Here is a 70,935-nt window from a genome sequence, read left to right as displayed (position 1 = left end):
CTGGAGATGACAATGTGGGTGGGGACCCCGTCTCTGCCCCAAGCGTCCAGTGTACAGAACTCCTCCCAAAGGAGCAGGAAGAGATGGCTGACTCTCACTGGGGGATGCTGGGAAATGCTCACATCACGGCAGAGAACGTGAGCTGAAGGGATGCAATCCGTGGAGAGGTACAGACCACACGCCAAAGCCCAGCTTCTCCCACATACAAAGTCTCAATGATACTTTTTGGCTTTGTGATGGTGGGAAAGACACACGACCCCTGTGTGAATGGTATTTTAAAAATACTTAGCTCTTCTGGGCTAATATGTGATAAAGAGTATCATTTTTGTTTATTTTGATATTTTATGTATATATTCCTGAACATATATGTGTACAAGCATGAGGAGGCCAGAGTTGGAACTTGTGTGTCTTCCTCTATCACTGTGTATGTGCACACAGGCATGCATGCTTGTGTGCATGCATTTGTGCCTCTGTGTGTGTGTGTATATATGTGTGTGCACATGTGCATGTGTGTGCATGTGTGTGTGCACATGTATGTGTATGTGTGTATGTGTATGTGTATGCACATGTGTGTGTGTGTGTGTGTGGTATGTGAGTGAAGACATGCACGTGCCATGAGGGCATGTGGATCAATTTTCAGAATTTGGTTGTCTCCTACAGGGGTCCCAGGGATCAAATTTAGGCCTGTGTAGTAGACCAGTTTACCACTGAGCCATCTCACTGGCCCCATTTTTGATATCTTGAGTCAGGGTTTTGCTCTGTAGCGCAGACCAACCACAAACTCATGAACCTACTGCCTCTGCCTCCTGAATGGTGGGATTACAGGCGTGCATCCTGGCTCCTGATGCATTTTCTTCATAGTGGGCAGCAGCAGCAGCAGCAGCAGCAGCACTCTCAGGGTGACCAGTGATCTATGGAAAGCCACTGATTCCCAGCAAGCAGTAATCAGGCTGTGTGTGTTGCTGGGAGTGGGGAGGGGCTGGCTAGGCTAGGGGTGTTCCGCGCATTGTTAGTAAACCAAAGGTTTCTCAGAACCTGAGTCCATGGCAATCAACTGGTCTGTGTTAGGTCTACTCCTTGGGAGTCTCCTGATTCTTCTCCAGACACACCGGAGGCTAGGTATGTAAATGAGGCCACTGGGAGGGAGACCAAGCTGGGGCAGGAAAACAAGCAGTTTAAGGTGGCGAGAAATACACCTTGATATGCCATCAGATTTCCTATCACCGAGCCACACCCTAGCCTCTAACTGGGGCGTTCTAGGCAGGGGCTCTACCACTGAGCCACGCCCCCAGCCCCTGGGGGGGGGCCGGGAGGGGGGGGATTCTAGGCAGATGCTCTGCCACTGAGCCACGCCCCTAGCTCCTCATTGGAGGATTCTAGGCAGGGGCTCTACCACTGAGCCATACCTCTAGCTCCTCATTGGAGGATTCTAGGCGGGGACTCTACCACTGAGCCACACCCCAGCCCCTCACTGGATGATCCTAACCAAGTACTCTACTGCTGAGTCACGTTTTCAGTCCCAGGCCTTCTGCAGAAATATGAACTGGTGGGCATGCCCCTGCAGGGGAGCAAATAAGACTCTGCTTGAGCAGCACTTTCTAATATTTGAACTTCACACTGTTCCTTGCTCATTTGGGAAGTGGATTCCACTGGAGACTCCTGGACGTCAATCCTGACTTGAAGTGGGCAGGCTTCAAGACAGCCCCGGGTAATCCCAGCACTTGTCTTGAAAAACAAAACAAAAGAGAAAGCCATCTGAGTCCCCACTGGTCCTAGCCCCCAGACTCAATCCTATCCCCCAAAGGGTACATGCTTTGGAGTTCTTCCCCTAGGGATGCACAGGACTTGGTTTTACTTCACCGAAGTGCTAAGACATCCACCCTGAGAACTGGAAATGTCTAGTTTCTTTGGAAAGTCAGTATGTCAAATGATGTTTTTTCTGGGGCATACAGGTGCAGAATGTCTTGCTAAAGCCGACGTGTGAAAGGACACGTGACAAACACGTATAAATACCACCCCACAGACAGTGGGAGCTGGAGCACTGGTTTGGTTTGCTCCGCCTGGACATTCTTTGCTAACGACACACACATCTCAGTTTGCCTTACATGGTGTTGGTGAGCTCTGCTTGTGGTAACCCAGCCACTGAGAGAAACTCGCCAAAGAACTGCTCATGAGGTTCCTGCAACTTCCAGCCACTCCAGTAAGCCTTGCAGTTTCTTCAGAATTGAACTACAGCAGCTGGTTCATGTGCGGTGTCTGTCTGCCAAGAGGACTGGTCTACAGCTGCTGATTCATATTTGGTGTTTGCTACAGGACTGAACTGCTAACAAAGAAAATTGAGTTTGCCCCCCAAGGAACTATTGCTAAACAGGTCCACTTCCCCAATATCCTAATAACTTTTCTTTTCCACTACCTCTGCCGGGTGGTGAGCTAGAAGAGAGGTTGAACATTTATCAAAAGTAGGTTGCAAAAATTCTATGCCTAAAATCCTATGTGTGGTCCATGTCTAGCTTACATGGATACTGATATCAGTCTGGCTGGGAGACTGTCTCCCTGAATGGTTTTAATCATGCCAGCAGACCTGCTGTGAGCTCTTGTGCAGAATCATATGGCAAGGGACTGATGCAGCCTCTAGGGATAGCAAAAAGGGGTGGGGTGGGATGGGCAGATCTGCCAGGAAGTGATACTATCAAAAAGTATGGGAAAACATATGTCCTGGTCCTACCTAGGAAAGGACCGTACACTAGCAGTGATGGGCTTTCAGAAAACCATGCCAACCTATGCCTGGACATTAGCTTTCAAATACCATGAAATAGGTGCTGCTTCACACCACTAAATCTGTAGTCATATGTTACACAACTATTGAGAACCAAATCAAAGCAGGAATAGAAGATGCTGGGAATGAAGCCTGCATAGAATCCCCCAGGGAGGGGCTGGGGGCGTGGCTCAGTGGTAGAGCCCCTGCCTAGAATCCCCCAGGGAGGGGCTGGGGGTGTGGCTCAGTGGGAGAGCCCCTGACTAGAATCCCCCAGGGAGGGGCTGGGTTGTGGCTCAGAGGTAGAACAATGGGTTAGCATATGCAAGGTTCTGGGTTCCATTTCTTGCACTAATCAACAACAGCAACAACAACAACAAAGACTAATAAAAACAGTATAGGAATTCAACATATAATTTGAAGACACCTAAAAAACTATTAACATTAAATGGGATTCCTATGTCCCTCCTTCCCCAGATAGAATTCATGTGAATAAAAAATCTAAACCAGTTACAAGATTAAGAAAATTTGTAATATTGCACTAGAAGTCTCTACACACATGTCTTACTCAGGGTTTCTATTCCTGCACAAACATCATGACCAAGAAGCAAGTTAGGGAGGAAAAGGTTTATTCAGCTTACACTTCCACATTGCTGTTGATCACCAAAGGAAGTCAGGACTGGAACTCAAGCAGGTCAGGAAGCAGAAGCTGATGCAGAGGCCATGGAGGGATGTTTCTTACTGGCTTGTTTCCCCTGGCTTGCTCAGCTTGCTTTCTTATAGAACCCAGGACTACCAGCCCAGGGATGGCACCACCCACAAGGGACCCTCCCCCCTTGATCACTAATTGAGAAAATGCCCCACAGCTGGATCTCATGGAGGCATTTCCTCACCTGAAGCTCCTTTCTCTGTGATAACTCCATCTTGTGTTGAGTTGACACAAAACCAGCCAGTACACAAATTACAGAAATCACAAGTGTTAGCACTTGGTTCTCTTATGTTTTAAAGTAAAAAGTCTTATGCATTAAAAAGAAATTACATCCAGTCAGAGTAAGGTGGTGCACACCTGTAAGCCCGTCGCTCCCAGGGCAGAAGGGTCACAAGGCTGAGACCAGTGTGAGCTCCAGAGCAAGATCATGATTTAAAACAAACAAACAAAAGACCCAAACATTTGAAAGGCAAAATAAGAACTATGTTGCTAGGCATGGTTGCTCATGCCTATAACAGAAATAGAAACAGCAGGGGTGGGCAGTCAAGGCCAGCCTGGGTTATATAAGATATTCTCTATATAGAGTTTGCCTGATGCTGCTTGTATTCAGGAGGAGGAGGAAAAAAGGGGAAGGGGAGGGGGAGAGGAAGAAGAACAAAATTTATATATACTTATATATATAATACTCATCACAAAGGGGGGTTAACTTTCCTGGATATTAAATAAAATCTGATTAAATCTAGAGACACCATTTGTAAAAAGTATTTTATTTGTATTTTTAAATTGTGTGTGTGAGAGAGAGAGAATGTGTGTGTGTGTGTGTGTGTGTGTGTGTGCATGCGCATGCTCGCACACAAGCACACACACGTGTGTGCAGTGCCGACAGAGGCCATATCCCCTGGATCTGGAGTTAGCAGACAATTATGAGCTTCCTGATGTGGACACTGGGGAACTCAAGCCCTCTGCAAGGGCAGTATGTGTAGAGACACCATTTTTAACCTACTGAGGAAAAATATTAATTTTAAGACAGACTGGGAAGATGGATCAGTGGGTAAAGTGTTTGCTTTGCAAGCATAAGATCTGAGCTCAGTCTCCAGAACTTAAGTAACAACAACTAAAAAGTTGAGCAGTGGCACACACCTTTAATCCCAGCACTTGGCAGACAGATGAAGGGCCGTGAATAGAAACCAGAAGCCCTCAGGCGAGGGCCAATTCCCATCTTTTAGGGCCTATTCCCCAGAGGCAGGGTCTCTAGGCTGGGGCTAGTGTCTTGGCTTGCCCGGAAACCAGCAAGCCCTAGTAGTCAGTCCTCCAGTCTGCTCCCTTGGAGAATTTGTGGGAATGTGACTGGTCATGTGGTGGCAGGATCAGTGTTCCGGTCCTTAGGAAGAGCTCTTCACCACTGAGCCATCTCTCCAGCCCCACTTTAAAAAAAGAAAGAAAGAAAGAAAGAAAGAAACAAAGAAACAAAGAAACAAAGAAACAAAGAAAGAAAAGAAAAGAAAAAAGAAAAATTTCACTTTAAATATTTATTGTATATGTGATTGTGTAATCTCATGTATGTCACAGAAATATGCCAGGCAGTGTTGGCACATGCCTTTGATCCCAGCACTATGGGAAACAGAGCTGGAGGTCAGCCTGGTTTATAGTGAGTTCCAGGACACCAGGGCTACATAGAGAAACACTATCTCCAAAAAACAACAATACCAACCAAACCAAACAAAACAAATACCAACCAAACAAAACCAAACGAAACCAAACCAAACAAAAAAACAAACAAAACAACAACAACAAAAAAAAACAAAACCCATAGACATGGACCTGGCGAGAAGATGTCTCAGCATGTAAAGGCACTTGCTACCACCAGCCCTGACTGTTTGAGTTTGATCCTTGGTACCCAGGTAGAAGGAGAGAACCACTCCTGCGGACTGCCCTGACCCACCCAGGCACACCATGGCAAGGGAACACACACATCCAAGGACATGATGATATGGTTTGGTGGCGGGGGAGGGGGGGGCGGGGGGGGGGAGCACACAGGGCTTCATACTTGACATCACTATGGAGATCAACGGATCAACACCTCTAGAGAATGGATGCAAAGCTTACCTTCTGTGCTGGCCCCTCCCCCAGGCCCCTCCCCCACTGCCGAGCCCTCACGAGTACCGGATTGTCTATGCAGTCCTGCATCTTTTTGCACATAAGCCAGCACAGCTGTTTGTGTGTTTACATTGCCGTCTTTGTAAAAAAATGCATGAAGCCAGAAACACTGGGTGGGTGCTGAGTAACCAGAAGCGCGAGCTCATGAGGTTATTGTACAATATTATGTGGCTATTAAAAAGATGAGACAATTCTGAGACAATTCTGCATGAATTAAAATAAAGCCATCTCTCTCCGCCCCCCCCCCCTCCCTTTTTCCTTCTTTGTGAGCTTCAACATTTTGGGATGGGTGATTCATTAACCAGCAATGTTATATAATCACCACCACCTACTTCGGGATCATTTTGCCCCCAACCATGCATATGCCTTCCCCTGCAGCCTTGGTCATCTGCCAGTGTTTCTGTCTCTGTGATGGATTCGTCCATCTGTTCAGAATTGGCACCAGAGCCCGCCAGCCCTGTGACAGCTTCCCTCCCCTTCAGTCCAGTTACCCACGACATCCCTCAGCTATACCTCCCTTGCTCATGCGCCTTAGCCCTAGCTTAAACCTTCACCCTGGGCTGAGTAGCAGCAGCCGTCGTGCCACCACCACTTCCCCAGACGTGGTCCTCCCTCCACATGACCACCCACCGCTCTGCAGCAGCCACAGGCCTCGCTCTTTGCCCACCCCACAATTCCAGGTGATGTTTGTTTCCACCAGGCAGAACCTGCCCTGTCCCCAGTGATCCTGTCTCTCTGTTCCACTGTTATGTGTGGTTGGCTTTTCCCAGGGAGCTGAACATATGACTATCCATTCCAGAGAGGACGCCAATGGACTGACAGACCAAACTATCCCATCCAGGTCTTCTTCCGTGACTCAGTTGTTTTAACTGGGAATACAGGAGCTTGGGCAACTCAGAAGCCACAACACTATCACCATTATGTCCTCAGAAAGGAGGACAATACATAATTGCCTTCAGCAAATCGGTGGCCACCTACAAATCCTCAGAAGAGGCGGGACCTCACTAACCCCGCCCCCTAGCAATCATTAACTGCCTTTGAATCTTCAGAAGGGGCGGGGCCCCATGAGCCACTCCTCCCTAGCAATTATTAGCCGGCTATACAGCCTCACAAGAGTGGGGGTCTTCTGAGCCCCTCCCGCCCTGCCTCAGACTGGCAGTTGAGGATCCAGTCTTGTGCAGGTCTCCTGGTGATCACGCTGCTGACAGATGAAGAACACAAGGGCTATGTCCCCAATGCAAGGAGCAGCAGCACCTGCTTTGACTCTGTGGTAGTTTGAATGAAAATGGCCCCCACAGGCTTTATAGGGAGTGGCACTATTAGGAGGTGTTGAAGTAGGTATGGTCTTGTTGGAGGAAATGTGTCACTGGGGGTAGGCTTTGAGGTTTCAAATGCTCAAGCCAAACTCAGTTCCATGATCTCTTCCTGCTGCCCTTCAATCCAGACGTAGAATTCTCAGCTCCCTCTCCAACACCGTGTTTACCTGTGTGTAGCCCTGCTTCCTGCCATGGCAATGGACTAAACCTCTGTGTCTTAGTTAGGGTTTTACTGCTGTGAACAGACACGATGACCAATGCATCTTGGTCTTGCACCAAGTCTTATAAAGGACAGCATTTAACTGGGGCTGGCTTACAGGTTCAGAGGTTCAGTCCAGTATCATCATGGTGGGAACATGACAGCATCCAGGCAGGCATGGTGCAGGAGGAGCTGAGAGTTCTACATCTTTACCTGAAGGCTGCTAGCAGAATACTGATATGTGGGAAGCTAGGACTAGGGTATTAGAGTCCACGTCCACAGTGACACACCTACTCCAGCAAGGCCACACCTCCCAACGGCACCACTCCCTGGACCAAGCATAAACAAGCTATCATCATACTCTGAGCCTTTATAAGAGCTTTCCTTTATAAGAGTTGCTATGGTCATGATACCTCTTCACAGCAATGAAACCCCTGATGAAGGCACCCACCTTTCACTCAGTCTTAGCTGAACATCTGGAAAGTGTCTCCCACAACCCAATAAATGTATGTCAGGTGAAACAATAAATGAGCCGGGCGGTGGTGGCGCATACCTGTAATCCCAGCACTTGGGAGGCAGAGGCACGCAGATTTCTGAGTTCGAGGCCAGCCTGGTCTACAGAGTGACTTCTAGGACAGCCAGGGCTATACAGAGAAACTCTGTCTCGAAAAAAACATCAAAAAAAAAAGAAGAAGAAGAAAGAAAAGAAACAATAAATGAGTGAACCTGAGTTAATTTTGCCAAAATCTGTTTACTGGTTGAGAAGACATACTTCTTGGAAGACACTTGAAAAGCCCCTTTCCTTGCTTTTTGAGGGTCTTTAAAATACATGCAATGCAGGGCATTAAGCAGAATGAATTTAGACGGCCTTGCTATATTTTGGCTGGAACAAAATTTAAAAGTTCCATATTTACATTAAGATAGAAACGCAGTGTAGGGCTGGTGAGGTGACAGTTCGGTGACTAAAACTGCTTTGCTTCCAAGCCTGATGATTTGAATTTGAGCCAACTCCCAAAAGTTGCCCTCTGAACATCATACATGTGCTATGCCACACACACACACACACACACACACACACACACACACGCACGCACACGCACACACACACAAGCTGTAAGGTCATTAAGATTGCATCAGACTTAGGAGGAAAACATTTGTCCTCCTCCACAGGGCTGTTCTGTGGGAGCCAAGCGGACAGACAATCTGCCCTCCCCCTTCTCGCTCTGCCATCCCCTCCTCAGATGGTTGATCTGTCCCACAATGGACACACATGGCAACTCGGGTGCCCAGCACCAAGTCCGCCATGCTGATTGCCTGCTGTAAGCAGAGTCATGGCCTTACCCTTCTGCGCACAACTCACCCATGAGATGGTGAGCCGTCACTTCCGAAGGTTGACTCACAGTCCTCTGTGCATCAGGTCACGTGTGCCTTTTTAGCAGTGACAGACATCTGGGTAGTGTCATCTTGTGATTAACGCTTCTTCGAACACAGGTGAGGGGGTGGCCACGCAGCCATGAGAGAGCTTGTGGGACCCTGGGTCCCATCTCCCAAGACTCAATCAAACAAACAAAAAAAATGGTTGTGCAGATATCGATTCAACTCCCAGCTTCCGCTTGAGTTGTTCAGAAGAGAGTTGCTCGAGGTCAAGGCGGTCCTGTGGTTCTTCTACAGCTGTGAACTGATCCCAGGGTCATGGGGCTGCCAGACAAGAGCCTTAATAATGAGCAGCACCCTGGTGCCCATGACTCCCAATCCAAAAAGGGCTTCTTCACAGCAGCCAAAAGATAAAAGCAACCTGTATGCCAAGAGGTCAGCCAAACCACACAGTATGTACCACCTCCCCTACAGAGGGCTACAATCCAGCCCCAGAAAAGGACCAGGGCAGGAAGATTCCCTCCACAGCACCCTAGCTCCCTCCTCCAAAGAGGATGCTGGTTTGGATTGCAAAGTAGGAGGCTTGAAGCAGAGTCACCAGGCTGCCCCAGGACTGGAGAGTTCCAGCCAGACGGTATCTTCCTTGTAATGCTGTTCTTTGGAGCTTTGATGCATCTGTTCTGATGGACGAAAAGCGGCTGCCAGGTCTCATCAACTCAAGAGCTGCAAGCGGCTGGGCATACTCTTTCCACCACTTTCCATTGGCATGCCTGGAATCCAGCCCGGACTCCACAGCAGGTTTGCACGCAAGGGGGAAAACTGTTGCTGGCTACTTTAGCAAATACACTTACAAGAGTTTTCTAGATCTGACTGATGTGGTTCCCTTCCATTTTTAATTAACTGAAGGTCTATTCGTGTTAGTATCACCAAATGCTGCTAGCATCTATGGAATCTTATAGTTTTAAGCCTTGATTGCAGCTGAAGATGACCTTGAATCCCTGATCCTCTTGAGTACTGGGTTTGCAGGAATGCATTAGCATTCCTGGTTTAAATAGTACTGGGGATGGAACCCAAGACTTCATGAACATCAGACAATCACTCTACCAAGTAAGCCACATCCCCAACCCTGAATTACTTTTATCAGTTTGCATTAGTATCAGCTCAATTTGATTATGTCTTAACCCTTTTTTAAGAATTCATTATCTTGCCAGGCAGTGGTAGTACACGCTGTTACGGTGGGCAAAGGCAGGCAGATCTCTGAGTTTGAGGCCAGCCTGGTCTCCAGAGCAAGTTCCAGGATAGCCAGGGCTACACAGAGAAACCCTGATTTGAAAAACCAAAAATAAAATAAAATAAAATAAAATAGAGATAAAAATAATTATTTCTAGATTCACTTGTCAGTGTTTTCTTTAGGATCCTGGCACCTGTACTCTATTAAACAGACCATCAGGACTTCTATCTTCTGACCCAGTGAGATCTCAGGTGTAATGCTGCCCTCATGAAATGAACTGGAAGTGTATCCCTTTCCAGCTTTCTTGAAAGATTATAATTGCTCATTAAGTGTTTGACTTTGTCAGCAAAACCTCCTGGGCCAGGCCTGGAGAGATGGCTCAGGGGTTGAGGGAACTGGCTGCTGTGCAGAGGACCTGGGTTCGGTTCCCAGCAACTACATGGCAACCCCAACTACCTGAAACGCCAGTATTCAGGCGATCAGATATTCTCTTCTGGCCTTGAAGGGCACTGAACACACATGGTACACAGAACATACAAAAGAAATCTTTAAAAAAAATCTGGGATGCAATCTACACTATGAGGAGCTTTTAAATTATAAACACCATTTCTTTGTTTCTATTCCTTTTTTTTTTTTTTTTTTTTTTTTTTTTTTTTTTTTGAGACAGTCTCATTATGCAGCCCAGGATAGAATAGCGATAGCAGCAGGCCATCCTCCTGCCTCAGCCTCTGAGCAGTAGGATCACAGGTGGGCAGCAACACACCTGGTTTCTTGTGTTTGTTTAAAGTTTTGTTTAGTGTGTGTGTGTATCCAAATGAGTGATGGTCACAGAAGAACTTTCAGGAGTCAGTTTTTTACCCTGGCGTTACAGATGCACAGTACCACACCTAGCCTCTTATGAGGGTTTTGGGGATTAGTTTTGTGTGACAAGTGCTTCTGCCCACTGAGCCATCTCACCAGCTCCTCTCCTGGGTATTTCCTGTTCCCATGATTTCCCAAGCTTCCCCATGCTTACCTGTTGCCCGCTGTGTGCTTACATTTCAAGGTTCAGTGCGGAGCAGAACAGCACACAGTCAGCACTTTCTACGGCTCTACTTAATGTCTTTGGGCCGACCACTGCCTTGAGTCCTGTTAGGGGTCACTCTATACACCACTGTATCCAGGACTGACAGTGTGTTTGACCGTGTGCAGCACGGAAAGCTTAAGACTTAACTTTCCTTTAAATATAACTACTTTCTACTGGAACAACAACTGCTCCGTGTTAAATACTTGTTTTTTAGTGTTTTGGGGCCAGTGAGATGGCTCAGCAGATAAAGACACATAGGCCTGAGTTCATTCTGTGACCCACACTCAGTCCTGCAAGTTTCCCTCTGAAGTCCACACATGCTTGTGTGTATACACACACACAGAGAAAATGTAATTTAAACATTTAAATATTTTATTAGCATATATTATATATTTCATGTTTCATACATGTACCTGGTATAATTCAATCAAATTTGCCAACACCTATTAGTCTAATTTGTCTAAACAACATTGTTTTTGCTTCAGCCATCAATAATTAAGAAATCACATGAATCTGGGGGTGTAGGTCTGTTGTCAAAGGCAGAAACCCATTTGAGTAAAGTCTGTAACGAATTTGAATCTTTATGAATCTGGATGGACGTCTGGTGGGCAGAATCCCGAGGTAGCATCAACATCACTTGACCATAAGAAGAGGGTGTTTCTGTTATAGATGGGAGATGCAATACTTCACATAGCCTCCTGCTGGCACAGGTCCCCAGCTGGTACTATTCTGGGAGGTTCTGCAAACTAGGACAGGGGACTAAAGCAGGACATCACTAGGGGCACAGAGAGATCCTGGGACCTTCCTTTCTTTCAGACTCTGCTTTGTGTTTGACAAAAGGTGACCAATTCTGTCTGCCATGTCCTTGTTGCCATGATGGTCTTTCTAAGCCCACGGAATCAAGCATGTATAGACCCAAACCTCTGAACCCATGAGCAAAACTGACCCTTTTCCCTTTAAGCTGTTCCTGTCAAGTGTTTGGTCATAGGATTAAGGACGGTCTATGTATGTGCATTTTCATGTGTTTGCCTCTTGTGGTGATTTAAGTGGGGGACATGAGATCTGGTTTTGGGGGTGGTGGTGGTTAAGAGCACCGACTGCTCTTCCAGAGGTCTTGAGTTCAATTCCCAGCAACCACATGGCAGCTCACAACTATCTGTAAAGGGATCCGACGCCTTCTTCTGGTGTGTCTGAAGAGAGCAATGGTGGTGTACTCATATGTCTTAAATAGATAAATAAATAAATAAAGCTGGTATTTGCATAACAGCCCCAGTTGGCTGTTTGGGCAGGTAGAGTAGGAACCTGGAAGACAGTACCGCTGAGAGTGAAGCAAACTACAGAGGCCCAGCTGAAAGATAAATTTCAAAGTGAATGGACTAAGAACACATGTCAAGACAGCACAAGACTGGATCTGCAGTGCGATTGCTACAGGTAGCACTTACACAGGTCTCCAGTGGAAAATGAGCAAGGCGGAGAAAAGATACATAATGTATGGTCGGGAACAGAAAAGGACCAGTAGGAGGCTGAATGTTACAGGCAGAACCTACGTCAGAAGGAGATGAGTGCCATTAGGGAGAGGCCTGATCCACACTGGAACAGAGGGAATGATCCCACCCAGCTAAGCTTTCAGAGTGTGAAAGCAAAAAAGGCTTAAGTCTCTACTCCTAGAAAGCAATCACAGGGGCTGGAGAAACGGCCCAGTGGTTAAAAGTATCAGTTGCTCTTCCAAAGGAACTGGGTTCAAGTCCTATCACCTACGTGGTGGCTCACAACCATCCAGTTTCAGAGGATGCAATGCCCTCCTTTGGCCTCCCAGAGCCCCAGACACACTTGTGGCACACAAATGCAGGCAAAACGCCTACACACACATTTTTTTTATAAAGTATCAAACAAAAGCCACAGCAAATATGATTCAAGGAAGACCATGTTTATCCCTGTCTTAGAGTTTCTATTCCTGCATAAACATTGTGACCAACAAGCAAGTTGAGGAGGAAAGGGTTTATTCTGCTTACACTTCCACATTGCTGTTCATCACCAAAGGAGGTCAGGACTGGAACTCATGCAGGTCAGGAAGCAGGAGCTGATGCAGAAGCCATGGAGGGATGTTCCTTACTGGCTTGCTCAGCTTGCTTTCTTATAGAACCCAAGACTATCAGCACAGGGATAGCACCACCCATATGGGGCCCTCCCCCCTTGATCACTAATTGAGAAAAAGCCCCACAGCTGGATCTCATGGAGGCACTTCCCCAACTGAAGCTCCTTTCTCTGTGATAACTCCAGCCTGTGTCAAGTTGACATACAAAACCAGCCAGTGCAATTGACCCCTTCTCAGCCTGACACACAAACATCACTATTAAGCCTCAATCCTTACTTTCTTATTCACCCCCAAGATCTAAATAACTTTAAAAGTCCCACAGTCTTTACATATTAAAAGTTCAATCCCTTTAAAATGTCCAATATCTTTTAAAATTCAAAGTCTTTTAAAAATTTAGTCTCTTAACTGTGGGCTCCACTAAAATACTTTCTTCCTTCAAGAGAGAAAAATATCAGAGCACAGTCACAATCAAAAGCAAAACTCAAACTACAATGGTCCAAAATTTGGGATCCAACTCACAATCTTCTGGGCTCCTCCAAGGGCTTGGGTCACTTCTCCAGCTCTGCCCTTTGTAGCACACAACTTGTCTTCTAGGTTCCAGCTGCCTGTCCTCCACTGCTGCTGCTGTTCTTGGTGGTCATCTCATGGCTCTGGCATCTCCAAAACACTGCTGTCTTCTGCTGTAACTAGGCTTCACCAACAGCCTCTCATGGGCTCTTTTCATGGTGCCAAGCCTCAACTCCTATGCATGACCCTTTCAGTCCTGAGCCATCAATTGCTACTGAGGTTGCACCTTCACCAATGGCCTTCCATGGCCTCTTGCAGTGCTGAGCCTCAGCTGTTCTTCATGACCCCTTCATGCCTTCAAAACCAGGACCACCTGGGCGACTCTTACACAGTACCAAGTCCAGCCAAAGCACAAAATACAACTGTGGCTATCTCTGGAACACAGCCTCCTTGGTCTCAGAAAACACTTCCCAGAAGATTTCACCTCAGTGATGCTGGTCTCTTCCTAATCACCACCAATTTCTTAGCTGCAGCTAACCCGCTTCAATAGTTCCAGTAACACAAAGGTTTGCTTTGGTAGTTCTGGTATCTTGTTAATCACAGCTGATTCTTCAGCCCCAGCTAACAAAAAAACTACAGGATCTTCACAATCAAAACATGGCCCTGATTCTTCCCTCTGAAATTTCACAAGCCAGGCCTCCATCTTCTGCACTGTTCTTAACATTATCTTCCAAGCTCCTACAGAACTTTCCACGGAGCTCTTAACATCCTAATGGCTCTTCTAGCTCAAAGTTCCAAACAGTCCTCCCCAAAACATGGTCAGGTTGTCACAGGAATACCCCACTATGCTGGTACCAATTTATCTTAGTCGGGGTTTCTATTCCTGCACAAACATCATGACCAAGAAGCAAGTTTGGGAGGAAAGGGTTTATTCAACTTACACCTTCCATATTGCTATTTATCACCAAAGGTAGTCAGGACTGGAACGCAAGCAGGTCAGGAAGCAGGAGCTGATGCAGAGGCCATGAAGGGATGTTTCTTACTGGCTTGCTCAGCCTGCTCTCTTATAGAACCCAAGACTACCAGCCCAGAGATGACACCACCCACAAGGGGCCCTCCCCACTTGATCACTAATTGAGAAAATGCCCCACAGCTGGACCTCATGGAGACACTTCCCCAACTGAAGCTCCTTTCTCTGTGATAACTCCAGCCTCTGTCAAGTTGACACACAAAACCAGCCAGGACAGTCCCAATCACTTGGTAGTGTCCTCCAGCAGGTGCTGACTTTAGACCAAACGGATCTAAGACCAAAAGCCTGTGGGCTCTTCCTCTGTGGTCTAAGTGAGCCACTGAGTCCCTGTGGGAAGGCTCCAAGAGGCCAACCGGGGAAGATGCAAATATAAAACTTAGGTTGGAGACCCTAAGATGTCAGAGATACAGAAAGGGAATGAAGTAGCCCGAGGTACACTACAGGACAGAACCATCTAAAGCCCTTTAACCCCAGATATGGAGCTGTAGGATTTGGGGTTTGCCCTACTGGGTTTCAGTCTTGCTTTGGTCCAGTATTTCCGGTAATGTATATTCTATTGTATATGTTGGAAGTATGTAATTGGCCTCTTTATGATTACCCTGGTATGATTACCCTGAGTCCCAGAAGAGGCTTTGGGCTTTGAACTTTTAAAGTGTTGAAACTATATATATATAGTCTTGGGTTCTATAAAAGAGCAGGCTGAGCAAGCCAGTAAGAAACATCCCTCCATGGCCTCTGCCTCAGCTCCTGCTTCCTGACCTGCTTGTGTTCCAGTCCTGACTTCCTTTGGTGATAAATATGGAAGGTGTAATGTGTATATATATATATATATATATATATATATATATATATATATATATATATATATATATATATAAAACTACGTGGACCTTTGAGGTTGAACTAGATTCATTTTCCATTATGATGTGGCCATGGGGTCTGTGGACAGAAGTGAAATGTGGTAGCATAAGTAGAAATTTCCCCCAAAAGGCTCTGGTGTTAGAACACTGTGGTCCCCTGGTTATTGATAATATTTAAGTACATTTAGAAAGGAGGCCTTACTGAAGAGAGTATGTTTGGGGTGTGGTGAGGGGAGGCTGGATTTCAGAGCTGAAAGTCGTGCCTGCTTCCAGTTTGCTCTCTGCTTTGTGGCTGCGCATATGAGCGCTCAGCTCCCTGCTCCTGACATCATGACAACTATTTGTGGCTATGACTCCTCACCATGAGGGACTCGTCCCTCTGGAACCGTAAGTAAAAATAAACTCTTCCTTCTGTAACTTGCTGTGGTGGTTTGAATAGGTAGGGTCCCAAGAGACTTGTGTGTTTGAATGCTTAGCCCATGGGGAGTGGCATTATTAGGAGGTGTGGCCTAGCTGGAGGAAGTGTGTCAACAAGGCTTGGAGGTCTCCTATGCTCAAGCTCCGCCCATTGTGGCACAATGACCCCTTATGCTGCCGTGGGTCAAGATGTAGACCTCCCCAGTCCTCCAGCACCATGTCTGCCTGCATGTAGGTAGTCATGCTTCCCACCATGAATGATACTGGAACCTCTGAAACTGTAAGCCAGCCCCAATTAAATGTTGTCCTTTATTAGAGTCACCAAGGTCTTTGTGTCTCTTCACAGCAGTGGAAACTCTAAGACAGTTGCACTGGTCGTGGTGTTTTATCACAGCAATAGATAAGTGACTAATACATCTTTTATCATAAAGCCACCAGGGTTCAGTCATGGGACTCCTCCTTGGTGACCGTATCTAAGTCCCATCACTTTCCCAGGCTGTACCTCTGTCACAACTGTATTACCATCCCACCTCTGTACAACACAATGGGGATTAAAGTTCAGTATAAGGAACTGGAAAACACGCATTATATTCTGCCAAACATGGCCAGCAGCTCCTCTTTAGCCATCCTGCTGTGCTCCCCAGCTGCCTGGCAATCAGTTTTCTGTTTCCACTGTGCTTGGAGAACGTCCTTTAGACGCCCCTTGCAGGTAGTTCTGCTAGCAACATGTTCTACTGGCTTGCCTTTTTCCCAAAGAATGTCTGACTCCCCCTCCGTGCCTAAAGAACATTTTGCTTGACAGAATTTACAGTTAACAGTTTTCTTTACGAGAGTGAAGAATCCTGTGCCCTTCCTTCTGGCTCCCGAGGCCCCAGAGAAGCAGCCAGATCTGGTTGAGACTGCCTCTCCCCTACCTTCAACCATGTAATTTCTCATTGACAGGCAAGGCTTTTCCTTTCCTCGGGTTGCCACATGTTTAACTAAAGCCTGGTGTGATGATGGTTCATATCCGTAATCCTAGCACTTGGGAAACTGAACAGGACTGGCTCAAACTCAAGGACAGTCCACAGTGTAAGACCCTGTTTCAAAAATATAGATAAGGTCAGGTATATTGGTGCTTGCCTCTAATCCTGGCACTTAGGAAGGAGAGAGGCAGGCAGTCCTCTGATTTCAAGGCCAGTGTGAGCTAGTTAGTTCCAGATCAGCCTGGCTATAGAGTGAACCAGTTTCTCAGTCTCTCTCTCCCCCCTCCCCACATCTCTCTCTTTCTCCCTCTCCTCCTCCTCCTCCTCTCTCTCTCTCTCTCTCTCTCTCTCTCTCTCTCTCTCTCTCTGACATGCACACCAATGGCAAGAGAGACAGCAGAGAAATAAAAATCTATAACGTGCCTTGGTATGGGATGCTGGCAGATTTACCGTATCAAGGCTTACTCGGGCTCTTGTATCTGTATATTCTTTCTTTGACTTAGGGGCATCCACAGCCGTTACTTCTTTTAGCCTTACAACTCCGCCTCAGTGTTCTGGAGTGCTGATGAAACATGAATTATCCCAGCAACTTCCGAGATTCAGTTTTATTGTTTGAGACAAGGTGTATATTCAGCCCAGAACTTTCCATCCCTTCTGCCTCGGCCTCCTCAGCGCTGCCATCTCAGGTAGACGCCACCCAACTTGGCTTAGGCTCACACTCTGTACTATTTTCTTTGTTCTTCAGTTCCAAGAAAGTTCTAGCACTCTCGTCATCCCCAGTCTACCACTGTATCCTTCTAATGATGGACAGTGCTATTCTGGTTGCCTTCTCAAATTCTGTAATTTCGAGTCGGCGCTTTATAATTTCTTTTTCTTTGCTACATTTTTTTTTTCAGTTTTAAATGAGTTTGTAATCACTTTTTTCTTCCAATTACTTCTGAAAGCGACTTTCATGGCTGTCGACGAGTCCTCGGCAGATGGCTCGTCTTGGCGTCCATTTCAGTGAGCAGCCTTTTTACATTCACATTGTGAATGTTCTTGGAATGATAAGCGGTTCTTTCAAATGCACGCCGGACATTTGGGTTATTCTGTTTGGAGACTCCTGGTTCTATTTAAATCTTCTACGTTAGCAGGCAGCTAGCTGCTAATGCCAGTGTGTGGAGGGATGTCACATGTGCAATCTGGCCTGCCTCTGTGGCCTCCCGTTCCAAGGCTGGCTTTGTCTCAGGAATCCTCCCCTTGCTCTCCTGGCTTCCTTGATTCTCTGGTGTGGGTGGGGCGGCTCGGTCCCTGCTGGTGTCATCTGCAGGGTTATGAAGGCGTGTCTCCGGAGTCCATCCTGCGGAGGATGTGGGTCTCCATGCTGACAGGCAGCTTCACAACACTACCTCTGTGGTCCCCGCTGGCACCCCTCCCCACCCCCCCACACCTCCCACCCCGTGCAGGCAGGGTCAGGTGAGCCTACGGGTGCTCTGACATTGTCACTGGGGACAGACTGTGGCCTGGGGCTGGAGCACTGGTCAAGGTCTCTGTTGGGCATTGTTCTAGGTCTCTCCTGCCACTGGCCAGAGAGGGAGGGGTTTTTCCAGAAGATTTGCCTGTATCTGTTGGCCATCGTGTGTGGTAGGCCTCTCTGGGTCCCTGGCTCAGAAATCAAAGAAAAAGAAAACTCAGAGCCATAGCTTGAGTTCTGAGTTCCAGGCCAGTGTATTTATTTTCAACTCTCAAGTCCTTTTCCTACTGGCTGTTACTTGTGAGGTATTTGATTGTATTTAGATGAAAGGAACAGAAAGGTGAACTCATTGCACATTTTCCTTCTATTTTTCTCCTTCCCCTAAGAATTCTCCTGGCCACAGACAAGGACCATACGCTTCCGCTTCCGGGGCAGACCCTAACCCTCACGTACCGGGATGCTGAAGATAGTAAGATAAAGCTGGGGGGGGGGGGGTGTTTCCCTGAGCTTGACGTCTGCCCGCCTAACATTCACAAAGGCTTCAAAGGCTTGCCTGACTATGCCAAATTCCCCTTATAAGGACTGCAGCCAACCCCAATGTCTCAATCTTGATACCTGCAAAGATCCTGTCTCCAAACAGTTCACACTCTGATGTACTAGGCTTAAGACTTTGGCATGTGAGTCTATGATACCTCTAGCACCAGGCCTTTGCTTGGCCAATCACCTCTCTCCACAACTTTTGTTACCCGCCCACCCCACCCCACCCCCAGTCGGTTTACATGGTTCCCTAAAGCTTCCAAAACATATTCAAAACACCTAAGGGTCACCTGTTCACACCAATTTCCCACAAAACTAATGTCAATAACAAAAAAGGGCCAAATTTGTTATAAAACCCAACCCTAACATTACAGGCCTGTTCTCAGATGTGACGAGTCTGGATGCCCAGGTCTGGGAAGCACGCCCTATTTTGCTTATTGGGAAGGTCATGTAGCACTGAATCAGGCCTAGGAAGTGCCCAGCAGGGGCTCTGACCATTGGCAATACCATCTCTGCCCCCCTAAAACACTTCCAGCCATCGAGGATACTGCATGTCTAAACTGAGGTAGGACCCGTGTGGCAGTTCCACACCTGCCTTCTCTACGACCTCTGAGTAACCCGGTAAGGTTCACCCTTATCTACACCATTAGAAAGAACCTCAGCTTAAGCTGCCCCTGGAGAAAGGAACCTGAAGGTACAGGGATGCGGAAGCTTGGCCACTGGCCAAGTTACAGACTCAGGGACAGGCCAGCCCCACCCTTGGCCCCGCCCCCAGCCATTTGCCACGCCCCAAGGCCTGCGTCCCATCTATCAGGCCCTTGTCTCAGGCCCCTCACTCCTCACGCTTCACCCTGCTCAGACCCCCCACCCCACCCTCGAGCTTCATGTCCCTTCCCCAAACCTGCACCCCACCTATTGAACCTTGTCCGCCAGCCGCGCGGCCCATGCCCCGCCCACCTACCCCCTACCCTACCCATTACCCCTTGCCCCGCCCCCTTCCCTTAGTCCCTTATTCTTCGCCCCTCCCACAAAATCCAGGGCTCCGCCTTCCACCTCCTGCAACGCTCCCGCAGTCCACGCCCCGCCTATTTGGTTCTTTCCCTTCCCATTACCCCTTATCCCCCACTCTTTATACTAAGTCCCTACCCAAGAGGCCCGTGTCCCGCCTACCACCCCCTCGTACCTCCCACTACCTCCTTCATCCAAGACCCTTGCGGAGCTTGCTGCCTTCGGCCTCGCCCTCGAGGTTCGCGCCCCACCCTCGACTCCTGGACCCAGCCAATTACACTTTCTCTTCGCCCCCCCTCTCGTCCTCCTGCCCGTCACTCCGCCCCCTAAGCCCTTTGTCCGCCCACTTTCCCTGGCCCCGCCCTTTACCCCTTACTCCCTGCCCCTCCCCCAGCATCTCTCCTAAGAGGCGAACACTCTGCCTCGAGCAACGGAGTCAGCCGGAAGTCTTGCCGTAAAGTGCGCTACGACCATCGTACTAGCGCCGGTTTCCTTGGAGACAAGCAACGCGCTCAAGATGGCGGCGCCGGCGGAGGCGGAGGTAGCCACGGGCTTCACCGAAGCGGCTGAAGCAGCGGAACTGACCCGCGCGCTAGGCCGCCTGCTACCGGGGCTGGAGACCGAAAGTAAGCTGGGGCGGCGGCGCGCTCTGGAGGCTCTGGAGCACGCACTGGAAGAGGCGGTGCGGCCCGGAGCGGATTCCGCTGCTTTCCAGGGCCCCTGGGCTCGTCTGCTGCTGCCGCGCCTGTTGCGACTTCTGACCGATCCGGCCGAGGGCTGCCGCGCGCTGGCTGCTCACCTGCTGGACTTGGGCCTGCGCCGCGCCGCGCGGCCCCGTGACGCTCTGCCGCGCCTGTTGCCCGCGCTCACCGCGCGCCTGGCGCGACCTGAACCCACGCGGCCGCCGCCTGAGCCCTGCGAAGAGCTGCGACTTACCCTCGTGCAACTGCTCCACTTGGCCGTGGACCTGGGCGGCGCCGCACTCGCTCCCCACCTGGACGACGCGGTGCGCGCGCTGCGGGGCGCGCTGCTCGATCCCTTCGCCGCGGTCCGCCGGGAGGGTTGCGAGTGCGCCGCCGCTTTGGCACGTGCCACTCCGGGTAAGCATCGGATCCCCTTGCCTGGGTACCTAGATTTCCAGAAACTGAGCTAAAGTGGGCTGGTTCCTTCGTATGGTGATTTCAGATGGGAGGGGGCACGAGACACGAGCTTACTGTGTAGCGCTGGCTAGCTGTCATCAAATTTGACTGATGCTCCTGCCTCAGCCTAAGTGCTAGACTCTCAGACCTGTGCCACGCCCATTTCACGGTCATTTTTATGTAAAGGTTAAGGAACTCACGTGGAAAGGGACAACTCAAGATTGTGAACTTAGTTTTTCTACTCCAGTGTTTTCTGTGTCTCTGACTTGGGGCACTAACTTCCTGGGTGAAAGGAGGTTGCTTCTCCACTTCCCTTTCGTTTATTTCTTTCTACCATTCTAACGGCTCTGCTAGATCAGAGCCTTCCCTTTTCTCCTTCTAGACTAGAGTTTGGAAAAATAAGAGGCCCTGCCTAGTGATGATAGTTAAACTGAAAGTCTTCCTTGGGAGAGAGCCAACCTTGTGAAAGAGGTGTACATATCCCCCCTGGATACCTGGAACATAGCTCCCAGCACCACTGGAGAGGAGAAGTGGGAGTTGAGGCTAGCAGAGGAGGTTTGATGGCAGCCACAGAACAGGGCCCCGTGCAGCTGTATCTCATAACCAGCAGCCTCCCTGTCCCGCAGAGCACTTCCACATGCAGTCGGAGTCCCTGATAGGCCCCCTGATGCAGACCATCTCCCACCAGCACTGGAAGGTCCGCGTAGCTGTCATCGAAGCCACGGGCACTGTGATCCAGTTTGGCAATGGGAATTCGGTGGATGATGTTCTTTCCCACTTTGCTCAAAGACTCTTTGATGACGTCCCTCAGGTACTGAGATTTTTCTGCTTGAATCGTCTGGAAACCATGTGCCTATCCACAGGGAGAATTCCGGGCAGGGCCTAGTGCTGAGGGCCTTGCAGAGATGGACAGAGTGGAAGTCCAGGGCTGGGGTAATCTCCATGCTGGTGGGTGGCAGACAGGAGCCCTCTTAAAGCCACTGTAGGCAGAACACTCGGTGACTTTAAGAAGGCAGAATCCAGATCACAGGCATGTCTCAGATCTTAGGCTGTTGTGGCTTATGGTAATGTCCCCTGCAAAAAAAGAACTGGTGGTAGGCAAGCTCTGTCTCCAAGGGAGAAAACACGTGAAGGGGGAGCACATGATCCTGTTAGGTGGGGACGAGGGGCAGCGGGCAGCATGCTCCAGAAAAACTGAGAGCTGCCCCCATCACCGTCATTCGTATCAAACATCAGCTCTCCACACAGTAACAAGTTGCGACCAGGTGGCAGTGTCCCCTCCCCGTGATGACTGTATTGGCCTGAGTGCTATTGCGACCTTCCTGCCTCTGCTCCAGGTTGTGTCACTTGTGCAGGTGCCCCACCTACAGTGGATCCTACCCATGCCCTGCTGTAGGCTCGAAGCACAGCTTTTGATCTTGGTTATTTGTATACCTCTCTATCACCTTGTAGTTCATATGCATGTGATCCACCCATTCACCGTGCTCAGTAGCTTTTTAAAGGTTTTGTAAAGCATGAGTTGAGTTTGTAGTCTCAGGGTTGGGATTGTAGCTCAGATGTAGAGCACTTATTCAGCATGTATGAGGTGCTATATTCCATCCCCCTGCACCACACACACAGACAGCCTGGTGAATTTCAGCCACAATGTTGTCACAGTTATCATCGTCCCAACCAGTAAGCAGTAGTTCCCCATTTATACCTCTACCCAAACCCTGGTGAGGGAGATGATCTTTCTGTCCCACACTTGCTTGCTACGGACTTTTCATGGAGTCATGTCACATGTCATACAAGGTGACAGCTATCATCACTACAACCCATAAAACACCCAGGTATCCTGGTGAAAGTAGACTGCAAACACAATATATTGCTAAGGGGACAGTGAATCCACAGAGGGCAGAGCTAGTGAGTGTCAGAAAGTTCTGGATCAGCAGTGGCCCTCTCCTTTGTCAGAGAGGGGTATCAGCAGAGGTGGGGGGTGGGAGGGAGGCTGTGCCCACCCCTGTTTCAGGACTAACATCCCCACAGCAGGACTCTGAGCCACCCTCCCCAGAGACTCAGGAGTGAAACTTCTCTGTTCTCTTGTGGCAGGTCCGGCAGGCAGTGACCACGGTGGTGGGGGAATGGCTGCTGAATCTCCGCGACCGCTACTCCTTCTTCCACAAGCTCATCCCACTGCTTCTCAGCAGCTTCAGCGATGAGATGCCTGAAGTCCGGTGAGTCCAGCCGGGCGGGTGGGCGGGCTGCTATCCCCTAGCCCTCCAAGGTCATGCTGAGTAGGGATAAGAGCTTCTCCCCAGTGGCAGTTCTCTGCCTATCCCCTCATTCCATGTGCTATGTGGTCCTGTGTCATAGGACCCTGTCGGACCTTCTTAATATTTCAATTGAGCCCACAGGTGGCCATCAGGCAGAGCCGGTCAGAAGGCCACTCCTGCTAGGTGATGCCTGTTGCCTCACCCTTCTCCCCAGCCTTCAGGGTGTTTCCCTGAGGCTTCTGTGGTCAGGGCCTTCAGGAAGGGGATCTCCCGGCACCCAGACCTCACTGCCACTCCTGTCTTGCTGCGTTGCAGGGGGATAGCCACCAGCCTCTGGGAGAAGGTCGGGCTGCAGTGGCAGGAGGAGAACGAGGCAGATCTAAAGGACAAGCTGGACTTTGCTTCACCTCCTCCTCCCAACTACCCTGAGCACGGTGAGTGGTACTGCTGCTGGGTACAGCAGATGGCAGGTCCGTGAGGGGCATTTGTTCTTGGTCCTGAGGAAGGCACTGGCACCTGAGGTGCTGCAGGGCCCAGTGGTTGCTAGCTCGCTGTTTGGAGATCACAGAGAAGGGTGCCTCCTTCCCTGGATGGCACCCAGGTCTAAGTGCTGCCAGGCCCTGCCCTCTGTCTCTCAGGACCTGATCTTTTCACACCTCTGGGCCTCTTTTTTTGTTTGGTTTTTTTTGAATTTGATTTTTTCGAGACAGGGTTTCTCTGTATAGCCCTAGCTGTCCTGAAACTCACTCTGTAGGCCAGGCTGGCCTTGCTGCCTCTTCCTCCCAGAGTGCTGGGATTACAGGCGCGTGCCACCACCGCCCGGTTTCTGGGCCTCTTTTTAAAGAAGGGGAGGACTTCCCAGAAGCATCCAGACGTGCTGTCAGCTATTCACAAGTCCCTTCTGAGCGTGTGCAGGGACCTGTAACACTGCTGAGAGTTCCAAGAATGGCACCAAGGCAGGCATCATCCTCATGGAGAGCCCGCTGAGCCTGTGGGTCAGGGGTGACGGCATTTGGCTTCCTGTGTGTGTGCTGTACACTCGGGGCAGGGTCTTCTGTGGGCGCCTGCTTGTCCTCATATCGTCATAACTCAGGCCCGCATTTGTGCCCGTCTGGCAAGCTCCACTGTGAGGAGGGTCTCTGCCCATAACCGAGCTGCTGGCCTCATGCGCTTTGAGACCTCTTTTTTTTTTTTTTTTTTTTTTTTTTTTTTTTTTTAGCAAGCTTATTTTTTAAAACCAACCAGGATTACGTTCTGACAAGAACAGAAATGTAACCAGTGAAAGGCACGATCCCTCAGCTCCTGGGTGCCTTCTTCCTCACCCAGAGGAGGGCTTGGGATCTGGTGGGCTGTGATGCTGTGGCTGCTCCTGACTTCTGTTTTGTTGAGTTAGTGAATCCAGGCCTCTTATTAGCCAGAATCTCTGCCCCTGAGAGTCTTCCCTGTCCTTGGAAGCTGGCAGAAGGAAACCACTCCAGTTCTGAGAAAGGTCCAGGTAGCAGTTGTAAGCTGGGCGTGTTCGATGTGATAAGTCAGGTTGAAAGCACCGTTTTCCAGATCTAGAACTGAGTTGTGGCAGCTGTTTGTGTGTGAGATCATCAGTCTCATGGCCGCACACGTGTGATACCAAGTCTTGTGCCACTGAGCTATATCCCCGTCCCTTGGTTTTTGCGCAGCATCCGAGCAGCTCTGCCCTTGCTGTCCAAGGTCATGCCACACAGTTGATGGGGCCGTCTAGCAGTGTCCGCAGGACAGACTGGCCTTGAAGTACAAGGACGTCCCTACCTCGACTGTAACGGGGCTTGCTGTCCGGGCAAGGAGAGTGTGGGAGGCAGTGACTGTGTCGCAGAGATTCCACACTTGACTTGTGCTCAGCGGGGGCTTGAGTGTAGGGACTTGGGAGGCACGCTTGCCTGCTGCTTGTCGGCACGGACCAGCTTCCCCTGCTCCAGTTCTGGAAGGCTCTCTTGGATCTAAGTTAGGGACAAAGCTTGTTTCTGGCAGTGTTACAGGCGTCTCAGGGGTTCTGGTTCTGAACTGGGAGCAGCTTCTGCTCAGGGCTCATTCGGTTTTCTTTTTCTTTTTTACTTTTTTTTGGTTTGGTTTGGTTTGGTTTGGTTTTACACAGGGTTTCTCTGTATAGCCCTAGCTGTCCTGGAACTCATTCTGTAGACCAGGTTGGCCTCAAACTCAGAAATCTACCTGCCTCTGCCTCCCAAGTGCTGGGATTACAGGCGTGCGCCACCACTGCCTGACCAGAGCTCATTCCTTAGCTGAGCAGGGTGGGTTTAGAATTTGAGTCACAGTGGCCAGCAGCCCAGCACTGTTTTCACGAGTTTTGTCATTTCCCTTTGAAGTTCCTTCGGTGTAGGATTAGAATTGTAAGCTCAGGTTTTCATGATTGTGCAGTGTTTCTGCCATCTGGTCTTACTTGTCAGACCCTCACCCTAGTCCTCCTTGCTGCTGCCCCTCCCACTTCTGAGCCTGGCCTCTGCCTACCGTGCTGGGACCTGTGTTGTCCTTGTATAAGGGGCTGTGTACAAATACCTCTTACACCTCTAAAACTGCCTGTTAGCGCTATGGGTTTGTGAGCTTCTTCAAAAAACATGTCTGAAACTGAGAAGGGATGTGTCCAATCATCCCTGGTGCCTTCCTGGCTGCATCCACTTTGTTTTCTGGGTGTTGAGTCATGCTCTCTTGTGGCTAGACATCTCTGCTTGGGGCAGTGCATCTTCTTGTCGACTCTTAGCCCCATCACTGCTCCTGGCAGTGACCCTCAGTGCTTCTCAGATGGACACGCTCTTGATCAGCCTCCACCCCAAGAGTTAACTGAAACAGTGTTGAGGGACAGAGGAGAGCAGATGAGGGGCTAAGATATGTTATGTCCTTTCTTCCCGCCACTGAGGGGACTTCATTCAGTCTGCTAGCATAAAGTGCCCGCGCATGGGGTGAGCCCCTGGATCAATCTAGTCAAGGGCAAGCTTCTGCTGGCCTAGGACAGAAAGGCAGTGGTGTCAGCCCTCTACCCTCTACCACAGGGGTTATGCTCAACTTACAGAGGAATGTAGGTTCCTTTTTACACCGCCAAAACAAGTCCTCACTTCTAGTTTCTAATTTTTAGAAATATTTTTAAAGATTTTATTTTTTAAATGATTTATTTATTTTTATTTTATGTGTATTACTGCTTGGCCTCTGCCGTGTGCATGCTGGGTACCTGTGAAGGCCACAATTCTGAGCACCTGACATGAGTGCCAGGAACCAAAACCAGGTCCTTGGGAAGAACAGCGAGTGCTCCTTTCTGTTGAGCTTTCGCTCTAGCCCCTACCCCTTTGTTTTTATTTTTAGTTGTGTGTTGGCAGCTGGGAACCAAACTCAGGGCCTCTGCAGGAGCAGCCAGCACTCCTAACCACTGAACTCTCTCTCCAGCACCCAAATCACCACTGTGACCTCTCCACTTTACCTTACTAGTGTCTGTGGCTGCGTACAGTGTAGGGGTGGATTCCTGTGCACAGGAGGTCAGAAGCCAACTTTGTGGAGTTGTTCTCTCCTTCCACCTTTACGAGGGTGCTGGGCACTGAGCTCAGGTCATCGGCTTGCGTGGCAGAGGCCGGTGCCCACCCCACCGCCTTACACCCTCTAGTCACCACTTTTATGATGAAGTGCTGAGCAGGCCAGCAAGGAAAGTTGCAGTTCGTTGCTTCCAAATCAGTTTTTACTGCATAAAGTGTCCTCAAGTTCTTGCAAGCCACCAGGGGCCAGGCTCTGGTGACAGCATGTTCCAAGCGTTTTAGTGGTGGTGGCAGCAGCAGTTCTCCTTTGAAACATCTTTCTCCTGGAATTGTTTGCCCGTCGTGCCCAAGTGCTGAGGGCACAGGACACAGGGCCTTTTTCTTTCCTTCTTTTCCTTAAAAACAAACAAAACAAAACAAAACAAAAAGGCTGGTCTGGAAATGAGCAGCATTCTGCTTGAGTGTGTGTCATTGTGCCCGTCCACCTGTCTGCCCTGCCTGCATTCGTCAGGGTGCAGAGAGCCAGGGTGTTTGAATAGCAGTGGAAGAGGAACCGCGGCCGGCGAGCTGGCAGGCACCGTGGGAGCATTTTCTTCTCAAGGGCAGGTCTCGCTGCCTTAGCAGCACACAGGGCAGGCCTTGTAGACTAGAGTGAGAAGCCAGGAGAGGAAGGGAACCATTTCCACACAAGGCAGATTCCCCTACTCCCAAACCCCAGCATCTCTGACCCTCTGAAACTGAACTTTGACCTCTGCGCCAGCTTTAATCTTCCTTCCTGTCTCCCTCCCCAATCCCTCCAGGTGGAATCCCCTTGGCTTCACAGGACCTGACATGACCTCACCCTTTCCTTTAGTTTTGGTGGCTGTATGGATCGCTGCCTGTTGCCATGGTGTCTGGCTTTGCAGATGTCCATAGTTGCTCTGCCGAAGGGTACATTCTCTCTCGAATCTCTAAGGGCTCTCGCAGACATGGCCTGCTTAAGCTGTCTTTTTCTGCCTTTTTGTCTGCTATCATGGACTTGGACTGGAGTAAATGAGACTGCAACCCTAAGGCCTTCCTCCCTGCTTACCTGTGCTAACAGACTTCCAGACAGATGCAGGACCACTGGCCTAGCCTGCCTGAAAACCAGGTGGGAAATAATCAAATCTCGGAGGGAATCTAGACTGTGAAACAAAGATGGCTGGCAGTAGAGCAGTGGTGGTCTCTTAGGATGGCAGGAAGCCAGCGCAAGGGCGCTGTAGAGCAGTGGCGGTCTCTTAGGATGGCAGGAAGCCAGCGCAAGGGCACTGTAGAGCAGTGGCGGTCTCTTAGGATGGCAGGAAGCCAGCGCAAGGGCGCTGTAGAGCAGTGGCGGTCTCTTAGGATGGCAGGCCTGGTGCTTACCAGCATCCACCCGAAGGCAGACACTAGACAGGAATGAAATGCCCCAGCAGCCTTCTCTCTGAGCTCCAGAGGAAAGCAGCAAGTTGAGATGGCAAGATAGGACATTCCTCAACCAAAGTGGGGGAGAGCACAGACACGTGTCACAGCTTGAATGAATCAAGAGAAAAGCCTATTTACATAGAGGTCCCTCCTACCCCCACCCCCACCCACCCCTCAAACAATGTCCTAAGTAATGCTATCAGCCCAGGATGGAGTTGAGTCCTGACATTTGTGGATGTTGATGAGGGGGACTTCTGCATTTAAGCAGTGTACTCGTCAGGGTTCTCTAGAGTCACAGAACCTATGGGATGACTATATTAAGAGAATTTATTGTAATGACTTACAGTCTGTAACCATCTAACCCAACAATGGGCAGCTGAGGATGGGATGTCCAAGAATTTAGTAGTTGCTCAGTCCCACGAGGCTAGTTGTTCTGTATAGGATGGAATCCTGAAGAAATAGGTTCCAACAGATGTGCTGGCAGGCAGGTGCAAGCAGGAGAAGGTGAGCCTTCCTGATGTAGGCCTCCAGCAGAAGGCGTGGCCAGATTAAAAGTGTGCACTGCCTTGCTTGGGCCTAAGCTTTTCATGGCCACTATGCCTCAGAGTCTAGATCAAAAGCGTGTGTCATTCCATGTCAAAATCCAGGTTGAAAGCCTGTGTCTTCCAACCTCAAGATGTGGCTCACAGGTGTGTGCCCTCCATTTCTAGATAGTAGCTCATTCCAGATGTGGTCAAGTTGACAGCCAGGAAAAGCCACCACCACAAATATCTACAAGGATGTATAGAAGGGTTAATCATTACTTGCAGGTAGGGAGGGAGAATTAGCTTTGGTTTTTTTCACGTTTTTTTAATATTCGGGTTGGCAAGATACTTCAGTAGGAAAAGGCGCCTGCTGCCTGAGTTTTGTTCCTAGAGCCCGCATGGTGGGGAGAACTGACTCCCACAAGTCGACCTCTGACCTTCACGTGTGTGCTGTGGCATGCACTCACACAATAAACAGTTTAAAAGAACTGATTTACCACCCGTGTGTGAGAGTGTACAGGCACACATGTGATGGTCATAGACCGACTTCGTGGAGTTGATCCTGGTCTTCCACTTTGTTTTGGAAGCAGGATCTGCCGTTTCCGTGGCTGAGTTAATTACTCCAGTTAGTTGGGCCAAGAGCTTCTGAAGGAGACTCCTGTCTCTGCTTTTCATCTCTCCACAGGAGAGCTCGGAATACAGAAGCATGCCACCATGTAAGGCCTTGTGCTGTTTTTAACCACGGTTGTGGGGTTGGAACTCAGATCATCAGACTTTGACCCACCAAGCTATCTTATGGGTCTTTTGTTTATTTGTTTACAATGCTGGGGATTGAACCTGAGACCTCATTACCCCCCCCCCCCCCGCCGCCCTCTTTTTACTTGTAGTTTTTGCTTTCTTTATGAGCTATAACCCAGGCTGGCCTCAGACAGCCTGTAGCTGAGACTGGCTTTTGACTTTCGATCCCCTTGCCTCTGTGTCCAAGATGCTTACAGGCGTGTACCTCCGTGCCCTCATTTCCTGACACTGAAGTGGAACTTGGGCCTCATGCATGCTAAGCAAGCATCACCCACTGAGGCAGTTTAGACAGGCAGCGATCCATACAGCCTGGACGGCCTTCACCTGTGGGCCTGCTGATTCAGCCTCAAGCAGCCTAGGAAAACACTGGCAAAAACCAAGCATTTTCAGTGTGTACTGAGTGTGTGCTCTGATTGCGCGAGAGCAGGTTAGTCAGTCCTGGTTCCGAGGGAGACAGCGCAGCTCGTGTTTGAGAGCATTGACACGTGTGCCTTTTGCCTCAGTGCTTGGCTCGGTTCTGTTTTTAGCATCTATGACAATTATGTTTACAGATATTTGTTAGAGTGATTATAAGAAAGTAAAAGTGGCTAGGCATGGTGGAGTTTGCCATCCTAGTATTGGAAAATCTGAGGTAGGAGGATTGCTGTGAGCTTGAGGCCTGGAACCAGCTCTGTACGGTGGAAGTACTCATATCCATGCGGTCCTGTAGAGCAGCCTCTGGCCACATATGCCCACTGGGTGCTCAGATTGGCACAGCCTGGGTGCTGAGCTGCTGGTATGTGTAGACTAGGTGTTGGCAAATGCACACACCAAGAGCCAGTGCTGGCTGAGCTGTCCCACCCCCTCTATGGCCAGGGTTGGTGGCAAATGCCTGAAGGCTACAAAGTGCATTTAGAGGGAAGCTTGGTGAAACCCTGCCTCAGAGAGAGGCTGAGGGTGTAGCTGAGAGGTCCAGCATTCATCTAGAAGCCACCAATCAGGGCCTGGGCAGAATATGGCTCAGCAGTAAAACTTGACTTGAATCCACCAGTGAGGAGCTCGTGACTTAGTAGTAGACTACCTGCCTAGCATCCCCCCAGGAGGGATATAGTTCAGTGGCAGAGTGTTTGCTTAGCAAATGTAAGGTTGTAGGTTCAATCCCTGGGGTGTGTGTGTTCAGAAGATAAAATGACCAAGAAATAATTACTATTTGTGTCCAGAACATACAGAGAACTCTCAGAACTCAATAAGAAAAACAATTCAAAACTTTCAAACATCCAGTATTTGGAAAAACATCACCCAGGATAGTAATACACACAGCACAAAGCCTATAAACATGCTTGGTGTCTTCGGCATTGGGGAATGGAAATCGGACCTCCAAGAGGTGCTGCTAGATGCTTCCAGCTGCCTTGAAAGCTGCCTGTGGCGTGGCAGGAAGTGGAGCAGTGCCGTCACTGTAGAAGACAGACAGGTGCTTTCTTCTAAGGCATACCTGTGGTGTGGTGTAGCCAAAGTAGATATTGACACCAAGAAAGTTGAATGCCTGACCCCATGAGTAACTGTACTAGGGTTCAGCACAGCACCTTTAAAACAGCCCTGGGTCAGGACTGAGCTCTCGGGAGATGGAGAAACTGAGGAGTTCACAGCATAGATGGCGCCCACAGAGTCTGCTATACAGTCCACTGGTGAAGATGCTACAGATTACACTAGTGCAAGGCAGAGCCATTGGTCGGGGACAGGGATTTGGGGGGCGGGGAACCCCAGAGCTAAGGTTATTTCAGGTTATGTGGTGACCATTGGCAGGTGTGTCCCACTGTGGTTTCTTACGGTCATACTTCAGTATAGCCTTACTTTTTTGTTTTGTTTTGGTTTTTGAAACAGGGTTTTTCTATGTAGCCCTGGCTGTCCTGAAATTCACTCTGTAGACCAGGCTGGCCTTGAATCAGAGATCCACCTGCCTCTGATTCTGGTGTGCTGACTAAAGGTGTGCACCACCACTGCCTGTTGAGAAACGTTATGATTGTGACCCTCACTCTTTTCTTTTTGGGAGGAGGCGGGGTTGGGGTATTTTGTTTTAGTTGGTTGACTGTTTTTGTTGTTAAATTTTGTTTAAAATGGGGTCTCTCTATACCCCCGGGATAACCTGGAACTTGTGTAACTCGACCTGGTCTCATACTTACAGGAATCCTCCTGCCTCAGTGCAGTGGCAAGCTGCCAAGCCTAGCTCTCCTTTCTGTCTTGGGACATTCCGAACTTTCAGTCAGTCAGACAGAAGGTATAACTAACCACTTTCCGCACAGACCCTGAAGCTGTTTTTGTAGGTTCCCATTTTTTTTCCCTCCAGAGAGCCGTCCTGGCCTGGGCTGCCGAGAGCTGGTCTTCAGAAACCTCTCCAAGGTGCTTCCTGCCATCTGTCATGATATCACCGACTGGGTGGTGGGGACGCGAGTGAAGGCAGCACAGCTGTTGCCCGTGCTGCTGCTGCACGCAGAGGACCACATCACACAGCACCTGGAGATCATCCTCAGAGCCCTGTACCAGGCGTGCACTGACGAAGAGAAGGCTGTGGTCAGCAGTGTGAGTGTCCTACCCTGCAAGTGGCAGAGCTCTCGGCCCTGTAGACATCAGTTCTGTAGTCAGCAGCTAGGTAGAGGTGTGGACCCCTCTCCTGCCTTCTCACCTCCCATAGTCAGCCACTAGCCTGGCCCTGGTGATGCCCTCAAGGCAAACTTTGTCTCATCTCTGAGTTCAGAGGGCACATGCAGCAGGCTGTCAGCAGTTGGCCTCAAAGACTGGCTTTTCCAGCCCAGGCACACAGGCACACATGCCATTTTCACACAAAACTCAGGGGGAAGTGGGAGAGTCCGGTCATGTGTGTTTACAAAGTATGTAACCGTGTGTGTGCACTTGTTTGTATGAGTACATGTGCAGTTGTGTGCATGCTTGTGGAAGCCCAAATTTAACGCTGGATATCAGGTGTGTCCACTGATTGCAAGGTCTCCCATTGAATCTTACCTAGCCAGCGTGCTCCACGGTTCCCAGTGTCTAGCTCCTGGGCACTGGGATGACGAGGCTGTCATCCCTTCCCTCCTTTTACATGGGTGCTGGGGATCTGAACTCTGATCATCGGACTTGTGTGCAAGCATGCTATTCCCTGAGCTACCTCCCAGGCATTATCATGAAACTTGTGAACATCTGTTTTGTTGGCAAAATGAAAGATTTTATATCTCCTGATATGGTTTATGAAGGAGTAGGAGGGACTGGAGAGACATGCCGTGTACAGGCTGCTGTGTCTTTGTACTCTGTGCCTTCCCTCTGTGCTGCCCCTGTCTGCTCCACGATGTGGGTGCAGAGCTGGCTGGGACCACAAGCTTCGTGCCTCTCCAGCCTCTCCAGCCCCATTCCCAGCAGACCTTGCTGCTACCCAGCTCTGTTACGTCATGTCTGAGTAGTTTGCTAATGGAAACAGCAGCGCAGAGCCTATGCGGCTGGTGGTGCAATGCCCTGCATTTGACTTCATGGTTTTGCATCTCAGCCTTGTTTTTACCATTGTCAGATTCCCCAGGGTGTGGAGGCATTGAGTGTATGAATGAGACACTTAGGCAGCTGGTGTCAAATGAGGCAGCCAGACACATGGCTTCCAAGCCCTGGGTCCCATTTGCCTAGGTCTCCCCTATGAGAGAAAGAAGGGTGTATGTGTCCCACAGGTCCTGTAACACGTGCCCTCTGACAGGTGGGAAGTCCTGTGGGGTAAACCCAGTCACCAGGCCAGAGCCCTGGCTGTGGCCATGTTTCCAAAACTCTGCATCTTCCCCTCTTTCTTTCTTGCAGTGTGTAAGAGCCGCAGAGCTCATTGGCACCTTTGTCAACCCAGAAGTATTCCTGAAACTGATCTTAGCCATGCTGAAGAAAGCACCCTCTGCCTCTGGCCTCTTGATCCTCGCTTCTGTCATCCGGGGCTGCCCCCAGAATGCCCTCCAGCCACACCTCAAGGTCATCGCCACAGAGCTGGCCCAGGAGCACATCTGCCAGGGGTCTGAGAGTGTAAGTGGGTGTCTGGAAGGTGGGCGTCAGGGTATCCTGGTGCTGGCCGCTCTCTGACTATGACTGCCGATGCTGGCTAGCCCACAGGCAGCAGCACATCCAGATGCCAGTGTCAGCCGCCTCTGTTCAGCCCTGTGGTCACCCACAACAGGCAGTCATTTAAGTTAAGATTTCCTCTTGTTAGTGCCAGCGGCTTAGGCAGCTCAGGATACATCCATCTCCAAGGCAGTCCAGCTGGCCTTGCTGCTGTGGATGGTTCTAGGTCAGGGACATGGGTCTGAGGGAGTCTTGTGTCCTGCCCTGGAGACAGAACTACACACCTCATCATTGGTGTGAACAGCACATCCTCAGGAGTGACCAGGAACTCATTCCTGTCCATGTCACTCAGCACTTGACTCCTATGTTTGAAGTAACCATGGTGACCTGACAGACAGGTTTGCTTTAAACTGAGCAAGAGCAGCCTAGCCCGCACTTTACCCCTGGGATAGGTTCTTGTTGTTTCTACTCAGGGCAAAATGAAGGTTGCTTTGTTGAGGTACCCTAGGCATGCCTTCTCCTCCAATACCCTCATCCTCCTCTTGGGAGACTAGGTTCTGCTCACTGGCCAGCATACCTGGTTAGGCCTCAGTGCACCCAGAGAAGGCTCAGCTCTGGAAGGCTGGGCTGGAGGGATGAGCACTGACTGACAGATGTCAGCCCTGATGCTCTGTGCAGCCATTTCTGTCGTCTGAGTGAGAGACCTATAGGTGTGGTGGCACGCCTCGTGTCTTAGTTACTTTGTTAGTGCTTTGATAAAACACCATGACCAGGGCAATTTACAGTAGAAAGTATTGGGGGCCTTAGGATTTCAGGGGGTTAGAGGCCATGGACATCGTGACAGGAAGCATGGACACAGGCAGGCATGGTGCCGGGGCAGTAGCTGAGAACTTACATCTGATCCACGAGCACAAGGCAGCAAGAGAAAGTTAACTGGAAAAGTTGTGGACTTTTGAAACCGCAAAGCCTACCCCTAGTGACACACCTCCTCCAACAAGGCCCTGCCCCCTAACCCTTTCCCAATAGTTCCACCAACTGGGGTCCAGGTGTTCAAATCTATGAGCCTATGGGGCTATTCTCGTTCAACCCGTACACCTATAATTCCAGCATTTGGGAGGTTGAAGGATCACAGGTTCAAGAACATCCCGGGCTACATAGTGAGGCTCTACCTTAGTGAGAAAAGGAAAGGGAAACTAAGATGCTTGATTTTTAAATAACAAAATAATAAGGGAACCCTGAGGGAATAGGGCTGGAGTCCTGGGGAGGCGTGAGGAAGGACTGTGCTCGTGCACTCAGCACTAGGTGTCCATGTTTCCCAGAACTCACCTAGATAAATGCCAATCTTGCAACTGCATGTTTCCTTGGAAACGCAGAACATTCCCCCTCTGGAAAGGGTGGCTTCAAGTCTTGAGGAGGTATTTCTATATCTTTTACAAACTTGACAGCAAGGAAATTGTAGCCACTTGACTTCTTGGTGTTGCTTCCTGGCCTGTCAGGCTCATCGGTGCTGGCTCTCAGCTGACTGGTGTCTCTTAGCTGACGGGAGAGTTACTCTCCAGCCTTCTAGCAAAGGTGGTTGATTTCTTTTCTAGGATATACTTTGCTTCGTCCATTTCTATGTGCATATGAGTGCAGGTGCCCAAACTAGGAACCCCCTAGAGCTGGCGTTATAGGTGAGTGTGAGCCGCTGGACAGGAGTGCTGGGAACTAAACCTGGATCGTCTACAGGAGCAGGGCAGACTGTTAGCATTGACCATCACTCCGCCGAGAGGAACCCTTCCAGCGTGCTAGCATGTTCTCTTCCCCAGTCCAGGGACTCTTGGCATCAGAGAAACCTAGGATGGACATGATACTTTCCTCTTGCCAGATCTGAATTATTAGCAAGGAAGGATAGAGGTGTTTAGGTGGGCCCAAGGCTCTTGGACTTGGAAGTTGACAGCTCCACACTGAAGTTCATCTGAGGTTGTTTGGGATGTTGGATTTCTTATGGTCACAAAAGCGTGATAAGACCCTCTTTAAGAACAAACTGGGGGCTGTTAAGATTTGTCGTCAGGTCAGCTCACTTGTCTGAGGGCTGGTGTGTAAGTATTTACGGCGTATTTATGACTTGCCTGTCACTGCCATTCCTATTAATTCTGTGCTCTGTGGAATAGACAAAAGTAGAGGAAATGATAAAGGACATGAATGCAGAGAGAAGCCTGTGGGATTTCTGCCTTCCTGCCTCCTGTGGCGAGTGCTTCTCAGGGTCCCTGTGGCCACCCAGCCCTGGGGCCAAGGGAAATGCACCTGAAGCCAAGTGGAGCCAGGGATGTGCAGCGTCGCCCTCAGCACCTGTTAGGAGGCTTGTGATCGACCGGCATTTCTGTGGTGCAGGGTGGACGTACGCTTCACCAGCGAAACTCTAGCCTTGCCTCACTTTAGGTGTTTAAAGAGGGTCCTTTCAGCCTGGGACTGTCACAGAGTTGTTCAGTGTGAGGTTTTGGGGATTGGTTGGTTGGTTGGTTGGGGCTTTGTTGTTTTTGTTACTGTTTTTGTTGTTGTTGTGTAGCCTAGGCAGAACTGTAACTAGGTAGCTGAGTTTGGCCTTAAATTCTTGATTCCCCTGCCTCCACCTCCCTGATCCTGGGATAACAGGCCATGAGTGAAAGGGGAATGGAAAAGAGGACAGGACCTCTGCTAAGAAGCTTAGGTTTTATTGTAGATAGAAGGGAGAGCAGAGGCAGAGACAGCTGGGGCAGCCCAGGTGAACATTTCCTGGCAGCCTGAACCCGGCTGTACTGACTGGTTTTATGTGTCAACTTGACACAGGCTGGAGTTATCACAGAGAAAGGAACTTCAGTTGGGGAAATGCCTCCATGAGATCCAGCTGTGGGGCTTTTTCTCAAATTTGTTGTTTTGAGACAGGGTTTTTCTGTGCAGTTCCGGTTGTCTGGAACTCGCTTGTAGATCAGGCTGGCCTCGAGCTCCTGAGTTCACCTCTGCCTCCCAAGCAGTGGGATTAAAGGCACACCCACACCATCTCCCGGCCCACAACGTGTATTCTGTATCCCTCAGTCGCTTCCCTGCTGGCCCACTGTGCCCTTCTCAGTGGGTGTGCTCAGGTCAGGGCCTGCAGCCCTCAGGTGGGGCGGCAGCTGCCCTGGCTCTTGCTGCATGCGTGGGTACCACACTGGCAGTGGGCGGGCCGTGGGAGGGATGCTGACTCCCACTGCTGTCTTCCAGAGTCTCTACCTGGAGCACCTGCTGCTGTGTGTACAGGCTCTGCTGTCCGTGTGTCGGGAAGACTGTCGTGCTGCCAGCCTGCAGCTCTTGGAGGTGCTGGTGACAGTAATGGCCGTCTCAGATGCCGCGGGTCTTGAGAAGAAGGTAAGGGCACAGCACCCTGCATTTCCACAGGAAATGGAGTTGTCTGCTGTCAGTCTCCAGCATGGCTGAATTTGAGACCTGGGGCAGGCTTGACTAGCAAAGACGAAAGAATTCAGAATATTTAAGAGGAGCCTCTCACCAGGTGACCTCCAGGGAGTGACCCCTTTATCTGAGAGTGAAGGCTATTTAATATTGGGACCGCTGGACCAACCCTGCGCTGCCCTTCCCTCTAATCTCTTGGTACTTCAGAATGTTCCTGTGCAGCTAAAAGCTGTGGAGAAGGTTGATGGCTGCCCTCTGAAGCACAGCCCTTGGAGTTGTTTCTGTCCCCTTGACTCTGCATTTAAGCTTTAATTTAATTTTATTTTTTTGGTTCTGGTTTTTTGGCCAGATGGCCCTACATAGCCCAGGCTACCCCTGAACTTCTGAAGGCAAACTTCTGTCTCACAAAATAAGGTGGAGAGTGACACTTGAGTAGACACTTGAGTGTTGACCTCTGTTTTCCACGAGCACTCACTCACTCATGCACAAATCTCTTTAACATATAATCCCTGTGAGCCTCAATACCCATCTGGGGCCAGGTGCTACTGCTTCAGGGTGAGCCCAGAGCAAGGCTCTCAGCCACCGAGCCCTGCCTGAGGGGGCCTTGTCTTCTCTGTTGGGGTCTTTGTCAATTCAGATTCTTTTCTGTTAAGAAACGTTTGCAGAGGGTATGTGTCATATGTCATCAAAGACAACTTGTCACTGATGGGACTGTGAGTTCTAGCAAGGCCGTGCCTGCAGGCCTCAGGAAGGAAGCCAAACCCATCAGGTCAGGAACAGATATGGCCCGCTGCCCTGGGGAATGTCAGGGACTGCCCAATGGCAGTCCTCCTTCAGCCCCCACTAGCCTTTGTGATTGGTTCCAGAGCAGCCAGCAAGTAGTTTTTACCTTGAGATCTGGTCTGGGTAGGAGAGCTAAGCCTGGAGGGTGCAGGCAGCCTTCAGTGACTATTGGGAGATTTGGATGGTGGCTTTGTCAAATGTGTGTGTATGTGGGGCGGGGGTTGTTTGTAGCTGGCGGTGGGGCCGGGGCCTTTCATGTGGCACTCACTGTGTTCTGACACGCATTCCCAGTTCTCCTCCCTTTAGTTGTTTCATTCAGGGCTTTTACTTTGTTTGGGTTTTTGGTTTTTTTTAGTTGTGTACATATGTATGTTTGTACATGGACATGACCACATGTGTCCTGAGAGGCCAGAGTCATTGGATCCCCAAGACCTGTGGTAACAGATGGCTGTCAGTCCCCTGACATGGGACCCTAACTCAGGACTTCTATAAGAGAGCTATTCATGCTGCTAGCCATTGGGCCGTCTCCCCAGCCATAGGGTTTGTTTGGTGTTTGTTTTGGCTGGTTGGTTGGTTGGTTGATTGGTTTTTGGTTGGTTTTTGGGTTTTTTTTTGTCACAGGGTTTTTTCCTGACTGTCCTGGAACTCACTCTCTTTGTAGAACAGACTGGACTCAAATTCAAAGATCTGCCTGCCTCTGCCTCCTGAGTGCTGAGATTAAAGGCGTATGCTACCATGCCCAGCTGGACACCAGGCTAACTTTGAACTCTTGATCTTCCTGCCAGAGCTATCTATAAATCATAACAGGTTTTGTGCATTTGCATGTGCGAGCATGTGTGCATGTACGTGTGAGTGTGTGTGTTTGTGTGTGTGTGTGTGTGTGTGCGCGCGCGCGCGCGCGCGCGATGCCAGTGCCATTCTTCTGGCATCATCCAGAGGTTTTCTTTCTTTGCCTTCCATTTTACTTTTGAAAGATTTTTTTGAAGCCGGGCAGTGGTGGCACATACCTTTAATCCCAGCATTTGGGAGGCAGAAGCAGGGGGATTTCTGAGTTTGAGGCGAGCCTGGTCTACAGAGTGAGTTCCAGGACAGCCAGGGCTACACAGAGAAACCCTGTCTCGAAAAAACGAAAAACAAAAAAAAAAAGTTTTTTTTTTTTTGATTTGTATATATGTTCGTGAGTGCACTACCTGCAGAAGATGATCAAGAGCTTCAGATTTCATGGAGTTAAGAGTTATGAGACAGGGACTGGAGAGATGGCTCAGCAGTGAAGGGCACTGACTGCTCTTCCGGAGGACCTGAGTTCAATTCTCAGCACCCACGTGGTGGCTCCCAACCATCTGTAATGGGATCTGATGCCCTCTTCTGGTGTGTCTGAAGACAGCTACAGTGTACTCACATAAAATAAATAAATCTTTTTTTTTAAATTCCTTTAAAAATGTTGTAGGTATGACCTATTTATCATGGAGGCTGGGAACTAAGTTTAGGTCTTCTGCGAGAGCAGTATGTGCTCTTAATGCTGAGCCATCTCTCTGACCCTACCTATTTGCCTATCTGACAGTCTTTTACTGGCTCACTAAACAGGCTAGGCCAACCAGCAAGCCCTAAGGACCATCATACCCACTCCATCTTTGTCTCTCCATTGCTGAGATTATAGGCATACACCACCATGCCTGGCTTCTCATATGGGTTCTTGAGACCAAGTTCAGGGCTTCCAAATGACCACGCCTTCCTTCCCATCTCCCCCAAGCCCTGTCTTTAAAACTACTTTGCCCCTTGCACATGTGTAGTCAAGTCCCTGTTAGCATAGCCTCTGAACAGCTTTCAGGAAACACATCATGCACAAACATGCCTGCACATGGGTTCGTAGGCACACACAAGAGCTGGGCTGCTGAGTGGATGAGTTTGTGGCTGGTATTACCTGCTGTAGAAACAGCAGTGACAGGCCGAAAGTGTCATGGGGAGGGCATCAGCCCTAATGTAGCCTTGCTGCGGCCCCCCTGCCTGCTCTTTGGTGGGCTTATTCTACAATATTTACTTCCTGGTCAGATGTTTCTGTTTAGCTGATGTTTCCTATAGGTCTTAGACCTCAGATGACAAGAGAATCTCCAGGAATGGAAAGCTTTAAAAAATAAACTCCAAGCTGGCTGCTGGTGGCACATGCTTCTAGTCCCAGGTTTCCAGAGGCAGTTGGATCTGAGTTCAAGGCCAGCCTGGTCTATAGAGTTAGTTCCTGGACAGCCAGGGATACTATGAGAGACCCTGTCTTTCTCAAAGAACAAAAATTAGGGCTGGAGAGATGGCTCAGCAGTTAAGAGCATTGACTGCTCTTCCAGAGGTTCTGAGTTCAAGTCCCAGCAGCAACATGGTAGCTCACAACGATCTAATGGGATCTGATGCCCTCTTCTGATGTATCTGAAAACAGTGTATTCACATACATAAAATAAATCTTCAACAAAAGGTATTTTTAAAAAATGGTAGCCTTGGGGCTGGAGAGATGGCTCAACGGGTAGAGCACTGACTGTTCTTCCAAAGGTTATGAGTTCAAATCCCAGCATCTACCTAGTGGCTCACAACCATCCATAAAGAGATCTGATGCCCTCTTCTGGTGTCTGAAGACAGCTACAGTGTACTTACATATAATAAATAAATCTTTAAAAAAAAAAAAGAAAGAAAGAAAAAAGAAAAAAAAATGGTAGCCTTTAGGGGGCCGGTGAGATGGCAGTCATATAAAATTGCTTGCCACCAAGCCTGACAACTTGAGTTTGGTCCCCGTAGTGAGGCCCAGTAGTGAAGCTCCTTTTTCACCTTCTGACTTTGACACGTGCACTGTGGCCTGCATGCCCTGTGCCCCGAGAAGAACCTCAGTAAATGTAAGTGGAAAGAACAACTGGACTCTAAAGCTGGGGCTGTAACTCAGCTGGTAGGGTATTTACCTGGTATGACACAGCATAAAGCTGTGTTCGCACATGCCTGGAGTTCTCACCCTCAGCTTAGAAGCCAGAGGATTCAGAATTTGAGGTCATCTTGGCCAGCCAGACTGCATGTGATCCTGTCTCAAACAGCCCCCTCAAAAAAAACCCTGTTTTTTGTTTTTTGTTTTTGAGCTAGGGATTCTCTCTGTAGCCGTGGCTACCCTAGAACTCAGTCTGTAGACCAGGCTGGCCTTGAACACAGAGGTCCAACTGCCTCTGCCTCCCAAGTGCTACAATTAAAGGCATGCACTGCTGCCACCACCGCCTGGCCAAAAATTATTTTGAATTTAAAATTTAGTCTGGTCCCAACCTTTGTCTACCCTTCTGTAGGCTCAGCAGACCATGGACACGCTGGCTGAGGTGGAGGATACCCCCAGCAGTCAGGACCTCTACCGCAAGCACGTGGGTGCGCTCCTGGAGCGGCTGACAGCCTCGCACGGCGACTGGACCGTGCACTCCGTGCAGCTGCTCAAGTTCGTCGTGCTGCTCACCCAGGCAGGTGAGCTCGGGGCACTGGCCTTCAGCTCAGGACAGTTCTTGTTCGTGTGACAGGGTCTTGCTGCGTAGCTCAGGATGGCATCAAACCAGGTCTGCTCCTGCCTTGTCTTCCTCCATGCTGGGGTCCCAAAAATGGGCCACTGAACCCAGGAGAAATGTCTTCCGTGGTAAACCTTGAAAATAGGGTGTACCCTGGCTTCTTGTGCACCCTGTGTTCTTTAGATACTTGGGGTTTACAGTGGAATCCAGCATCTCCAGCTACAGAGGCTTTTTGTGCGAGAAGCATTCATTGCTTTATAATAACACTTAGAGTGTTTTATTTTTATTTTGTTTTTGAACATTTTTAATGCCAAGAGGTGCATCCCCAGTGCTTTGCTGGGTGGGCTTGCTCCGGCCCTGTGAGCCCGTATCATGGGCAGGTCCTACCACAGCCTTCAGGACCCAGTCAGGACCCTTTCCTCTCCTAGCTGGGTGCTCAGCAGTGGAGCCTTTTGTACTCAGCTCAGCTGCAAATCATGGCATTGTTAGAGTTTTAGTGTGACTCGGTAGTTCCCTTGTGTGGTTTCCAGTTCAGTCAGTGTGGATGTGCTCTCCTGTCTGATTGGCCCAGTGCCCTCTGGGGGCCATTTCGCACCACCCTCTGGCCCCTGGGCTCCTGGCTACTTGGTGTCTGGAAGGTGGGGTATGGGCATCAGGGCCTACATGTTGGGGGCTGTTGAGGCTTTCTGTTTTGACTTGCTGAGATATAAAAAGCAGAAGAACAAGTACTCAGGGCAGCAGCTCCTCCTGTCCCTGTCAGTGTCCCGGAGCACTGAGGGGCCCGCTTGTCTGATCTGACCATAGTCAGAGTACACCCAGATCTCCAGCCAGGAGCTGAGGGTGCAGCTCTGTTCCCTGTTCCCAGTCCCCAGCCCCAGGAAAAGCTGGGTTTACACATTTCTCTGGGTGGGCTCCTTTTGTTGTGAGGACCTGGTCTCATGCAGCTGAGACTAGCCTCAGACTTGCCATGTAGCTGAGGATAAGCCTGAAGTCTTCGTCTTGCCTCTGTCTCCTGAGTGCCAGGTCTACAGGTTCCCCCTCATACCTGCTTTATGCAGTCCTGGCTGGAATCCAGGATCCTAAGTGTGCTAGGCAGGCACTCTAACCACGGGCGGACAGCCTAGCCCCTCACTCAGTGGATATTTTCTTGGCAGACAGTTCGCTGCTCACTGAAGTTGAGCTGAGAAAGTCAGCTTCCCTCTCCTTCGTCCATCCCCTTTCCTCCCCTTTCCTCCGTCGTGAGAGCAACTCCAGCCTGAGCCCTTGGTTTTATTCTGAGTGCTGGCTCATCGGCTGCGGATTTCCAGACATCTGTCCTCTGATGGTTACAGCACTTTCCTGTGCTGCTTGGAGCCCTCAGTCCCCTGCTGCTCGTCCACACTGGAGGGATCCTGCTTGTTGCTTGTCTCGTCAGGCCCAGGCCGGCAGCTGCTTCCCCCACCCCCCAGTTGCCATTTTCGTTTCCCTTCTCCTCAGACCCACATAGCTGCAGGCAGATGACACTGCTGCCTCCTTAGGCCTCCAGTGCCACTTAACAGACTCTGGACCCACGGGGCTTTGAGACACTACATCTTGAGATGGGAGCTTTAGATGACTTGCCGTGTCGTCCCGTTGTAGAATTAGCAAACTGTGCCTGGGATTGTGCTAAAAATACTAAGTCCCACTTAGGGCGTGCGGCATAGCTGAGGAGTGTTTGGGAGTGCGTTCTGGAGAGTTAGCTGTGTATGTCCAGCTCTAGAGGCTGCACAGTTCCAGTCACCAGGCAGTGAGCCCTCAAGTAGAGGGTTGCTTATGGAGTCTATGTGGACTGGGTGCTGAAGGGAGCAGATCCTGTCTCTTGGCTTTCACACCACAAGGCTTGGGCAGACGGTGGGCATGCCTGGATTGAATGCTTTTAGTGCTTTTTTTTTTTTTTTTTTTTTTTTAAAGATATCTCTTGATTTTAGTTTTAGGAGTTTGGCTGAATAGACCTTTGTTGAGGACCGTCCCAGGTTCTTGTAAAAAATGTCAGGCATTTGTGGTTGTTGTTGTTGTTTGCTTTTATTTTGTTTTTCAAGACAGTATAGACTATGTGGCCCTGGCTCTACTGGAATTTTTTGAGTAGATTAGGCTGGTCTCAGACTCAGAGATCCACCTACCTCTGCCTCCTGACTGCCGGGATTAAAGATGTGCACCACCATGATGGATGATATAATCTTGGCCCTTGGAGAGATAGAAACAGGTCAATCTGTGGGGCACAGTGGCCAGCCAGCTTTGCCTAATCATTAAATCTCAGGTCCGTGAGAGACTCTGCCTCAAAGCAAGAAGGTGAATAGTCACTAAAGAACAATTGGAGGCGGAGATACATTCTCAAGTTCAGGGTCAGTCTAAATCCTTGTCAAAAGAAAAAGAGGCCAGGTATTGGTGGCACATGCCTGTAATCCCAGCACTTGGGAAGCAGAGGCAGGAGGATTTTTGAGTTCTAGGGCAGCCTGGTCTACAGAGTAAGTTCCAGGACAGCCAGGGCTACACAGAGAAACCCTGTCTGGGGGGGGGGGGGGGGGGAAGAGGGCTGGAGAAATTCTTCAGCTGTTAAGACCCCTTGCTGCTCTTGCAGAGGCCTGAGGCTTGGCTCCTAGCACCCATGTAATGTGGCTCACAACCCATGACTGCAACTCCAAGAGGGGGTCATTGCTTTGGGCCTGATCCTGTGGCCATGCACACGTCCTCAGGCACACATGCACAGTATTAAAAATAATAGTCATTTTTTAAAAAGATGTATTTATTACGTATAAGTGTTCTGCCTGCATGTAATGCCTGCAGGCCAGAAGAGGGCATCAGATCCCATTACTGATGGTTGTGAACCACCATGTGGGTGCTGGGAATTGAACTCAGGACCTCTGGAAGATCAGCCAGTGTAACCTCTGAGTTATCTCTCTAGCCTCCCAATGTAAAAAAAAAAAAAAAATTAAAGAAAAATTTAGTTAGAACTTGTAAAGAGAAGCTGGGTTTATGTCTTGGTCACAGGATGCAAGGGAGGCTGGAGATGATCTTTTGTTAGTGTCCTTAGCAGTTGGGAGGGAGAGCAGCATGTTGTCAGGAAGGGGCCATGGCACTGTGACTTGCAGGGTGCCCGCCCTCCACACCACTCCTGCCCCGGAATCTCCTACCCCAGCAGTGAGGCCTGGGGAGCCACCAGCTGCCTGCAGCCTCTTTTCTCTCTGCTAGGCCCTGCCGTGGGAGAAGCTCTGCAGCATGTGATCCCCACCCTCAGGGCCTGTCTCCAGCCCACCACAGACCCACACATGCGCCTGAAGCTCTTCTCTATCCTGTCCACGATGCTGCTGAGACCTAAGGACACCGTCGACTCTCAGGGGTAGGTCAGCCCCGGGTCTGCGTACGGCCCACATACGAGCTGGATGAGTCTTCCCACGCTGCCCTGGGCAGGGCCCCCAAGGTCTAAGGTAGGGCTTCTTGGTGGTCTGTATCTCTAGAATCCGCCCCACTAGGTAAACAGTGATCCTGGTGAGTGTACCACAGAGACACAGACAGTAAATCAAAGTCACTTTAGGGGAGTCATTAAAATTCCATCGAGTGAGAAAGTTTTAGGGCACATTAACTATTAATGGCTTCTGTTTCGGCTGTTCTGTTTTAAAAGCCTTTTGGCACCTTTCAGACCTAACAGTCCTGACTGAATTAGCATTGATGGTGAAGGCTTAAGGGTAGCTTCTGTTATCTCAGAAAAGCTCAGAGGCAGCTCTGCAACCTAAGAGCCTCCGATTTTATGGCTTTGAAGTAAAGGGAAAGTGGAACAAAGAGCTTAGGAAAGAACAGGCTCTCTGCGGAGGAGGGAAGCAAGCCAAGACCAGGCACATCCTGGGCGAGCATGGGAGAGGGAGGGCTGAGTGTGGGAGAGGGCATAGGAGATCAGGGGGCATAGGAGACACACATGGGCGCACGCACGCACACGCACACACACATATACACACACGGGCACACACATGGGCACACATACACACACACACACACACACACGGGCACACACGGGTACACACACACACAGACCAGATACACACATAGGCACACACACACACAGACACACACACACACACAGACCAGATACACACACACAGACCAGATACACACATGGGGGCGCACACACACACAGACCAGATACACACATGGGCACATACACACACAGACCAGATACACACACGGGCACACACACTCATACACATAGACACACACACACACACAGACCAGATACACACATGGGCACACACACATGGACCAGATACACACATGGGCATACACAGACCAGATACACACATGGGCATGCGTGCGCACGCGGACACACACACATACACACACACACACTGCCTTCCTTGAATATTGAACAGAATAAGATTCAAATCATTCTGGGACTTCCTAATCCGAACCACCCTTGGCAGCCTGGGTCTTGCAGATGGAGACCTGAGAACTTTAGCCCCATGCAAGCTCCTGGGACACCACCCACCAACCCCCCAAAAAAACCAAAAAACAGAAAACCTGTCCCCGTGAAGTGTGGACAGCAAGCTATAAAGTTCCTTGTGAGTTCCTCATTCTAACCTTTCTCCTTTGAGTGCATTCTTAATGTGGGGCCGACTGCCAACCTCTCACACTGCAGGAAATTCTGTTTCCTGCTATCTAAAAAACCTCAGGGCTGAAAAGGACCATAAAAAGGTATTAATGAGCGTCTTGGCAACAGGCCATTGAGCAGGCATGTACACAGGAGTGCAGTGAGTGAATGGCTGGGCCGCCACCAGGCTGTGGCCTTTTCCACACACCCAGTGTGCTGATGAACAGTGCCACCCCTGACCCACAAACACAGCTGCCAGGTTTGGGCCAGGTTCCCAATGACACACTTGAGACCTCTCCAGGGATCAAGTCAGTCTAGAGAATCCAATTATGCAGATGAGCTACTGAATGAGAGATGGCTACTGTTTAGGTAGGGACAGTTTGAAAATAGCGTTGTCGTAGAGTTTCTATTGCCGTGATGGAGCACAGTGGCCAAAAGAGATTTAAGGAGGAGTTTATTTCACTTGTACTTCTAGATGACAGCCCATCTCTGAGGGAAGTCAGGGCAGAACCCTGGAGCTGACGCAGAGGCCACAGAGGAGGGTTGCCTACTAGCTGTCTTTTCACTTGCTCTGCCTGCTGTTTTATAGCATCCCGGACCACCAGGCCAGCGGTGGCAACACCCACAATGGGCAGGTTCCTCCCACCTCAACCACTAATTTAGAAAATGCCCTGCAGGCTTGCCTACAGCTAGATCTTATGGAGGTAGTTTTTCAGTCGTGGTCCCCTTAGAGTTAGTCTCTCAGCTGAGTCTAGTTTGTGTCAAATTAACACAAAACTAGTCAGTACAAAATATTATTTGGTTTTGATTTATTGATCACAAAATAATAGAGTGAAAGGTTAGATGTCACGGCTCAGTCTAAGGATGTCATCTCTGGCAGAGATGTACAATAGAGAAATATGTACATGTACAATAGAGAAATAAAGTGTAATGCAAAATGTATGTGCACTGTGTGCATGTCCACACCCCACCCATGAGTACAGTAGATAAATAAAATGTAATGCAAAATGTGTGCTCTGTGGGCATGTCCACACCCTACCCATGCATATGATAGAGAAATAAAATGTAATGCAAAATTAAGAAACAAGATTGTGGCCTAAGGCCTAGGACTGTGGCTCAGCTGGTAGAGTACTTCTCTAGTTCACGGGAAGCCTTAGGTTCCTTCTCCAGTACTGCATCCCAGCACTCAGGAGGTGGAAGCAGGGAGATCGGGTATTCCCGGCTAGCCTAGACTATATGACAAGACCCTGTCTCAAAAACAAACAAACAAAAACGAGCTGGAGGTGTAGCTCAGTTGGAGAATCCCAAGCACATAGGGTTCAGTTCCCCAGCCTTGTACAAACGGGGTGTGGTGGGACATGCCTGTAGATCCCGCACTCAGGCTGGAGAATGAGACATTTAAGATCATCTTCAGCTACATAGGAAATTTCGAATCCAGCCTGGGCTCCATGAAATTCCATCTTTTTAAGGTAAAAATGAAAGTAGGTGATAGACCTGCCGTGGTGGGGAGAGAAGTCCTGAGCACCTGGCCGACTATCTGCTCTCTCTGAAGGGTGAGCAGTTCGTTAGTGAGGGCATGACAGGCTCTCCTTGACGTAGCCTCACATTAGCAAGACGTGCTGGGCCTCTTCTGTAGGAGAGTTCCTGTTAATAAAAGATGTTCTGTGTGCATGCACATACCTGAAGAGGCTCTGAGAGGGCATTGCACTCCCCTGGAGCTGTAGTCACGGGGTTGTGAGGCACCTGATGTGGGTGGGTCCTAGGGACCAAATTCAGGTCCTTAATGCTCAGCGAGTGCCCTCGAGCACCAGGACATCTCCAGCACCGTGTTACTTCTTTTTCGGTTTTGTTGGTTTTTTGAGACAGGCTTTCTCTGTGTAGCCCTGGCTGTCCTGGAACTCACTCTGTATACAGGCCAGCCATAAACTCATAGAGATCCACCTGCTTCTGCCTCTCTAGTGCTGAGATTAAAGATGTACACCACCACACCCAGCCCTTGTTTCTTGCTTCCTTTGTTTTAATGGTACAGATGGCAGGTTCATTGGAGGTGACAGAGGTGCCGTGTGGCCCACATAGCTGATCATGGTTGCTGCAGCACTTGAGCACAGAGTCCCCCCCCCAAACCCACCACCTTACTGGGTCACTTCACAGGGGACCCTTGCGGAGGGGCACAGGGTCAGGTCCAGTCCCATTCCCAAACTGAAGCATATCCTTCAGAGTACTCTGTGTATCCTTCCTCATGTGTCCTCTTGTTCCAGACAGTTCCATGGCTACTTGGATATGGTAGTAAATGACATCCTAGCCCCCAACCTGCAGTGGCATGCAGGGAGGACAGCTGCAGCCATCCGGACGGCCGCCATATCCTGTCTGTGGGCACTCATCAGCAGTGACATCTTATCGGCCAAGCAGGTAAGGACACCTGTGACCATCTCAGGTATTTGTCCATGTGTGTATCATGAGACCTTGCAGAACTGTGTCTTTCAGTTAGCGCAGAAAGCTCTAAAGGGCTGAGGTCTGGGGGGCCAGATCAGGGCAGAGCCCAAGATCTGGTCTCTGCCTTAGATTTACAATCTGTCTTAATTTCTTGTCTTGTTGCTATGATAAAATACCCTGACAAAAGCAACGCAAAAGAGAAAAGGGATATGCCAGGTCACAGGTAAGGTCACAGTCCATCACAGTACGGAAGTCAAGGGGCAGCAAGAGCTTGGAGCAGCTGGCCACATCACATCCACAGTCCAGATGCAGAAGTTGGTGGTGAGTGAGTGCCTTTAATTGGGATGTAGAGTCAGGCAGAGTTTTGAGTTTGAAGCCTACTTAGACTATATAGCCAGTTCCACAGTTACACAGTGAGACCTGTCTCCACAGAGAAGCAGACAGCGGTGAGTGCAGAGTGCTGCCAGCTCCCTGTCCACAAGATGGGTGTTCCCATGTCAACTAGCCTAATCAAGACAGCCACCCCAGGCATGCTAGAGGATATTCAAGGTCCTAGCAGGTTGACAGCCAGCCCTAACCATCACACAAACCTAGGAAAGATTATTTAAGTTGCTTCCTAATGCATTCGTCTTACTGTGGCATACCCAAGGCACTTTCAGCCGGGGGGTTGATCTTTTACAGATCTTGAGACATTTCCTATTGTTTGTTTTATACTGGGTCTCCAAAATCAAATATATTTTAGTACATTACACCTGCAGTGAACTGTGATACCATTCTGACTGGCCACAGCTCAGTGCTCCCAGCATGTGGCCTGTGGCTATTGTATTGGACAGTGCTGATGGTGGGGTTAGCAATGGATCTCAGAATCACATGAGCATGACTCTTGATCCATCACTTAACACTCTGCTTAGTTGTCTAAAATGTTCCTTTGACTCTTACGGCTAGCATGAAAATTTTTCTAAGGGATTTTCTAAGTTAAGCCCTCAGCATGGTATCTGCAGTAGGAGCTGGGCCCATTACATTTAATAATGTAAATTATTAAACTTTACACACTTAGGCAGCTACAGTGACATGCCAGCATCCATGTGAAAAAACAAAAAGCAAGAACAAAACAGGCCTGGTCACATGGGTGACTAGCATTGTGACAGCAGAGACAGAGTTCACTGACCAGCCAGTAAATGCCAGTCAGTGAGCTCTGACTTAGTGGGAGGCCCTGTGTCGACACCTAAGTGGTGGCTGGAGAGATGGCCCAGTGCTTGAGAGCCCTTCTGCTCCTGCAGAGGACCCAAGTTCAGTTTCTAGCACCCATAACTGGTGACTCGCAACTCCAGAAGATCTGATGCTCTCTTCTGGACTCTGAAGGTGCACATATAGACAGACAGACACACACATAGCAAATTGTGTGTGTGTGTGTGTGTGTGTGTGTGTGTGTGTGTGTGTGTGTGTTGGAGAATGATAATGGAAGATGCCTGGTATCAGTTCCTGGCCTTCATAAGCATGTGCACACACATATGCATTATTTCTGCTGCAACTGCACACACATTGTAGCATGTATTATTAAGATAAGTGCCAAGGCAAGTTCTCCATCAGATACTGGGTGAAAGGTCTTCTAAGTCAGTTTCTATTGAATGAATTCTCTTTACAAAATTCCAGGCTTAGGATGAGGGATATCCCAGGGCTCGATTCTTACCACACACAGATGAAATGGCTGAGGGTGGCAGGCCAGGCCTGCATCGCTGTAAGTATTGCTAGTGAAGTGAGTCAGGAGACTAAAATCACAGACTTCTGCCTCTGCTCTGATCCTGTGCCATCCGCTCACAGCGTGTGTGCGCCCCCTGCTGACAGCAGAAGGTTGTTACCTAAGCTCTCACATGTTGCACTCCAGTGTGCCATACACGGGTAGGATCTGAGGAACGCTACTGACCAAATTAAAACAGATATGGCTAAGATGATCTGAAACTTAGAATCAAGATCTGAACAGAGAGAACATTGGCTCTTAAGAGAAAATGCAGTATTTCTGTTCCTAGAATAGCAAAGCTTCAGGCAAAACCGTCCCTTTGTGTTGCCATCCCTTCCCTCCTGATGTGGATGGCCCTTCCCAGGGTCCCCCACCTGCCTCTCCGGCCATCCCCCCACTGGTGCCCTAGCTAGTCAGCCCCTGCCATCCCCCCACTGCTGTCTTGCATTTATTATACCATGAGAAGGTTCCTTCTGCTTCCCTGGAAAGGAGCACGGAGGCCTCCACTAGGTGGCAGTACAGTCGCAACTCACTAGGCCCTCAGCCCAGGGCATGTGGCCACACTGCTTGTCCCCATCAGCACCTCCCTCACTGGCACCCACCCTGCCCATTCCTTTCACCTCCTCAGCAAAGGTGTCCCTCCTACTGACCACAGGAGCCCTGCTCGGGCTGTTACAGACCTGCTCACGCCTCCCGCAGCCTCATGTCTCATGAAGCCTTACATATGCATCTAAATGCGGTATATCTCCCAGGCTTGCCCCGTTCCATGCTAGGCAAGTGTCGTGCATTTGAGCCACACCCTGGCCCTCACTAGGCAGTTCTCTGTAGCTAGTCTATTACTGAGCCACAGCTCCAGGCCCTTTGCTAGAAGATTCTAGGGAGGTGATCGACCATTGAACCACAGCCCCAAGCCTTCACTGGGTATTTTAAGCTTGTGTTCTGTGACTAATCTCTGTTCGTAACTGGCTTCACTTTTAATTCTGAGACAGGATCTCAGTAAGAGTCCTCAGCTAGTTTTGAATTTTCTCTGTAGTCCAGGCAGTCTGAACTGTGACTCTCCTGCCCCAGTTTCCAGTGCTCACTAGGATATGACAGGGCTTTGCCCAGCTTTTCCTACTTTCAAAACAAAACAAAATTCCCTGTCATGGCCCCGCAGCTCCCATCATTCCCTGCCTCTTCTCCACCGTGCACCCCTGGAGGACTGCCTGCACTCAAACTTTATTTTAGTAGAGCAAAAGGTTCTTTTGTTTTTACAATATCTATGTGCGTGGGGTGGGGTGTGTGTGTGTTCGTTCATGAGCACCAGAACTAACTTTTGAATTCATTCAATAAATATGGTCTGTCCTGGCTAGTTTTATGTCAGCTAGACACAAGCTAAGGTTCTCCCAAGAGGAGGAAACCACAACTGAGAAAATCTAGCTGTAAGCAGGCAAGCCTGTAGGACGTTTTCTTAATCTGTGATTGATGTGGGAGGGCCAGTACACTGTGGCTGGGAACACCCCTGGGCCGGTGGCCCTGGGTTCTAAATGAAAGGAAGCCAAGTAAACAGTACTCCTCCCCTCCATGGTCTCTCCACGCCAGCCCCTGCCTCCACGTTGCCTGGTCTGAGTTACTGTCTTCGCCTCCCTCAGCAGGCTGTGATTCAGGATATGTAAACCAAATAACCCTTTCCTTCCCAAAACGTTTGGTTTTGATGTTTCATCATAGCACTAACAGCCCTAACTAAGACAGCATCGGAAGTCATTCCTCACATGCTGTCCACCTTGTTTTTTGATGGAGGGGCTCTTACTGGTTTGGTACTAGCTAACCATCAGACCATAGGACTTCTGGTTTTCTGCTTCCCCAGCACTGGGAATACAGATGTATGTATACCACCACACCCAGCGTGTACAGCATGGGGTGAATTTGATTCTTGCAAGCTCTTTACCATCTGAGTCTTCTCTCCAAGCCCCTCGGGGGTTTTGTTAGTTGATTGGTTGACTCCTCCCATCCCCTTGGGATGGTTTTCTATAGGTCAGGCTGTCCTAGAACTCACTGTTTGGCTGAGCCTGCCCTTGAAGTGCTGGGATTACAGGTGAGCTGTCTCCTAATTCATTTTAGCAGCAGCTTGCCTTGTGCGGCCTGGCCTCTCCCATAGTGCTCTGAGCCAGTGAGTGATTCAGTGCCTGGTGGTAGCAGCAGCACCACTGAAGGTGGTGGCTTTTCATCCCAGCGCTCAGGAGGCAGAGGCAGGCGGAGCTCTGAGTGCAAGGACAGCAAGGCCTCCCAGAGAAACCTCAACTCAAAAAACAAACAATTAATTAATTAGTTAATTAATTAAGTAATTAATTAAAGTGGTTCAAGGGCCAGTGTGGCATCTCAGCAGGTGAGGGCACTGACCCTCAAGCCTGAAGCCTGTGAGTGCTCCCCAGGAGCCATGTGGTTACGGGAGAGAACTGACTCTTGCACATTGTCCTCTGTGACACATGTACACCTGCACACCCACATGCATACACACGTCAAACAAACCAGGGAGATGCAAGTCTACTTGTAGGCGTGATTTGCAGCATTCGAGTTGCATTGCCTGGCATTAGGTGCTGATGCGCTGACAGCTGGGTGGTCCGACATTCCTCACACCTATTTGTGGCCTGCAGGTGCAAGAGGCACAGGAGACCCTGATGCCGCAAGTGCTGGCCACGCTGGAGGACGACTCCCAGACCACACGCCTGATCTCCTGCCGCATCATCAGCATGTTCCTTAAAAACTCGGGGGATACCATGGAGCCAGAGAAATTCCTCAAGGTCTATCCTGGTGAGACACAGTGACACACAGTAACTTCTTTTACAGTCAGACACAGAGAATATTTTGACTCCTGATTGAGTTGGTGCTGGGTATCCATATGCCGCCACAATGACAGATGAGCCAGCCCTGACTGAGCAGCCCAGCATGAGAGTCAAGGGGGTGGGCAGGATTGGAGAGGGGACCAGGCTCTGTTTCCAGGACCAGTGGGGGGTGGCCAGTAAAGGTGGGAGACCCTCCTTGGAGCAGAAATTGTCCAGGTCCCCAGTTTAATTTATATATTTAATTAATTTATATATTTTTAAGATTTTTATTTATTGTGTGAGTTACACTGTTGATGTCTTCAGACACACCAGAAGAGGGCATCGGATCACGTTACAGATGGATGTGAGCCATCAGGTGGTTGCTGGGAATTGAATTTGGGACCTCTGGAAGAGCAGTCAGTGCTCTTAACCACTGAGCCATCTCTCCAGCCCTAATTTATATTTATATATATTTAATCATTTATTTATTTTAAATATATATATGTATACACACACACATATGAATGAAATAAGGTTTCTCTCTGCCATTGCTAGAGAGAGCAGCCCGCCTGGGCCGGGGTGGGGCATGGCGGAAATAGCTGCACCCCAAGCAGATTAGAGACATAATGAGGCTGTCTGAGCCAACAAGAGCCCAGACTGTGACCAGGAGGGGAGGTGTGGAGCATCTGTTGGGAGGGGCAGATCCACCCTGAGGAGCAGTGAGTGTGAGAGAACATGGGGAAACCAGCACAGAAGCTTGAGTCTCGAGGCTAGCTTTCTGACACGGCTCCTAGCACATTGTGGTGGCTGATGGATGGCCTTGAGGGACTAGGGGGTTGAGGACAAACCCCGTATAGTTCTTATGTAGAGTGGCTAGCTATTGTCAAAAGCTAAAGTAACAGCTCCTTTGAGGCAAGGCCGGCCATTCTTACACACTGCTGTGACCCCCTCCTGGCATTTGAGAGGCAGGGCAGGGAGGGATTGCTGCAAATCCCAGGCCCACCACACACAAAGTTCCCAACACACAATGTTCCCAGCCAGCTAGGTCTACAGATGAGACCCAGTCTCAAAGCCAGGCGTGATGGCACAAAGCTGTAATCCAAGCCTTTAGAGTGACCACAATAGAATCAGGTTCGAGGCCAACCTTAGCTTCATGAGCCCCGTCTCAAAAAGAAAAGAAGTCCTAGGCTTGGTAGGCATGCCAGTGCGTCTCTAATCCTAGAACTTCTGGGGCAAAAGCAAGCAGATCTCTGCATTCAAGGCCAGCCAGGGCTAATCAGGGAGATGATGTTTTAAATAAAGTCTCCCAAGAATATTATATAAACTCTGGAATGGCTGAAGGAGAGATGAGTGCACTAAAGGCCTTTAGCTCCCTAACACAGCCCCTGGCAGGGAATAAGTCGTATTTCTCCAGGGAGGAAGCTGGGGGTGGCTCCAGAAGAGATGGTGCCCAGGGGTTGAAGGCAGACTCAGATTCCCAGGCAGGCCTACAGAACAGAACCACTGAGGTGGGAGAAGCCTCTACCAGAAATCCCTTCAGGCTCAGCTGGCCTCTCACATTACATTCCTGATTGTTTTGTTTTTGTTTCCACCCACGGTCTGTGTGGCTTTACTTTTTAGCGAGTTTGACTAATGCATGCTGCCAACTGCCAGGGCTGGTGGCTTCCCACTTTGGAGGGAGTGCCAGTGGGAGAGTGCACACCTTGGGCACACCTCCTGCTCCGAGGGTACGGCAAGCACAGCACTTCAACACGTAGCTACTTTTTAGCGCATGGAGGAGGCTGTTGGAGGGTGGCCCGAGCCGGGTCTAGGTACCCAGGGCCAGCTCTGAACGGGGTACAGATGGGGTTACTCACAAAGGCAGTATCAGCTGCCACCAGCCTGTCCACCCTTGCTAGTTAACCCCGGTGAGCATTGACTCTGTAATTCCAGAACTGGTCTGGGTGCCCTCAAGCCACAACCAGCCTCCATCTCTTGACTCAGACTCAATCCCGAGGTGTGGATGGGTTCCGTCTGTGCCTGTCCACAGTATGTGAGCGAGAAGCAGCCAGGGCCCAGCATGCTGAGGAGCCCTGTGTACCCCAGGAGTCTTCCATCAGGTCCCTCCTAAGCCTGTGCTCCTAGCAGGAAGCGTTGCACGCAGCCTGTGTAGCGATGCTTTTCATGCGGTCAGTAAGCCAGGGCCAGCCTGCTCACGATCAGGAAGATGAGAGACAGCCTTCCCAGCTGACACTCAGCTGTGACCCACTTGCACATTTTCCAAAAGGTTTATACTATAAAAGTAGGTTCCAGAGATTGCTTCTTATCCCGTTAGGTAATCGAGATAGGTTTGGCCCACGGTGGTTTAGACCTTTGTCTGCCTGACTGGGCCCCAGACTCATTGACAGTCATCCTCCCTCAGCTTACCACCCTCGCTGTGTGCTGCCACAGAATGTCTGCCTTCAGAGAGGGTTGGGGTTTTTTTGTTCTGTCTTGTTTGTTTTTTGTTTTACGTTAAGCCTAAGTTTAACGTAATTCTACTCTTCACTTTAAAAGATTCTGCCTGATCCCAGGCCGTGGTGATATATTTCTTTAATCTCAGGTCTTGGGAGGCAAAGTCCTTGGGTGGATCTCTGAGTTCGAGGCCAGCCTGGTTTATGGAGTAAGCTCTAGGATAGCCAGGGCTACCCAGAGAAACCCTATCTTGAGGGGAAAAGAAGTTTCTGCCTGTCAGGAAAGGTAGATCTGGTTTTGGCAGCAGGCAACTTGGTGAAGGAATTCCCACAGAGACAGACAGTGGAGGAATTCCCAAGAGCCACCATGGTCGGGCTACTGGCCTCAGGCTCTTGAGCCTGCAGTAGTTGTGAGGAAGGTCAGCCGGATGCTATTGTCTGGTGTGTGTCTAGTGATGAGTCTCCTCTTCTGAGGCGGATTCTTGGGCCCCAGAGCAAAGGCCCTCCACGTGTGCACCTTAGCCCTGACGCCTACTCCCGCTCCCACAGAGCTCTTGAAGCGCCTAGATGATGTCTCCAATGACGTGAGGATGGCGGCTGCTTCCGCCTTGCTCACCTGGCTAAAGTGCATCGAGAGCTTGGATGGGAAATCTGCCTATCAGAGCAACGTTCAGTTCCTGTACCGGGAGCTGCTGGTCCACCTGGATGACCCAGAGAGTGCCATCCAAGACACCGTCCTAGGTGAGCTCTCCAGGGCCACAGTCTGCGGGCCTGTGGGTCCTAGTACCCTGAGACCAGGTAGGTGTGCGTGTCAGTGTTGGCCTGTGCGTGTCTATATCGCATGCATGCAATAGCCGTGAAGGCCAGAAGAGGGCATTGGATACCCTTGAGGTGGTTGTTAGCTGCCATGTCATGAGAATCAAATCCAGGACCTCTGGAAGAGCAGCTGAGCCATCTCTCCAGCCCCCACCTTTTTTATATTTATATTTACGTTTTGTGTATGTATGTGGGCCGTACGCCAAGCACCGTGCACATGGAGATCAGAGGACAACTTGCAAGAGGTGGCTCTCCTTCCAGCATTTGGACTCCAGGGATGGAACTCAGGGTATCAGACTGCAAGGCAACAGGCACCTTTACAGTCTGAAAAAAATCAGGTGGACAATGGTAGAGGAAGACGCTCCAGCCCTGACCTCTGACCTACACACACACACACACACACACACACACACACGCACGCACGCACACACACACACGCACGTACGCACGCACGCGTGAGGTGGGGGTAAATAAAAATACTAAGAATACTGTTGCAAACGTCTTCCACGGTGCAGGAAGGACACTTTCTGGATGCTGCTGATTCAGAGGAAGAAGAGCGGGGTAACCATTGCAGGGCTGAGAGGAGACTGGCTACAGTGACGCCTCGCTGGCTTCCTTGGCTTAAGCGCCTGCTTGGAGAGACGTGCTGTTTGACCATAATAAAGTGCACCTCGGGGCCAGTGAGATGGCTTAGCAGATAAAGGCACTTGCTGTCAAGGCTGGAGACCTGAGCTCAATCCCCAGGACCCATGTGGTAGAAGGAGAGAACCCTCAAAGGTCTCCCCTTGAGTTCTACATGCATGTAGGAAGGTGGTTTCAGCCCTGCAGGATCTACTCAACAGCAGAGAGAAAACTGTGAGGGGGACTCCCAGTCCAGTGCTGCCAGATTCAGGGTTCTCTGCTCTCTTCTAGAGGTCCTCAAGGAGGGCAGTGTCCTGTTTCCAGATGTGCTTGTGCGGGAGACGGAGGCTGTCGTCCACAAGCACCGCTCGTCGACCTACTGCGAGCAGCTGCTGCAGCACATGCAAGCCGTGGCTGCAGCTCGGTGACCTTGTGCATCAGCCACTGAAGGGAGACTGCGGTGGCCTGGAGACCTCGTGTTTAAGTCGGCCACATTCACGGCTCTGGCATCCTTGGGACCCCACCGGCCACCAGATGGTGCTTGAGCACCAGCTTCTGTGTTTCCTACGCAGATCCTGGGATTTTATAACACGCCTACTTTTCACAGAGGCTTTAGAAAGCTAAAATTAAAGTTAAATGCCCCTTCCCACGCCAGCTTCCCAGTTAGCTGTTTGAACAGAATGTTTTTATCACAAGGCCCAAGGGGTCACGGCTGCTTTCCAATTCACCATGCCGCTCTCCACGTTGCAGGAAAGCCAAAGCGATGGTGGAAACAACCAACCATCCACTTCCTTCGCCTCTGTCCCATCGTCCTCTGATGGGACAATGTCCGGTCTTGACTCGCTCATAAAGTTTCTCCCAATTATTTTGGTTTTTGACACAGGGTTTCTCTGTGAGGCTTTGGCTATTCTGGAACTCATTTTGTGGACCAGTCTGGCCTTGAACTCACAGAGATCCACCTGCCTCTTCCTCCCTATATGGAGATTAAAGGCCTGCCCCACTACTACCCGGCTCCTCCCGATTTTAAATACACTGGAATGTCTTGCAATGTGGGTGCACTGTCCTGGTGTTTCGATTTCTCGATATTAGTGATGCCCATGGGTAAAGGGTAGACTAGGAAACCAGCCTTCATTCCTACCACTTGCTGCAGCAGTCAGTGAGGTAGGTGGTCATTCTCCGGTGTCTTTTCCACCAAGTGCCTAAAAGATTACTTAAGTGGTTGTTATCAACAGCAGCCAATATTTTTGTTAAGACAATGCTGGGGGGTGGGGGTTTCCATCAGATTTTAACATTTCTGCTTTGCCACTTATGGAATTAAATTATTTATTATAGCTATTTGTGTGGCCATCTGTGTGATTTGACTGATTACATCTATATAGACACTCCCAACTCCATATGTCGGTGTCGGGCGTCCAGCCTGAGGGATACTGGCTGTGACCTCATGGGATGGGCCCCTCTAGTAACAGTCCTCACTGCCTGTGACCTGCATTCTGACATGAGGTCGCTGGAGGGCCAAATAAGGTCTGGCCATCACCAGGGTAAGCAGGGCACCCCAGCATCATCCTGAGTTGGGCTGGGCATCCAGGTAGGTGAAGGTTGGCCTCAGTGCCTGGCGCAGTGACTGCAGCCTGAAGGTGCACTTCTGTCCATCTCCGGAGCCCCGTCGGTCAAGTGGAAGGAAGCTTGTTCACCTGTTTGTTCTATTGTTACAATCCTTTATCTGTTGGAGAGGGCACATAGGCTACTGTGTACGTGTGGAAGTCGGACCTGAAGGAGTCAGTCCTCTCCTTCCGCCCTGTGGAGACTGAACCCGGGTTGACAGGATTGGCAGCAAGCACCTCAGCCTGCTCAGCCATCTTGTCGGCCCGGGAACCAAGCATTTTCTTTATTTATTGTGTGTTACTGAGTGTTGAACTTACAACTTTGCCAATGTGTTCTACCCCTGAGCCACGCCCCCAGCCCCTCACTTATTTAAGGCAGGAGTCCCCTCCCTCCACCCCTAGCTCAACATCTTTACGAAAAAATATCAGGAAGTATTTTAGGCTTCATGGACCTTCCGGTTCAGCTGTTGCTGGGGCCCCAGCTGCACTCAGAAGCCATTGTGGATACGTTGCTCAGGGTATGGGCCTGGTTCCCATGGCTCCAGACAGAGCAGCTGGGTCAGATCTGGGAGGCCAGTCCCGGAGAGGCAGTGGTTATTTGTAGCTGCTTCATTGAAGTTAGAGTGGGCAGTTGGGTAATGGGCATACGCACCACAGAGCCACCTCCTTCACAGCAGACCACCATGGATTTAGGGCAAGCACTTTAACCACCATCACATTAGCATCACATGGACACTTGTTAGAGTGTAGACAGGCCACCATCTCCCCAGCTGCCTCCTTTGGGAAGGAAGAGGCTCAGCTGGAAGAAGCCTCTCCATTGTGGAGGTGGGAGCCATGTCCTCTCCACCTCATGCCCACCTCTCCTTCTGAAGAAAAGAAAACCCCTAGTCAAGCACATGTAAATAACTGGGTTTCTTTCCTCTTATTTTTCGAGACAGGGTTTCTCTGCATAGCCCTGGCTGCCCTAGAACACTCTGTAGACCGGGCTGGCCTCTACTTCAGAGGGCTGGGGTGCTTGCCACCTCTGCCTGGCTAACAAATGGGTTTCTTAACATGTCAGAGCCAGGGAGATGGCTCAGTGGGTGAGAGCAGGTCCAGGGACCTGAGTTTAATCCCCCCACACATGGATGGGACACAGGAGGAATAAAAACTCAAGGGCTGGAGAGATGTCTCTGGCAAAGGCACCTGTCACCAAGCCCGACAACTTGAGTTCAGTCCCTGGGACACACATGGTAGTAAGAAAGGACTGACTGCCAAGTTATCCTCTGACCCTCACAAAAGGGCATGGCGCATACCCCCTTCGCAACATGCAAATAAATGCAATTTAATTTTTCTTTTTCTTTTTGATTTGGTTTTTACGAGACAGGGTTTCTCTGTATAGTCCTGGCTGTCCTGGAACTCACTCTGTAGACCAGGCTGGCCTCGGACTCAGAAATCCACCTGCCTCTGCCTCCCAGAGAGCTGGGATTACAGGCGTGTGCCACCATCGCCCAGCTGCAATTTAATTTTTTTAAAGAAAAAAAAAAAAGACCAGGTGGTGGTGGTGGTAGTATGCAGCTATAATCCCAGCACTCAGGAGGCAGAGAGAGACAAGTGAACCCCTAGGATCTAGGCCCTCCTGGTCTACAGAATGAATTCCAGGACAGCCATGGCTACAAAGACAAACCCTATCTCAGAAAAGATTAAAAATAAAAAGGGAAAGAAAGATCTCTTAACCAGTATCATTGCAAAATCGCCTGGAGGCTGGAAGATCAGGAGTTTGAGACCAGCTATGCAGAACCTTATCAAAACAAAACCCTGAATCCAGAATCAGCACTGGGGGGGAGTAGGGGTGGGACGGAACAACCCTAAGCGCCCCCTCGTGGTCAAAACTGGAGCATCATGAACAACCAAACAAAATACTTAACTGTTAATGTACTGGAGCACAAATAAGCCAGGCAGGGGCTAGACCTCCATCATGTTTCCCTGACATGAGGAAGAACCTTATTTTCGTCCTCAGTACCACAAAAGAATAGCACCTTAAAGGAATTAAAAGTAACCCACAAGTTTATGGTGATGCAAAGAAGTCAGGCCTAGCAGTACAAACCTTAGACTCACCTCCTGGGGAGGCTGAGGCAGGGGGATTAAAAATTAGAGGCCAGCCTGAGAATAAGAGTAACAGAGTAAGTTCAAGACCAGCCTAGACTTTGCCTCAGTATAAAAAGTAAAATAGGCTAGGCGAGCCCAACAGATGACTCAACTGGCAAGAGTGAGTCAAACCTGACAACCTGAGTCAGTCCCCAGGACCCGGGACAGAAGGAGAGAACCGATTCATGATAGTTTTCCTCTCATCTACATACGTGGACACACACATACACACACAAAAAGAGGCTGGGCAGATGGCACCTGCTGTTCTTGCAGAGGACCAGCACCCATATAATGGCTCACAACCATCCACAATTCCAGTTCTAGTGGGTCAGCTGTCTTCTGGCCTCCACAGGCATCAGTCACTAGCATGCATGTAGGCAAAAGACCCATACACATAAATTTAAAAAAAAAAAAAAAAGGGCAGGGATGTAATAGAGTCCCTGCCTAGAATCCCCCAGTGACGGGCTGGGAGCGTGGCTCAATGGTAGAGCCCCTGCCTAGAATCCCCCAGTGACGGGCTGGGAGTGTGGCTCAATGGTAGAGCCCCTGCCTAGAATCCCCCAGTGAGGGGCTGGGGGCGTGGCTCAGTGGTAGAGCCCCTGCCTAGAATCCCCCAGTGAGGGGCTGGGGGCGTGGCTCAGTGGTAGAGCCCCTGCCTAGAATCCCCCAGTGAGGGGCTGGGGGCGTGGCTCAGTGGTAGAGCCCCTGCCTAGAATCCCCCAGAGAGGGACTGGGGGCGTGGCTCAGTGGTAGAGCCCCTGCCTAGAATCCCCCAGTGAGGGGCTGGGGCGTGGCTCAGTGGTAGAGCCCCTGCCTAGAATCCCCCAGAGAGGGGCTGGGGTGTGGCTCAGTGGTAGAGCCCCAACCTAGAATCCCCCAGGGAGGGGCTGGGGGCATGGCTCAGTGGTAGAGCCCCTGCCTAGACTCCCCCAGTGAGGGACTGGGGGCATGGCTCAGTGGTAGAGCCCCTGCCTAGACTCCCCCAGTGAGAGGCTGGGGCATGGCTCAGTGGTACATCACCTGCCTATCATATGCTACCGGTGAACCTTGGGTTTAGTCTCCTGCTTCCACCAAGAAGTAAACATCAGCTAAGAGTGGCGGTATATATAGGCTTCTCATTTTCAGCCTCTCGTGAGGCTGAAGCAGGAGAACTACATAATAAAGAATACAAAAATGCAGCTTGGTGTACTTAGTGAAAACCTGCCTCAAAAAAAAAAAAAAAAAAGAGGAAGAGGAGAAAGAGGAGGAGGAGAGGGAGGACACTGGATATAGCTCTGAGTCAGTGCACTTGCCTAGCATTACATACAAGGCCCTGGGCTCAATCCCCAAAAGAGAAAAAGAAAAGCAGCCAGGGAGCTGTCTCAGTCCTGAACGTGCTTGTAGCACAAGCATGGGAGCTGAACTCAGATCTCCAGCACCCGTGTAGAGCAGTCCATCCTCCTCCCTAAGGCTCCAGCACTAAGGGGCGGGTTAGAACCAGAGGAACTCGCTGACCAACCAGTCTAGGCAAGTCTGTGAGCTCAAGACTTAGTGGGAGCTTTGGTGTCTCAATAAGGTGGAGAAGAGCTAGAGAGATGACTCAGGCTAAGGGTGATTGCTGCTTTTCCAGAGGATGCTGGGTTGATTTCCAGCACCAACAGTGGGCAGTTCACAGCCTCCTGTGACTTCCGTCTAGGAGATCTGACTTTCTCTTCTGCACTCTGAAGCCACCTGCACTCCCAAGCACAAACCCACATATACATAATTAAATGTTTTTAAATAATAAAACTTTTTTTTTTTTACAAAAGGTGGATATAACCAGGTGATGGTAGCACAAACCTTTAACCGGAGCACTCAGGAGACAGAAGCAGGCAGATCTCTGAGTTCAACAGCAGCCTGGCCTACACAGCAAGTTCCAGGACAGCCAGAGTTATACAGAGAGATCCAGTCTCAAAAACAATATCAATTAAGATGATAACTGATAGTGGGCAGTGGTAGTTCATGCCATTAATCCCAGCATTTTATTTATTTATTTATTTTTTCTCTGTGTAGCCCTGGCTGTCCTGGAACTTACTTTGTAGACCAGGCTGGCCTCAAACTCAGAAATCCGCCTGCCTCTGCCTCCCAAGTGCTGGGATTACAGGCGTGCGCCACCAGTGCCCAGCTTAGTCCCAGCACTTAAGAGGTAGAGGCAGGCTGAGCTCTGAGCTCTGAGTTTGAGGCTAGCCTGGTCTACAAAGAGTGTTCCATGATAGCTAAGGCAACGCACAGAAATCCTATCTCAAAACAACAAAAAAGATGATACCTGGTGCCAACCTCTGGTCTCTATGGACATGCACATGCGGGTTGTGCATGCATGCATGCATGAATGCACAGCATGCACACACAGGCACATGCGCTCACATGCATGAATGCACAAGCATGTACACACACACATGCTCACATGCATGAATGCACACACACACACACACACACACACACACACACGCTCATATGCATGTGCACACACAGAAGGAAGGGAAGTATCTATACTCTGGATTGCATCTATAGCTTTATCAATTGTGCTGTGTCCAGTATTAAGTTCCCATTCCCGGTGTCTATCGCTTCTGTGCCTTAGTTATGTAACATGCTAATGTTATGAGAAGTCAAGCGGAACAGACCAGAATGCTCTGTGCCAATTTTTCTATTTTTGTGTTTAAGAAGTCCTAAAATATTTCCATGTAGAGATTAAAATACATACACAGATGGGCAGGAGCCACTGGAACACCATCTCTCTCCTAAGTAGGTGGGTGAACAAGCACTGTTGGGCCTGGCCTGGCCCGTGTCTCGGGGAGGGAAAGGCCTGTGTGTGATCAGGATGGTGCCCTTTGGTGGAGCCCCAGCTGCCAGGTCTATGGGTACCAAACTTGTTAAAATAAATGCCCTGGGCAGGAACGGGCTTAGCTAGTTAGAGGAGCAGTAAATAAGCCATCCCACAAGCCTCCACGTGGGCTAGGGGAAACAGGACAGCAGCCAGGAGAGGAGGCGGCAGGGGCCCTGCTACCTGCATTTGCTAACCTTTCTTTCTTTTCTCCCTCCCTCCCTCCCTTCTTTCCTTCCTTCTTTCCCTTTTTTAAGAGAAGGTCTCTTTATGTAGCCATAGCTATCCTGAAACCCACTACATAGACCAGGCTGGCCTGGAACCCTTAGAGTCTGGCCTGATTCTGTCCACAGAATGCTGGAACTAAAGGCACGCGGGACCCTGTCCTCCTCTGTTACCTTCCTCAAGTGTCTGTGTAGCAGGGTGCAACACTGATTGGTGTCCCACCCCCATCCTCTGCCTCCCCACAACATCCCAGCCCCCACACACACAGCCTTTCCCTTTTCACGACCAAAGTCACTCCTTACAGTTAGAACGCATTAAAAATATTTTCATTTTAGTGGTTCCAGCATAAATCAGTTTCAAAGGCCACAGCTTGACTAGACATTCTGCCTGTAAGTCCTAGGACTTGGAGGCCTGAAGCAAGAAGATTACAGTGAGTTCAAGGTCAGTTGGATCTACCTAGGCCCGGTCTCAAAAGAACTAAGAGATGGCTTGCTCAGCAGGCATCTGAAGGAGGCAACTTGCCGTAGAAGCCATAGGCCTGAGTTCCTATCACAGGAATCTGTAAATAAGGCTGGAGTCTGTGGTATATGTGTATAATCTCAGCACTCCTAGGATGAAATGACAGACTGATCCTAGAGAATCTTCTACAAGCTCACAGGCCTGGAGTACTTAGTAGGGCAGCAAACACCCCGAGGAACTGTCTCAAAAACAAAAAATAAAAAACAACAACAACAAAAAACTGGTGGAAGACAAGAACCAATACCCAAGGGCAAACAAGAAACAAAAGAAATATAAGAAGGAGTTGGTAAGGTGGCTTCACGGTCAAAGGAACTTGTCACCCAGCCTGATGACCTTGTTGTGTTCCATGCCAGGGTTCCACATGGTGGAATTGACTTCTGAAAACTGTGCCCACACACATGCACAGTGGCACACACACACACACTCACATCGGCTACACCTCCACCAGAAACTTTTTTTGCCTGTGGTTCATTTATCATGCAACTAGTAAAGTAACATTTTCTTCCACTGATGTGAAATGTCCTCAAACTAATTAATTTATATGTATATATGTTTTCTCCATGATTTTCTCAAAATGCCGTAGTTTGGTCTGCTAGACCCATTCGTGTTTGTTTGTGTCTATTTATTTGTTTCGTTTTGTTTTGTTTCGAGGTCCTCTTGTGTACCCTAGGCTCATTTTACACCTGCTAGGTAGCTAAAGCTAACCTCTGACCCCAGATCACCATGCTTCCCAAATGCTGGGATTGAAGGCCTGCGCCATCTTTCCTGCTTTCCGTGGTGCTGGAGATGGAACTCAGGGCTTCCTAGGCAAGCAGCTACCAACTGAGCCACAGCCTAGGCACATCAGTGGGTGTGTGTTCAGTTTTGAAACAGAGTCTCACTGGGTAGCTTTGGCTCTGACTCTCCTGGAACTCACTGTGTAGAGCAGGCTAGCCTTGAGCTCACAGAGATATACCTGCCTCCCAAGTGCTGGGACTAAAGGCATGTACACCTAGCTATTCATTTTGTTGGTGGTGGTTTGCCTTGAATTTTAATTTGTATTTCCCTTAAGACTGAGGCCCCTGGCCGCCTCTGTGTGTTAAATTATTCTTCAGCTTCTTGGGGTGTATCTGTTCAGTTTTTTTTTTTTTTCAGCCTATCTCTGGTGCCTCCTTACTAAGATAGCAAGTCCCTCCACTCTCCCCGGGATTCTGATTAGCACATTCTCAAAAGCCTTTCTGCATCCCTTTCCCTAGAAAGAAGCAGCCCCTTGGTCCCCAGTCCTTTGCTCTTCCTCCAGGTTCCCTGGAGTCTCCCATTTAGAAACCGGTGGCTCCCTTGGCTACTTTGGGTGACTTGGTTTCCTTGTCAGGCCTCTCTCTCCTGAGCTCAGTGTCCAAGCAGCCTCCCAGGCCTTGTCCTTGTAAGATGCTGGGACCTCCGTAAGGGCCACACCCAGGACTCAGCTGCTTGGGAAGCCTGGATCTGCTCTGAGATCCTGCAGATTAAGGATGCCCATTCCTCTGCAGAGGAGGACCTGGCTCTTTGCTCTTGGACCAGAACATCCTACCAGTTGCCAGTTTTTCTAGGCTCCTGTATGAGAGAGCACAGTTGCTTCGGCCCAGAGCTCAGTTTAATCCCCGGCGTGCCAGGCATGCCCCCAGCCTCACCCTGCCTCAATTCCATGTCTATTCTCAGCTACTCCGCCCACCCACATTCGACAGCTTCCGGCCTACTGAAATTTGCCTAAGTCCTGTGGGTGTTCCTCTCCTTTTCTTCCTCCTACTTTATCCCACATCTGGGGCACAGGCTTTTTTTAAACAAGGGGATGTTTGCCTGGGACTTTTCCTCCTCTTCTTATGCTGCGTGCTGACAGGGTACAAGCCATTAGGTAGAAAAGAAGAGTCTAACAGAAGTCACAGACTCTACCCGTATTTTAAAAATAGCAGTGGGGTGGACCTCACATTCCTGGAGCCAGGCATGGTCCCAAAATGCCTGTGATCCCCATACTGGGGAGCTGAGGGCAAGGGGCTCAGGAGTTCCAGGATAGCAAGGGCTGTGTAGGATCCCAGGCTAAAACTAAAGGGCGAGCAAACAGTGTCCAAAAGTGGCTCCTTCTGGGTGGCGAGATCCAAGCGACTCGTTCAAGTGATTCTGTTCCTTTTCCTTCCCTCCTCCCCTTCTTTACTTCTTTCTCTTTAAAAAAAAAAAAAGTAGGAGCTGGGGAGATGGCGTAACATTTAAGAGCAGGCATTGCTCTTGCAGTTCCCAGTACCCACATGGTGGCTTATGACTATCTGCAACTCCAGTTCCAGGGGATCTGATTTACTCTTCTGACCCTTCAAGGGCACTGAGCATAGTGTATGGGAGTGCATGCATGATGACACGTGTGTGGAGGTCAGAGGGCAAGCGCAGGAGCCAGAAGTCGTTCCCCCTCCCCCTTTCCACTATGTGGGTCTCAGGGATAGAGTGCAGACCATCAGACAGAGAAACAAGCGCTTTTTATTGGCTGAGCCATCCTGCCAGATCATTGTTCTCTCTGTCTGTCTGTCTGTCTGTCTGTCTGTCTGTCTCTCTTTCTCCCTCTCTCTCCCTCTCTCCCTTCCTTTCTTTCCCCCTCTTTTCCTCTTCCCTCTCCCCACCCCCCCAGGCAGGGGCAGTTGTTCCCTACGTAGCTAAAGCTGACTTTGTGTTCGCAGCAGTCCTCCTGCCTCAAGCCCCTGAGTACTGTATTACAGCCCTGTACCACCCTGCCTGGCACTGTATCTGGCCAAAGGGACAGCCAGTGCTTTACCCATGGGAGGGGCAAAGGTCTTTTGGATCATAGAGTACAGAGTGGAAGAAGAAACTGGTTTTACTTGACTGCTGTGAGGAAAACCCAAATGGGAGAGGGCAAGGTACGGCTAGGAATTCAACCCTGAACGTGTCAAGTTGGAGATCCCAAAAGGAACAGAGAGCGACTAGGGCTCACTGACAGCCAGCCAGAGTTCAGAGGCACTCAGTGTGGAGGTCAAGGGTCCACAGGGAGCCTGTGGCATGTGGGAAGGAGCCTGGGATGGCGGAGGAGATGCCGTCAATGATGTGGCTGGCCAGGTGCTGAGCGTGCAGTCTGCCGCAGCAGCTTGGGTAGCAAGGGCTCTGGGAAGGGGCTGGGGAGACCAGGCATCCTTCTAGAGCTTTACTGAAAAGAGAAATGAGGAAGGCAGCGGGGCTCTGTCGGCAGAGGTCAGGAGAGTCCATCAGATCCCGCCGGAACTGGAGTTATGGATGGTTGTGAGCTGTCACGTGAGTGCTGAAAATGAAACCGTGTCCTTTGCAAGAACAACCGCCAAGCCATCTTTGGGGTCCTCGGTGGTTGTTTTGAAATTAGTATGTTTATATTACAATTATTTGTTTTATTATTTCCTATGTATGAGTAGCAAGCTCCCTGGCAAAGGGACCAACTTAGAGTCATCTGGTGCTGGGGCCTGTGAGATGGGAGACAGCTTAGTAAGTAATGATTCTTGCTGTACAGACCTGCTAAGCAGCCAGTTCCTCTGTCCTCTGTGTGTGTGTTGTTGTTGTCTGTGTGTGTGTGTGTGTGTGTGTGTATGTTTGTGTGTGTATGTGGTTGTTGTTGCTGCTGTTGCTGCTGCTTCTGTTGTATTGTCGTTGTTTGTTTGTTTTGAAACTGGGTCTCAGTATGAAGCCCTAGCTGGCACTGAGCTCAGAACTGTCTGCCATCCTCTTCCAACTGCCAGGATTAAAGGCAGGTGCCACCAAGCTGGGATGGTATCAGCTCTACTTCTGGAATTCATGTAAGTCTGTGGTTCAATAGCCACAACAAAAATAATAAAGAAATAATTTGGAAAAAAAAAAAGAATAGGGTGTGGCTCTGCAGTAGAGCACTTGCCTAAAATCCCCTGGAGAGAGGCTAGGGACAAGGCTCCGGTCGATCTGGGGCTTGTGGGAGGCCTGGGTTCCACCCCTGGGTGCTAGGATGGCAGGCACGTGTGACAGAGACTCCACAGTTCACCATCCAGTGTGTGGAGTTCTGGGTGCTAGGATGGCAGGCACATGTGACAGAGACTCCACAGTTCACCATCCTGTGTGTGGAGTTCTGGGTGCTAGGATGGCGGGCGTGTGTGACAGAGGCTCCACAGCTCACCATCCTGTGTGTGGAGTTCTGGGTGCTAGGATGGCGGGCATGTGTGACAGAGGCTCCACAGTTCACCATCCTGTGTGTGGAGTTCTGGGTGCTAGGGTGGCGGGCGTGTGTGACAGAGGCTCCACAGTTCACCATCCTGTGTGTGGAGTTCTGGGTGCTAGGGTGGCGGGCGTGTGTGACAGAGGCTCCACAGCTCACCATCCTGTGTGTGGAGTTCTGGGTGCTAGGGTGGCGGGCGTGTGTGACAGAGGCTCCACAGTTCACCATCCTGTGTGTGGAGTTCTGGGTGCTAGGATGGCGGGCGTGTGTGACAGAGGCTCCACAGCTCACCATCCATGTGTGGAGTTCTGGCTCCTGCTTTAGAACGTCTGTTAAGGCAAGGCTTGTCTCAACTCTGGCTTGTGGTGCCCCTCCCTGCCACACCCAGAACCACAGTAGAACTAGGAAACGCCCTTGACCTCAGTAGGGAACCGCCGAGGCCTAAAAACACCTCATCCTTCGTGGTGCCTCCGGCCGAAAGCCAAAAGCAGAAGGAAGGGAAGTCCAATTGCTTCCTTAAGAGAAAGGGGTTTCCTGGGCTGAGCGACTTTCCTTTGGGAGCCTCTGCTGGCCCAGCTTTCTGAGCTGCACCTGCCCCAGAGACTGGAAGCCTCCAGCTCGGGTTTCTCAGCCTCCTCACTACTGGAGTCAAGTTCTGTTTACAACTGAAAGTTGCCGGAGGTGTAAGCTCACTGGTACTGTCCTCACAGTCAGCCATCGGAGTCGGGCAAGGGGAAGCTACTCAAATGCTGCTCTAAAAAGCAAAACAAAAACAAGAAGAAATTAAACAGCAAAGAAAATGGAACGGCATATGGAAGCCCCAGGTCCCACTGCCAATACTCCATAAACCAGGTGTGATGGCGCACAAGAATGTAATCCCAGAATTTAGGAGGAATTAGGAGGCTCAGGAGGTCAAAGTTACCCTCAGCTTCATAGTAAATTCATGGCAAGCCCAGGCTATGTGAGTCCTTGTCTCAACAAAGAAAAGAGAAGAAAGAAAGAAAGAAAGAAAGAAAGAAAGAAAGAAAGAAAGAAAGAAAGAAAGAGAGAGAAAGAAAGAGAGAGAGAAAACGGAGATGGGGCAGTGTTGGTTTGGCTATGGCTGTAGTTATGTCAGCAGGAAGTGGCAGTGCAGGACACCCACTACACCCACTAGTAGTGCAGGTCAGCAGGTCACACTGCTGCTGGACAGCACTGTCCTGGGGGTTATACTTTTTTTTTTTTTTTTGGGTTTTTTGGATTTGGTCTTTTCGAGACAGGGTTTCTCTGTGTAGCCCTGGCTGTCCTGGAACTCACTCTGTAGACCAGGCTGGCCTCGAACTCAGAAATCTGCCTGCCTCTGCCTCCCAGAGTGCTGGGATTACAGAAGTGCGCCACCAACGCCTGGCCTGGGGGTTATAATTATGACAGCTCCTTTTGCTGTTGTTTTACCTCTTTCAATCGCCTTTGAATTCCTGACATTCTTGTTCCCTCCCCCCCCCGCCCCCCCCCCCCCCCGCCCCAACCTCCCAGGGGCTGGGATTCCCAGTTTGTACGATCATAGTTGTTATAACTTTTTTTTTTTTAGATTTATTTATTATATGTGAGTATACTGTAGCTGTCTTCAGACACTCCAGAGGAGGGCGTCAAATGTCATTACAGATGGTTGTGAGGCACCATGTGGGTGCTAGGATTTGAACTCAGGACCTCTGGAAGAGCAGTCAGTGCTCTTAATCACTGAGCCATCTCTCCAGTCCTTGTATAACTCTTTTATATACACCTAGGGAGATGGGATTCCTCCATCCCTGGCAGCAGTTGGGGTTGCAGTTTCGGGGGTAGGCGGCGGGGTGTTGGGATTCCACAACACTCCACAACAGCCAGAATTAGCTCTCAGGTGTGGTGAAAGGGACCCTTGGCCCTCCTGCCTTGGCAGCTCTCTGGGTGTGCGGTTTCCCGTTCCCTTCTCTGGTTCGTCGCTGTCACCAGCTAAAGGATGTCACCATCTAACTTTCAGCCTCTGCTCTCTGCCCTCTCAGGGCTCCTTCAGTCCGCTTTCCTCCTGCTTTGCCCCGTACTTTAGGTTCCTCTTACTGTCACAGCTTCTATCATAGTCACTGCCTGCCTGAGGCAGCTCCTGCCCACTCCTCTACTTCAGGAGGCTCAGCGCACTGGCAGGCTCTGTTGTCACCAGCACCAGTGCCTGTCCACTGCTTCTGTCCCATCCTACCACACCTGTCTTTGTCCTATGTAAAGCGGACAGGAAATGACCAGTGGGAGCAGCTTTCTATTGGATCTACTGTGGCATCATGGAACATGGCAACACAGGCCTGTACCCTAGGCTGACCTGCTGTCCCCAGCTGGCCTGTCACATGAGCCCTACAGCCTGCTCCTACTACCAGGGTGTCTGCACCAATCACAGGAAACCTCTCATGCAGATGAAGTTTTGTGTTTGCACCAAGCACAGCAATGCCATCAGCACGGGTCACCAGGTCTCACTAAACCGCCCAGGCTAGCTCTCCTACTCAGCTCTTACAGATTCCTGGGATAACAGGCCTGAGCCATCAGATCTACCTGCTAATAAAGAGCCCAGACTGGCTGGTGATGGAGAGCTGCTGAAGTGTCTGTCTAGCATACCCAAGGCCCTGAGATCAATCACCAGCATTGCTGAAACTGTGGCAGAACAGTTCTTTAATTTCAACACTTCAAAGGTAGAGGCTAAAGGATGCTGAAGGATGAGGAGTTCATATTAAAATTAAGGCCAGCCTGGGCTACAGAAAACCCTGTCTCAAAACAAACAAACAAACAAACCAGAAAAATGAACCAAAAAAAAAAAAAAAAAAAAAAAAAAAAAGGAGAATCTCAGGACTTGGAGGTAGAGGCAGGAGGATCATGAAACCAGCCTGGGCTACAGTGTTGATTCCCTATCCCCCTAGCCCCAGAAAAAAAAGGCCCGTTAC

General features: G+C 49.9%; 1 protein-coding gene across 1 annotated transcript; it reads left to right on the top strand.

Moving 5' to 3' along the window:
* Positions 1–20,087: 20,087 nt before the first annotated feature.
* On the top strand, positions 20,088–57,858 carry Dnaaf5 (dynein axonemal assembly factor 5). Its single transcript, XM_052168205.1, has 13 exons — positions 20,088–20,779; positions 21,445–21,629; positions 22,907–23,031; positions 23,386–23,504; positions 31,647–31,879; positions 33,134–33,346; positions 36,605–36,748; positions 40,879–41,047; positions 44,293–44,440; positions 47,941–48,091; positions 52,487–52,643; positions 55,636–55,827; positions 56,815–57,858. Exons 1-13 carry the CDS (start codon positions 20,197–20,199, stop codon positions 56,949–56,951), a joined length of 2,556 nt encoding a protein of 851 aa, XP_052024165.1. The 5' UTR covers positions 20,088–20,196; the 3' UTR covers positions 56,952–57,858.
* Positions 57,859–70,935: the final 13,077 nt, after the last annotated feature.

Source organism: Apodemus sylvaticus, chromosome 22, assembly GCF_947179515.1.
Source record: "Apodemus sylvaticus chromosome 22, mApoSyl1.1, whole genome shotgun sequence".
NCBI lineage: Eukaryota > Metazoa > Chordata > Mammalia > Rodentia > Muridae > Apodemus > Apodemus sylvaticus.
Note: the sequence above shows the minus strand (reverse complement) of the source record. Positions and strands in the feature narration are given on the sequence as shown.

Bases quoted from the DNA above. Each gene is read 5' to 3' on its own strand.
- Dnaaf5 (XM_052168205.1), top strand. From the start codon at position 20,197: ATGGCGGCGCCGGCGGAGGCGGAGGTAGCCACGGGCTTCACCGAAGCG. The intron at 23,505-31,646 runs GTGAGTGGTACT...TTTTCCCTCCAG, and splicing joins TCCCAACTACCCTGAGCACG to AGAGCCGTCCTGGCCTGGGC. The intron at 41,048-44,292 runs GTGAGCTCGGGG...TCTCTCTGCTAG, and splicing joins CGTGCTGCTCACCCAGGCAG to GCCCTGCCGTGGGAGAAGCT.